Genomic DNA, 72089 nt, shown 5'->3' on the forward strand with positions numbered 1-72089 from the left:
TAAATTTTGAGATTAGGTAATAAGGAAGCATAAGTCCTCTAACTTTGTTCATTTTTTTTCAAAGTTGTTTTGGTAAATGTAGATGCTTTGCATTTTTATATACATTTTAAGATGAACTAGTTAATTTCTATTAAAATGTCAAATGGGATTTTGGTAAGGATTACTTTGCATCCATGGGCCAATTTGGAGAGGATTGTCATCTTGACAATATTGAGTTTTAAGTTGATGAACATGGGATGTCTCTTTGTTTATTTAGATATTTTAAAATTTCCCTCAGCAATATTTTGTGGTTTTAAGTGTAAAAGTGTTACATTTATGTTCTTAAATTTAGTCCTATTTTATCTTTTTAATGCTATTGTAAATACAATTATTCTCTTAGTTTTATTTTTAGATTGTTGCTAGTATAGAAATGTAATTGATTTTTGTATATTGATCTCACTTTCTGTGAACTTGCAAACTTATTTGTTAATTCTGATAGGTTTTTAATGGTCCCTTTGGTATTTTTTACATATAGTATTATGCTTTCTGCAAATAATGACAGTTCTTTCTTTCCAATATGAATACTTAATTTTTCCCCTTACTTCACTCACTGCAATCTATAATATGACATTGAGTAGAAGTGGTGATGGAAGACATACTTGCCTTGTTTTCAGTCTTAGGGAGAAAGTATTCTGTTTTTCAACATTAGGAATCACGTAGCTATGGGTTTTTTGCAGATATCCTTTGTCAAGTTGAGGATATGTTCTTATATTCTTAATTTGTGGAGGTTTTATCATAAAAGGATGCTGGATTTTTTCAAATGTCTTTTTTGCATCTATTGAGATTATTATGTGATTTTGTTCTAGTCTGTCAATATGGTGCATGACATTAATTGATTTTCATAAGTGAAAACAACCTTGCATTTCTCAGATGAATCTCATTTGATCACGGTGTAGAATTTTTTTTACATGTTGCTGGATTCACTTTGATAAATTTTGTATCTATGTTTATGTGGGAATTTCTGTAGTTTTCTTTTATTGAAATGCCTTTTTCTGGCTTTGGTGTTAAAATAATACTGATCTCATAGAATTAATTAAGTGTTCTTTTCTTTGTTTTCTTAGAGTTTACGAAGGATTAGTATTTTACCTTTTTAAATTACTTGATAGCATCCACCAATAGAGTCATATAGGGACCAGGGCTTTTCTCTGTTGGTAGATTTATTTTATTTTAATTAATTAATTTATTTATTTATTTTTGAGATGGAATCTTGCTCTGTCGCCCAGGCTGGAGTGCAGTGGCACAATCTCTGCTCACTGCAAGCTCCGCCTCCCGGGTTCACGCCATTCTCCTGCCTCAGCCTCCCGAGCAGCTGGGACTACAGGCGCCCGCCACCACGCCTGGCTAATTTTTTTGTATTTTTTTAGTAGAGACGGGGTTTCACCATGTTAGCCAGGGTGGTCTTGATCTCCTGACCTCGTGATCTGCCCACTTTGGCCTCCCAAAGTGCTGGGATTACAGGCATGAGCCACCACGCCCTGCTGGAAGATTTTTAATTGCTAATTCAATTTATTTACTTGTTATCAATATATTAATATTTTCTATTTTTTAAAGTGATTTTTGTAGCTTCTTTCTAGGAATTTGTCCACTTTATTAAATAAGTTGTCAAATTTGTTAGCATGAAGTCATTCCTTTTCATTTCTGTAGGATCAGTAATGATGCGCCTTTTCTTCATCCTTGATTTTGTTAATTTCTGTCTTCTCTCTTTTTTTTCTTAGTCAATCAGCTAATGATTTGTAAATTTTGTTAATCTTTTCAGAGAACCAACTTCTGGTTTTATTGATTGTCTCTGTTGTTTTCTGTTTCTATTTCGCTCGTTTCTGTTCAGATCCCTCAGAAGCCAACAAAGTATTCCAGAAGTCTCATCTTTTCCTTTACCCTTATAATCTGCAATTCTGACTCATTCAGAAGACTTTAACATTTATAAATAATTACAGAAATTTAACCAAAGGGAATCCTGAAATATAATGTTGGTCTTTGAGGATATAGGAGTGTCTTCAAGCCTTCTCCAAGGGGCTTTTTTAACCCATGAATCTCCAAATTACCAAATTACCTTCCTGCCATGTGCAAAGCTTTGCAGTCATATAGTCTCTACATTCAGTCCAATTATTCAGAAAACATTCTCCAAACCTGTTTTCCATAAATAGCCCATACATATCTCTTCTTAAAATTCTGTTTTGGAGAAGTCCCTTCCTTAGTAAGAGAGCGTGTGAAAAGAATAATCCAGCAAAGATAAACATGATATATAATCCATAAAATAAAACATATGTATCTTCAGCTCTCTTGCCACCTCATAAATCCATTTAAAACAGAAAAATAATAAATGCAAGTCATCTTGTCCCTTAGTACACAAACTTGTAGAGAAAAACCTATGTTTTTTAAAATACTGTTTTCTGTTGTTGTAAGGGTATGTTGAGGGCTGCCAATGAAATCTATTTCTATCAAGAGCTTCTGCTTGAGGCTGATGAAGACAGAAAGGAACTATCTTTTTAAAGCGTAATAACTTGAAAACTGGTACCAGAAATATGGCAAGAGAAATAGAGTGATAACATGTCTGCAGGCTGTGAGTATAGTTTATTTTTGTTTATTTGTTTTTCTTTTTTCAGAAAGCCCTTCAAATGGCCAATGCTTTTAAAGAAAACATCAAAGAAAGGAACCCAACCAAGACTACTTGGGAAAGGTTTCAAAATCCCAGACCTAGACTGCCCTTTGGAAAAATGGCTCCTTGTAAACTGAACAATTTTAGTCAAGCCAGTTAAATGCTCTATGATTACTCTGGCTAATTTTTCCTCTCTTCTATGGCCCCAAGAAAATTTTTTAAAATTTATCTTGATATATTTTACAATTTGACCAATAGTGCAAAAATAGCTATCAGAACCTGTCTGCCCCAATCCTATTCCATGATAGTGATAGATCTGCATGGTGTAAACCACATCTAGCAGATTACAAGGAGCAACTTCTGAACTTAGAAAAGCATTCTAGAGCTAGTGTGGCATGAGTCCATAGGTGCCCGAGAGACTGCTTGGTGGTCCTGTGTAGTACACATGTTCCTGAGTTTCTGCTCAGCTTTCTGATATGTATTCCGTGTCTTGCCTGCCTTACTTCTCTAGACCTCATTCCCCAGGAGTTGGCTTAAGCTTCTTGCTTTACCTGGATACACTGCTTGGTACCACAACCCTGCCTAGAGGATTCTGGAATATCAGACTGGTAGACCTCCTTGTGATTTTGTGTATTGTGTTGTGATTTGGATTCTAAGTGTCCCTATTCTATCCTATAACCATCAATGAATGGTTACTTCTGTCTTCCTAGCAGCCCATGAAATAGTATGGACTCTGTACTAAGGTCACACAAACTATGACTACATCCAGAGAGAGTTTAAAGGATCTGTAAAGCAGAGGTCTGCTGAATCTGTGGGGAAAATGTGCAGATGTTTGGAAAAGTCAGTGGGCTTACCAGTCCTTGTTTTTGTCCTTCGGACTTAAAGAGTAAATCAGAGAAGCCCTTCAAACTGTAATAGAAACCAAAAGCTTTTAGTTGAAAGGTAGTAGTCTTCTACTCTGCCTCATCAGTCCACAGATGAGAAAGCCAACTCAGCATCCAGTTTTCTACTGTGCAATATTAGTTTTCAGTAGTAGCTACCCATGTGAAACCAAGCCAGACACTGGCCCAGCAAACTAGTTCCAGAATGTAATCAGGGAGGTAGGATTTGCTTGGGGTGGAAGCTGGAAAGAATTAATGACAACTCATGAGTAAAGTGGGTAATGCCAGGAAGAATGGAATATAGTGTAACAGGGCAGCAGGCACCAGAATGCCTTGCTCTCCCGCTGCTCTTCAACCCTACCCTGCCCACTGCTTTCCTTGTGGAAGCCTGGCATGTGAGTCCCTCAGTAGCTTTCAAAATGAAAGAGGCGTGGCTGCAATCTGAAGCGAAATGACCATGACAGCTATCATAAAAGGCAAGCACTTAAGGAAATTTGTGGTGAATCTTCTGAAGAGGAATGTGTGTCTCTGCCTGTCTCTTAATGAATCTGTCTGCTTCTTTCTTGAGTGCTAACCAAGTGAACATCTGCCTGACAGAACACTGAACAAGATGCCCAGTGGAAGCCCTCAGGGGAATACTGTTCATTGAAAGTGTTTCTGCCCCTTTAAAAAATAAATCTGGATTAACAAAGGGTTTATTTTCATGGTAGCAAGAGACTCAGCTATATGGCCAACAGCTCTCTTCCCCTGAAGATAACCTAATAACTTTCTTGGTGTGGGAATTCCAAAAGCCTTGCACTTCCTGTTGGAGTATTGCAAATGAGGCCATGTCACACCTGCTGCAGGAGCTCTTCCTTTGCTCCTTCCTCTGTGAGCTGTTATGCATTGTGTTTTTTTTGTATTCACTTGCAGGTGTATGAGAGGTATATTGCCTCTCAGAGTTTATCTCTTTAAACTACTTACTGAAGATTGCATTTTAAATTAAACGAGTAGCAAATTCTCACAAGGCAAATATTAGGCAAATGCACTATAAATTTCTGTCATATAGCGGAGGGATGGACAGTTTCATGTCACTGTGGAACCATACACAGTTAAGAATTGAAAGGGACCTAGTAGGTCATGTAATATAGTCCTCAGCATGACAACCCCATTCTACCTGGATGAAATCCCTCCAGCTTAAGTATATACCGAATATGTGCTTCTTGGGATTTGATGTGTTTCAAATGAGCTATGCATGTTTTAAGGAAAATGTAAGTCTGTCCCTTTTTTTTTTTTTTTTTTAATTGAGAAGCTACCAAACTGCAAGTTTCCATCTTAGCTGGAAGTGCACCCTTTTTTTCCACTGGCACTTATTTTGTATGGTCTTGATTGTGAGTCTTTACATGTGCATACATGATCTCCTAATTAATCTGGAAATATAAGTACACCAACTCTGGCTACATTAATCTCTCTACCCCCAATTTCATCAGCTGGTATATGAAAAGTTTTTAAATCTAATTTTTTACTCCTTATATCTATTTTTTTCCAGCTACTTCTGAAGGGGTGGGCTCTAGGATACTTCATGAAGAGCTATCTACTAGCTAGCTCTAATCTCAAACAAACCTTATACACAATCTGAGCTTGAGCTTCCTCATCTGCAATGTGAAGATGCATGGATCATTTGGTGCTTCTCAAACACCTTCATTTAGGAACCCCTGATGACAGGGAAATGAGTTCCTGTTTCCTGAGCTTGAGGCTACCCAGCCATGATTCTGACTTTCTTTTAAATTTCACTGTTTTTTAAAAATGAAGGTAAATTTGGCTGGGCGCAGTGGTTCACGCCTGTAATCCAAGCACTTTGGGAGGCCGAGGCAGGTGGATCACATGAGGTCGGGAGTTCAAGACCAGCCTGACCAACATGGAGAAATCCCGTCTCTACTAAAAATACAAAATTAGCTGGGCATGGCGGCACATGCCTGTAATCTCAGCTACTTGGGAGGCCAAGGCAGGAGAATCACTTGAACCTGGGAGGCAGAGGTTGCGGTGAGCCGAGATCACGCCATTGCACTCCAGCCTGGGCAACAAGAGTGAAACTCTGTCTCAAAAAAAAAAAAAAAAAAGTAAATTTACAGCGTATTCTGCTACCTATCTCATATAGCAAAACAACTTTTGCCCCAATCTTCAAGTCAAATTAAAACTCAGGCTGTGTCGTGTTTGTTTATTTAATAGCTTCATACACCTCTGGTGCCGAGTAATGTTTTTCAGTTTGAGATACGTGAGTCATCTCTTTATGGCCTTATCCTTTATATAGGTATTCATTGTAATCCAGCCAACACTGGTAGAACACACACTATATGTGAGGCACATAGCCAGATGGTAGTCTTGAACTAGGGAGTTATATGTACCCACCATTCAGTGGCTGAGTTTTAGTAATGTTCATGGCACAAATGCCACATGTAGTGAGGACCCAGTATCTACAGTCATGAACTGCATAACAACATTTTAGACAATGATGGATTGCATATACATTGGTGGTCCCATAAGATTATAATGGAGCCAAAAAATTCCTATTGTCTAGTGATGTCATTAGCCATTGTAATGTTCTAGCACAACACATTACTTGCTAGTTTGTGGTGATACTGGTGTAAACAAACCTAGTGCTCTAATAGTCGTGTACAAGTCTGGCACATGCAATTATGAATAGTACATAATACTTGGTAATGTTAATATGTTATAAGTTTATATATTTGCTATAGTTTTATTGTTATTTTAGAATGCACTCCTACAAAAAAAAAGTTAACCGTAAAAAAGCCTTAGGAAGGTCTTTCAAGAGGTATCTAGAAGAAGGCATTGTTATCATAGGAGATGACAGCTCCATGCATGTTATTGCCCCTGAAGTCCTTCCATTGGGACAAGATGTGGAGGTAGAACACAGTGATATTGATGATACTGACCCTGTGTAGACCTAGGCTAGTGTGTATGTTTGTGTCTTAGTTTTTAACAAAAATATTTAATGAGTAAAAATAAAAAAAAATCAAAATAGAAAAACATTTATAGAATAAAGGTATAGAGAAAGAAAATATTTTTTGCAGCTATAGAATATGTTTGTGTTTTAAGCTAAATGTTATTACAAAAGAGTCAAAAGGTTAAAAAATTGAAGTTTATAAAGTAAAAAAGTTACAGTAAACTAAAGTTAATTTATTATTGAAGAAAGAAATTTTAAAAACAAATTTAGTGTAGCCTAAGTGTATAATGTTTATATAAAAGTGATAGTTTACATTAATGTTCTAGGCTTTCACATTCACTCAGCACTCACTCACTGACTTACCCAGAGCAACTTTCCAGTCCTGCAAGCTTCAATCATGCCCTGTAAGTGCCCTATATAGGTGTACAATTTTTATCTTTTATACCATATTTTTATTGTACCTTTTCTATGTTCAGATATGCTTAGGTATACAAATACCGTTGTGTTACAATTGCTTACAATATTCAGTACAGTAATATACTAGCACAAATTTGTAGCCTAGAAGCAACATCTATACCATATAGCCAAGGTGTGTCATAGGCTATACTATCCAGGTTTGTGTAAGTACACTTTATGGTGTTCACATAATGAATAAATCACCTAATAATGCATTTCTCAGAATATATCCCCGTTGTCAAGTGACCATGGTTCACCTTGATTTTCAGGTCATGGCCCCTGGAGCCTCAGAGTGTAGTGGCAGTGTGTTAGTCTCTACATGAAGGAAGGGTTTGAAGGAGAGACTGAGCTTTCCTTAAGCAAACTAGTTTTGCCTTTATCTGTTTAAGTACATTTTTACTTAAAGCTTTGATTTTTATAGATATCCTTTATCCAGTTGAAAAGTTCTATTTCTAGATCTCTGAGAGTTTTGACCAATAATGTTGAATTTTATGAAATGCTTTTTCCCCAACTATTGAGATTATCATATAGTTTTTACTTTTTAATTTAATATGGTGAATTACATTATGCCCATGCTGGAGTGCAGTGGCTTGTCATAGCTCACTGTAACCTCGAACTTCAGCCTTCCAAGTAGCTAGAACTACGGATACATGCCTCCATGCCTGGCTAATTTTTTAATTTTTTATAAAGACAGGGGAGACTATCTTGCCCAGGCTAGTCTCAAACTACTGGGCTCAAGAGATCCCCTAAAACACAGAGATTGCAGGTGTGAGCCACCATGCCCATTGATTGATCTTTTAAGTGTTAAGCCAACGTTGTATTACTGGAACATATATATTATCGTTTTTATGTTTTATTGGATTCAATTTGCTAAAAATGTTTTGTTGTTCATGAGAGCTATTAGTTTGTAGTTTTCTTGTAATTTTTCTCATTTTTGTATAAGATTAATGCTGACCTCATATGTTGGTATATATTCTCTCCTTTTCATTTTTTGGAAGGGTTTGTGCAGAGTTGACAATATTTCTTCCTTATATATTTGGTAGAATTCACCAGTGAAACCATCAAGGCTTGGAGTTTATTTTGGGGTAAGGGTTTTAACTACCAAGTCAATTTATTTAACAAGTACACATCAGGTTGTCTATCTCTTCTTGAGTAAGCTTTGTTGTTTGTGTCTTTAAATATGTTTGTTCATTTCCTCTATGTTGGCCGATTTATTAGCATAAAGTCATAACATTCCCATATTATACTTTTAACAGCTATTAAAAGTATACCTTTGTACTCTTTAATGTTGTACCTTTGTACTCTTTAATGTTGTACTCTTTAATGTTGGTAATTAGGTCTTTCTTCTTGATCAGTCTAGCTAGAGGTAGAGAGCAAGACAAAGAGAGACAGAAAGAGAGTCTCACTCTGTCACCCAGGCTGGAGAGCAGTGGCATGATCTTGGCTCACTGCAACCTCCACCTCCTGGGTTCAACCTGGCTAATTTTTGTATTTTTAGTAGAGACAGGGTTTTGCCATGTTGGCCTGCCTGGTCTCGAACTCCTGGCCTCAAATTATCCACCTGCCTTGGCCTCCCAAAATGCTGGGATTACAGGCATGAGCCACCGTGCCCAGCCAGAGGTTTGTAAATTTGAGTGCTTGGTTTAATTGATTTTTTTCTATATTTTCTGTTTTCTGTTATTGATTTTTACACTAATTTTACTTTTTCTACTTATCTTTGGTTTAATTTGCCCTTCTTTTTCTAGTTTATATAGGTAGAAGCTGAGGTCATCGATATCTTTCTATTCCTGGTTTTCTTGCACACATGGGCTGATCAGTATTCAGCTGAAGCCTCTGTAGAGCTGCAGAGTTCTCCCTCTGAGCAGCTGTCTCTTCTCTGGTACTGTTTCCTATGAACCCTCACTGCCTTACTCTCCTTAGTTTCATCTCAACTCAAGACGTATTTTGTGTATCTCTTGTGTTTTCCCACACCCTGGAAACTCTTTTGCAGAAAGCTGGGGTACTTGTAGGGCTGACTTTGTTTGCTTCTCATCTCTTAGAAACCACTTTCCTTTGTTGCCTGATGTCTAGTGTCTTGCAAACTATTGTTTTATTCATTCTGTTTATCTTTTGGTAGTTTCAGGCAGGAGAGTAAATCTGGTTCCTGTGACTTCATCTTGCCTCAAAGAGGAAGTCTGGACTGTATTTCTAACTTTTTTCTGTGTTTTATCCTTTTCTGCATCTAGTATAGTACCATTTGCATGGAGCAAAGCTCCATGTGTACATATAAAGTAAACAGGGATACAAGGCAGAATGCCTAGGTTTGAATCCCCTGTGCATAGAATAACTGATTATGTGCTTTAAGCAATCATTTAACCCCTTTAAATGTAGTAATCTATCCTGCTCAGTCTAAAAATAGTAAGAATGGTCATATAGTGAGCGTGTGCCATGTGACAAGCACTGTGCTAAGAGCTTTATATAATTATCTAATACTCACAAAACAGTTTAGCAAAGATTACCCCACGTAGTCCTCACAGGATTTTTATACGACAAATTTTATTAATCCACATTTTATGATAAGAAACAGGTCCTTTGGCCAAGTTAAGTATCTTGCATCAGGTTGCTCTATTCAGCTGGTATTATACTCAAGAGTCCAAACAAATCCCCTACCTATGTCATACTGTCACACGCTTTTCAGGTTTGTAAAAATTAAAAGAAGTAACATGTAATAGTTAATTTTATGTGTCTGTTTGATTGGGCTAAGGGATGCTCAGATAGCTGGTGAAACATTATTTCTGTGTGTGTCCATTAGAATGTTCCCAGAAGAGCATAAAGTTTGAATCAGAAGACTGAGTAAAGAATGTCTCTCTCCCCAATGTGGCTGGGCATCATCCAGTCCACTGAGGGCCAGGCAGATCAGAAATGTAGAGGAAGGGTGACTTTGCCTTCTGCTTAAGCTGGAACATTGGTCTTCTCTGCCCTCGAGCATCAGCCTCCCAATCCTCTGGCCTTCAGGCTTAGACTTAAAATTATATCACAGGCTTTCCTGGGCCTCTATCTTGTAAGCGGTGCGTCCTGAGACTTCTTAGCTTCAACTAATCTCTTTCTGTATAAATATATATTGTATTGTTTCTGTTTCTCTGGAGAACATAGACTAATATATAATGGATACAAAAATGCTTTACAGAATGTAAAGCCTAGTGAAAAATAGTAACATTTGGTAAATAATAATTCATTATTCAGAAAATTAATCTCATTTCTGACTAGTTCTGTATATAAATCTAAAGCCAAAAACAAAACAAAACAAAACCATCCAGATTCCCAATTTCTAGAAGAAATCTTCAAGGACTTTGAGATACTTTGTTGTTTAATGTGTTTATAACTCATCATGGGTTATAAACAAGAAGAATTAGAAGTTTACTTCACAGATTTCCTAAGAGTGAAAAGTATTTCTCTTTGTTGCCTAAATCAAGATTGCAGATATAGGGCCCAGTTCATTTTCTACATGTTGGCCTTTAATTTTCTACACTTTGCTCATTAGTGAAGGACTCAAATGAAGTGAATATTTTATCTTGTCTCTGCTTATCAGACACAGCTGGAGCAACAAGTCCATTCTGCCTGTCAAGCCAAACTTCAGGCTAAGTTAGGGCCTCTGCTCCATGTGGGGAAAGAATATGACTTGACATGATCCAGGCAACGTACATTTGGACTGGTTTGCAGACTGTTCCACATTTGTTGTAAACAGTTTGGGAATCTATAGTCATGTCTAAGGTTACATATGGAAAAAATGTGGTTTTTTTTTTCTTTTGTTGTTGTTGTTGAATGAACTGTGCAAATAAGAGAAGGGAGGTAGCTGGCCCACTCCTTTCTTGCTATGTGAGAATGCTGACTTTCCAATTTTTAACAAAAGGATCTCAGGCTTTTCCTTCTTGAATGACCCACGACACAAGGTTGAGGTCACTAGAGTGAGAAAACCACTGTGGACTTTATAAACAAATAGAACAGTTTTAGAGTTCTGATTGTCTTGTAAGTTTTCACAACATGTTCTCAAGTCAAATAGCAGAGCTGATGGCACATCAATGTTTTTAATGCATCCACATAGAAAGCTGCTGAAATTCTGAATTCCAGTTCTCTGAAAGGACTGAAATTACAAACTAGAATGTTATTTATTTCTCTACTTTGGAAATAAAAACCTACTTGTTTGTTGTTTGGTTTTTCCTTTAGTTTCTAATCCTGTCTGACAGAAGTATTCATCCATAGAATGTATTCCTGTCCATCACTTCCCTCTGGTCCTACAAGCTGTCTCATGTTAAGCAGAATTTGTTTCAGAACAAAAACACTAGGCATACTGAGTTATATTTTCCAATCAGAAAGTGTCAACGTGCAGATTAAGAGTTCAGTGCTGCCACAGTTGGCTAACAAACTAAAAATACTTCTGTTGAAATAACCCAAAGTCATTATCTCTTCATTCATCCATTCATTCAACTATTTGAAAATAATTTTTCTCTTCTGCTAGAAGGATATAATTCTTTAAATAAGCAGCCACTAGAAATTCTGGTCCAGTCACACAGTTTTGTTCAATTTGTTCAATTGAGAAGCCAGTTTCAGATTCTTGACTTTCAAAATTTCAGCTTTATCTATAAAATAGTGATGACTACTACTTCATTAGATAGTTGTGTAAATTAAACTAGTTAAGATTTATTAAGTGGATATCATATAGTAGGCATTTTTAAAATGTTAATTCTGAGGCTGTATTCTCATTTCTCACTAAAGTTTATATAGCATCATCCAGAAGTAATAAAGTCTTATGGATAAATATTTAATCATGTCCTAAAAACTTTTTAATGTGAGATAAGAAAAGCTTACTGAGCCAAAGTCAGAACATGGGGGCTCTAGTAGTGTTTCTGTATCCAGTGAGTAATTTAATCTTGGGTAAAGCCTCTTAATAGCCTGCTGATAGTTACTCATCTCCAAGGCTGGGCTTACGTCTTTCCAGGCTCCAGCAACTCCCTTGCTAAAAAGAACTACCTTGTCATTATATAGTATTTCTTTTATTTTATTTTATTTGATTATATTACTGAATAATTTTTATTTTTATCTAAGTTGAACACGTAAGTTTAAAATACTAATAGTGCTGAGTCTTATAATGGAAAAGTTAGTCGTCTTCTCCATCTTCCACCACTAATTTTAGCCGATCACTTTCAAAACACTTTAACGATTTCTTTGGCAATTACCACCACATATCTAAATAATGTTCTTACGGTGGTATTCTTGATTGTTTTGTCAGTCTTATTATTTATTGACATACCTGTATAAGAAAGAAGAATTTAACACTGCTGTCATAGACACACACACACACACACACACACACACACACTCCTCCTTCTGTTCCATCCTTCTCATATTGTATGTCATAAATTTTGATTAGATATTCAAAATTTATGTTATTGTTCACAGTTAACTCAGGTTATAAATATAATAATTATATATAATTGTATTTCTTTCCTTGCACAACTTTTTTGTTTCCCTGAAGGTTACAAATTTATTGCTTTCCTGTTTGTTTAGTTTTCTTCATAGTGTCACTAATTCATTCAAAAAGCTTTACAAAAAGTGTAAATATTATTTTGCTACATGTAAACACATCTGGCAATCTCTCAGTTTGTAGAATAAATTGCACTTTGAGTTCTCCATTCTCTTATGCCAAACTGGACTAGTTGCTCTGTAGCCGTACCATGTAACCGATTTCATGGAAATTTATCTCTTTTCACCATCTTCCTGGGATACTCTTCTTTTTCCTGGATTTTACATATCCATTTTACTTTTACTCATTTTAGAAAAGCACATCCTCCAGGAGTGTTTTCTAAAAAGAAGATAATGGTTTTTGTTTTTGAGATCTTTCATATCTGAAAATGTCTTTATTCTACACTTATGTGTAATTGATAGTTCACTGTGGTATAGAATTAAAGACCAGAAATATTTTTTCTACAGATTTTAAAGCATTACCCCATTGTCTTCCAGCTTCCAGTGTTGCTATTAAAAAGTCAGATGTTATTCTGATTTTCAGTACTTTCTAGGTGAACTGTTTTTTGTTTTGTTTTAATATCTGTAAACTTAAATTTTTAGTATTTGGAAAGTTCACAGTTATATGTTCTTATGCAGATGTACTTTCATTTATTATGCTGGTTTCTTGGTGGAGTCTTTCAAATTGGAAATGCATCTTTCCAGTCTTAACTACTTAAAATAATTTTCTTTAAGTAATAATTCTAACATGCTCTAAAGTCACAAATTGAAAAGTCACTTTCAATATTGTTTTCTTTGTCATTAGAATTACTGCTTGACATCATAAGTGAATAAAGTGGCTGGAGTTAGGAGAATAGGATAGGCACTTCTCAACAAATATTGAGACATTGAATTTTCTGGAATAAGTTTCTTTAACCTGTTATAAAATAGGTGCTTTCCTAATTTACGGTAGGTGATGAATAAGGCCCATCTTGTTTTCTAACATAGATATACCACTGGGAAATCCCTTTTCAACCAAACAAAATGGAAGATATTCATGAGTAGCTTAAATGTCTCCCAAGTGAGAACAGTATGTCCAATAATAGAGTGTCATGAAATTTATTTCTCAGTTTCTTGGTACTATAATATATTGCTAATATATAATATTAGCCTATATAATATAATATAATATAATGTATTGCTAATATAATATATATAATATATAATATATTATATAACATATTATATATTATATATTATATATATACTATATTAGCATTGCTAATATATTAGCAATGAATAGGCACCATTCACTCTAAAATTGAGGAATTCTTAAATTTGCACTTGGAATTGAAGTAAATGCAATTTTGCAGGAATGTGCATGAATATAACCCTTAGGAAAATGTTGATATTTACTTTATAAAATATTTATTAATGCCAGTTTTTAATCATTTTTATTCAGAGCTGTGAAAGAAAAAAGTATTTCTAACTAAATGAAAAAGACTAGGGTTAAAAATTAGTATATCTAGCATATATTTTCCTAATTATGCTTATGAGAGCAATTGTTCTATAGAATTGCAACCTCCTTTATTAGACATTTTAAGGAAATTATAAGTTCCACAGGGAAATTTGTGCACATTCTCTTATTTTCATTTTACTAATTTTTAATTAAAATCTTTCTCAAAGATATTATTTATTTGATTAACTTAAACCAGGACCACACTTTTAACAGATTCTGCTGAATATTATTGCTCCTCAACTGAAGATGAAGTTACATCCTAATAAACTCATTGTAAGTTGAAAATATTGAAGTCAAAAATGCATTTAATACACCTAACCTACTGAATGTCATAGCTTAGCCAAGCTCACCTTAAACATTCTCAGAACACTTTCATTAGCATGCATTGGGCAAAATCATGTAACTCAAAGCCTATTTCATAATAAAGTGTTGAATATCTCATGTAACTTATTGAACACTTTACTGAAAGTGAAAAATAGTTGTTATATGAGTATTCAAGTACCATTTTTACTGAATATGTATCACTCTGTCACCATAATGAAGTTGAAAAATCGTTAGTTGAACTGTCACAAGTCGGGGACTTTCTGTATCATGTAAATTTTTCTTGGTAAGTCAAGGTCATCATTCTACATTAATGATTATGTTAAGCTTTAGGATAGCTATGTCCTCAGGGGCCATGAAGTTGTGCAGTACAATTGGCCCTAAATTTAATGCTTCAAGAAAATTATGGTTTTTGAGAAGCTCCTACCACTCAGTAAGAGAAAGCAAAGCAACCCAATTATTAAAAATGAACACACATTTTACAGAAAAGGAATAAGAAACAGCTTATAAACATATGAAAAGATTCTCAGTCTCTTGGTGAACAAAGAAACACAAATTAAAACCACAATGAGTTTCCACTACACATCTTTATTATAAAATGTCTGACAAAACCAAGTGTTAGCCAGGATATGGAGCTGTAGAACTCTTTTATACTGCTAGTAAATTTATATAACTCTATGGAAGACAACTTGACATTACACAATAAAGTTGAATATGCATATCTTAACAACCTGGAAATTCCACCCTTAGGTATAAATCCTGGAGAAAATCTTATACATATGTAGAAGAAGATGTACATAAGTATGCTCCTGACAGTATAGCTTATAACAAAAATGGAAACAACCTAAATATAGGTGTGCTATAAAAGAGAGATAAATTGAGTTGAATGCACCTGTAGTCCCAGCTACTCAGGAGGCTGAGGCAGGAACATTGCATGAGGCCAGGAGTTTGAGACTAGCCCGTGCAACATGGTGAGACCTCATCTTATATGGTTTGGATTTATGTCTCCACCCAAATCTCATGTCGAATTATAATCCCCAATGTTGGAGGAGGGGCCTGGTGAGAAGTGATTGGATCATGGGAGTGGATTTCCCCCTTGTTGTTCTTATGATAGTGAGTGCTTGTTAGATTTGACGTTTACAAGTGTGTAGCACTTCCCCCTTTGCTCCCTTTCTCCTTCTCCGGCATCCAAGACACATCTGCTTCCCCTTCACCTTCAGCCATGATTCAAAGTTTCCTGAGGCCTCCTCAGCCATGCTTCCTGACCAGGCTGCAGAACTGTGAGCCAATTAAATCTCTTTTCTTATAAATTACCCAGTTTTAGATATTTCTTTATAGCAGTCTGAAAACAAACAAATAGACCATCTCTAACAAAATTTTTAAGAAATAGCTGAACACTGCACTTCAACGTGGGCAACAGAGTGAGACCTCCATCTCTTAAAAAAAAAAAAAACAGAGATAGATGAGTTATGGTGTACTTATACACTGGAGTCCCATCCATCAGTGAAAATTACTGCATTAAAACTATCTGCATCAATATGAATGAATGTTATAGTGTTGAGGAGAAATAAGAAAATTTTAGAAAGATATATATAAGCATTATTCAATTAATATAAAGTTAAAAATCTGGATATACTAAATATATATTTTATATTTTGTAGGATATATAAAGTTTGGTTCAACTATAAAGAAAAGTAGAGAAATTATTAAGAAGATATTCAGTGTATTTACCTAAAAGGAGGGTAGGTAGGAGTGTGATCACAGAGAGACATATAGAGGAATTCAAATGAATGATAATGTTCTATTTCTTTAGTATCATTTCATTCAACTAATATTTACTAAATGCCCACTACATGCCAGGCACTGATATAAGTACTTGGAATACAAGTTCAAACAAAGCAAAGACTCTTCCCTTCATGGAGCATGTATTCTACAAGGAAAGGCCAATAAATAAATAGAATGTAATAAATTATTAAATTATTACTATGTTAGAAGGTGATAAGTTCTATGAAAAAAATAGGTTAAGAAGGCTAAGGCAGATTAGAGTGGGTGTATAGGTTGCAGAATTAAATAGGATGATAAGGGTAGGCTTCACTGAGAAGGTGACATTTAAGCCACGATTTGAAGGAAGTGAGCTATATGGATATCTGGGGGAGTAGCATTTCAGGCAAAGGGAATAGCCAGTGCGTTGGTCTTAAATATGTATTTTCTTCCCCAAGTATGTGAGCTGCCAGAAGTAGTACAAAATGACTAGAGTGATTTGTGGGAAGAATCAAATGTCTAGAATAAATGGAAACTTAAGATTCAAGAAGAGAGATCTCACGGGAGCATTGTGATTTCTCTACCCACCATTCCCCTGAACCTAGTCCCCTGCTCCTTAAGAGTACCCCAGTTAGCACTAAGGAAAGGGAAGGAAAGTTAAGCAAAGGATAGAGACAGGGACAGAAGAAGAGGGAGAGAAGAAAGAAAAACCCAAAGGACTGCTGCTCAGTTGAGATGACATCAAAGCAATTCCTATAATTGATAAGAAGAAATTTTTTGTTAGACAAATTGCATTTCTGTCAATGTTTCTAAAAGGACAAGGGAAAAGCTTAGGAAAAGGAAGACAAACAAGATCCATCTCTGGGACTCCATGCTCAAGTTCCTGTAATGTCTTCAGTAGCACTTTTGGCAGTGGTGGTGAATTCATTTACAGTGAAATGCTGTCATAGAGGCAGGCAAAAAATTAGTGTTTTCTATATTATTTAAAAGAAGCAGAAGAGAACAGTGTGCTTTATAGACATTCAAAAGATTTGTACTGATGTTGGAATTTTAAGGAAAAGAAACTATGGTTAGAAATGAAAATGATATTTGGTCCCCTAGGAATTTACAACTTTGAGGGAGAAAATAAATACATATGTAAGCAAGGAAGTGAAAGAGTAGGTGGGAATATGAAACTATCCAAGGCAGTATGTTCAAGCACTGGTGCTCTGGTGTAGGCTGTTTCTAAATTCCAGCATATAGTTTATGACAGTTCATCCTGCTGAGACTCCTAAGGCTGAAGGCAGAGAGAATGTTAAGGAACAATTTCTGGTCTAGACCAGGCCTTCCAGCCCACCTCCCGTACTTCATCCGATAAGTCAACCCTATCCAGTCTTAACATATATAACATTTTGATACTCAGATCTCACCCTGAGTTGGGATCCCAGACCTCACCTAGGACTCAGAGAAAATAAAGGTGTCTTTCCCCAACACATCTGAGACAAGGAGAAATACCAAGGTGGAAGATTCAAAAGAAGTCAAGAAACAGGCAGGGGAACTCAGAGGAAAAAGTCTCTGAGGAAATGTCAGTAAGAGTCCAAATCTGGGGTGTGGGGCAGGTAACAGAGAGAGCCAAGAGTTTAGAACTAGAATGGTGAGAGCAAGCACAGTTAGGCAAGGATCAAAAGGGAGGTGAGAGTGGTTGCTGAGAAGCTTGAACATCTGTTAACATTTGCAGCTTGATTTTATGGGTTTGTGTGGGTGTGTTAGCCTGGCTTAAAAGTATCAGGGGTGGGGCAGCCACTTGGCACAGCCCAAAACCACATGGACCTCCAATGGTGGAGCTGAGAGACAAGGCTGGAAAAGACTTGTGGGACTGCTCACTCCTTAGGACTATGCACCAGCAGCAGGTGAAGACATTTTAAAACAGGAAGAACTAAGCCATACCATTTCTCATGTGAGAAGAAAAGGGAAAAAAGGAGTATTTGGTGTAACAATGTGAATGTGGGCCCTGACGTTGTGTTTAAACTGCTCCATTTACGAAGCTTTGTGACTTTGTGCAAATAACTTGAAATTTCTGAGCCTAAATTTTTTCACCTTTAAGATTGAGATTTTAATACGCAACTCACAGGTATTGATATTGTTACATATAAAATAATATTACATATACATGTAAATATATTTACACATGAATTGATTGTATAGTGCCAGAACATAATAGATGCTCAATCATTGGCAGTCCTTCTTCCTTTCTTGTTATTGTCATGTTCCTTGATGAATGATTAAATTAGTAATTGATTACTTATCAGCAGGTACTATTTACGTAAAACGTAAGTAAACTATGGACTTTAGTTAACAATAGTGTATTAATATTAGTCATCAATTGTAATAAAAGCATAACTAATGTAAGGTACTTATAATAGGAAAAAACTCTATGGGGAGAGAAGGGGGAGTTTATGGAAACTCTGCACTTTCCACTCGATTTTCTATAAACCTAAAACTTCTCTAAAAAGTAAAGTCTATTAATTTTTAAAAATTTTTTAAATCTTCATCTGCACTGCCTTGTGCAGGTGAAGATAAAGAAGTGAAAGATATGATCTCTACTTCCTAGAATTCTACAGTTTAATTAAAAACACAGATATTCATAGGAGAAGAACTAGTTTGTGGAGATAAGACATACCTTTTTAAGAGGTTAAACCAGGATTTCACAACAACAGCACAATTGACACATTGGACCACATAATTCTTTGTCATTAGGGCTGTCCAGTGGATTTTAGGATGTTAACCAACAAGTCTCCAGATTTTGCCATGTTTCTCTTGGGAGGCAAAATTTCTCCTAGATGAGAATCCCTTGGTTAAATAAGAAATCTTCTTCTTTCTTCTTTCAGCCCCACTTTCCATTGATCTATCAGCCAGTCCTGTAGTGTCTGGCCTTTTCTTACCTTTGATTATTTTTTCACTATGGGATATGCCCTGCAACATATCCTTCACCACAACCAAGTCTCCATCATCTATTGTCTGGACCACATAGGTAGACTGCTAAATCACCCTACCTGATCTCACTGCTTCTGCATTATCTTCTTCAATGTATTCTTCATACAGGAGCCAGCGATCTTTAAAAAAATAAATAAATCCAAAGCATATGAATCCTCCTATTTCAACCATCTTATGCTGAGATTCTCCACTTAGGCAGCACCTTAGTGGGGATTAAACTCCAGCCTTTATCTCCCCAGCACAATGTGGCAGCTGAAGCCTCTGGTTAGCAATTTACCCTTTATCTCCTGCTTTTTTTCTGAGTTTCTTGGAGCCTTTCCCTGTACATGCACAGCTTAGCAATCATCCAGTACTTTGAGGGGAAACTGCACAAGACTTTTGGGTTTGCTTTCCTGCAATTCTCACCTCCCTGGGATTTTGCCTTTCAAGAAATAAATAAATAAATAAATAAAAATAAGAAAATAAAAGCCAAGGTGAATATGAAGCTGTGTTTCACTTCTCTCAGGAATCATAGCCCCTCAAGTCCTATCAGAGTTGGTTACTCTCTAATGCCTGGAAACTGTTGTTTTGTATGCTTCATTTAGCTGTTGAAGTTATTTTCAGTGACAGATTGCTCAAATTCAAGCTATTCCATCATGTTTGGTACCAGAAGTCTTTACATTGAGATTTTTAAAAATCTCCCAGGTGATCCTAAAGTGTAGCCAAGATTGAGAACTGCTTCAAGTGGTTTACCACTGCCTTTAGATTTAACAATTTGCAACAATTTTCCTTGACCTATAAGTCCTGCAAACCCCAGGGACTTCGCTGCCTTATTCACCGCTATATCTATATCATCTGGAACAGTATCTGGCACATAGTTAGTTGAATTAGATATAGTATAAAAATTAATCTGCAGTATAAAAATTAATATAAAAGCCATCACAAAGAAATATCCCAATTTAAGGACAAATGAGGAGGAGCATAAAGAATGCAATAACAGCTTAGAGAAATGAAAAGATGAGTATGGTCTATTATTAACAATAAGAAGATTTCCAAATTAAAAAATAAATTAGTGCCACATCTCTCTATATGAGTCTAAGCTTCAAGGTTTTTATCTAATTGCACTGGCTTTAAGTAGAAAATGAGGTCAATGGAGTATGAAGAATGGTTTTTGGTGATGTCATAAAATGTGTGTGTTGTGTTCAATACTTCCCTCCTGGGGTCAACAACCTCAGAGAGACCTTGCAAGAAAATGATTTTAGCTAAGGAGTCAGAAAACTCCAAAGAATATGGTTGGCAGTTTTAGACTTAGAAACATCGCAGATTAGAGGAACCAGCTGGCCCAGCATTTGAATTTGCTAAAGTGTGAACTTAAATCAAAGCCAGATGAAATGGTAAAAACAAAACAAAACTTGCTGTCAGGATCTCAGAGTTTAAAGACATTAAGGAGGCTGGGTGCAGTGGCTCACACCTGTAATCCCAATACTTTGGGAGGCTGAGGTGGGTGGATCATTTGAGATTAAGAATTTGAGACCAGCCCGGACAACAGGGTAAAACCCCGTCTCTACTTAAAAATACAAAAATTAGCCAGGCATGGTGGTGCACACCTGTAATCCCAGCTATATGGAGGCTGAGATAGGAGAGTTGCATGAATCTGGGGTAGGGGTGTTCGCGGGGGCAGAGGTTGCAGTGAACCGACATCGCACCACTGCACTCCAGCCTGGATGACAGAGCGAGACTCTGTCTCAAAAAAAAAAAAAAAAAAAAGGGAGATTAAGGAAAACAAGGACAGCATTATGCTCTGTTAATATAAGTTCCTGCAACTTGAATTGACATTGGCCTAAGAAAAAGAGGAATAGCATATTTTTCTCCACTTATCTGAGGCCTGCATTGGCCCCAAATGCCTTGTGTCTCTTCTTGGGGTCTTGGAAAACAGAGGGTTTTCCAGGTTGCTTTAGTACCTCAGAGTGACTAATACAGGGAAGGCCAGTGAAATGTCTTGGTGTCCCTACTATTCCTGTTAAGATAATATTTCTATAGTATAAATTCCTCCTCCATGAAATTTTTAGTAAAGTCTCATATGATCACAAACACACACTTGCAATACAATCTAAAAAGCTGGGGTGGGGCTGCCTAGCTTTCTGTAGAGCTGGTTACTTATAGCTCAAAGGTTAGATGTTACAAATTGAAATAAAAACATCTGGTAGGTATGCTAGATAGTTTTATTATTTCAACTGTGGTATGTAGGGATTTGGTAAAAATAATAGTGGGGCTAACTCATAGGGAACTGTGTTTTCCTGAGGACCTTGGAAGCTGAATCCCAGGGATGACCCAGCTCAGTATAACCCTTGTCCATTAGGAAGCTGACACTTCTGGGCTTTTATCCTAGCACAATACATATTGGGCATATGCCTTTAAAATGAGACCTCTCGCCTCGAGAAACCACAATAGTGATAGGCTGAATGCACTGCCTCTGAACCTAAAAACAGTTGTGTTAGTGTTCTAGAGGTACTGTAACAAAGTACCACAAACTGCGCCGTTTAAAACAACAGAAATGTAAAGTCTCACAGTTCCGAAGGCTAAGATTCCAAAATCAAGTTGTTGGCAGGTCCATGCTCCCTCTGAAACCCACAGGGGAATCCTTCTTTGCCTCTTCCTTGCTTCTAGTAGTTTGCTGTCATCTTTTGCATTCCTTGGCTTGCAGCCATGCAATTCCGATCTCTGCCATTATCAAGTGGCATTCTCCCTGTGGGTATATCTTCTTAGAAGGACTAGTCTCCCATTAACCTAAGGGCATACTCTACTCCAGTATGACCTCATCTTGACCAATGACATCTGCCATGACCCTATTTTCCCAGTACACTCACATTCAGAGGTATTAGTGGTTAGGTCTTCAACTTATCTTTCTTGTGGGGAACACAGCTCAACCCATAATAGCACTCATGTGAGTGATCATATCAACCACACTAGAGCTAAGAAGAAGAAAACTATTTCCTCAGTGACAGACCCTCATTCTCTATTAATGATATTCTACTGGAGTGGACACAAACAGCTGCATGAAACATATCTCATTCTCTCTGCAGGGTTCTCTGCTTCTCTTTTCCCCACAATTGGTCTCTCTTTGTTTAATCATGTGGAAAAGAGCCATATACCATTCAGTGGTGATAGTGCAAAGCTTTTGACTAAAAGAAAGCCTCTACTGATATTTATGGAGAGTTATTGACCATTCACTTGGGCTTGATGTTTGCTACTGCTTTCAAGGACTCAAGCTGAAGGATGCAACTCTACTATTTTCTGAGCTAGCCTTACAGTGGAAATCAGAAGGTATCTGCCTTTTTTCTTCTTTAAATCTGCCCTTCCAATCTGTTTGCCAAGGATGTCTCCTCTTGATAGAAGCCATTCACACTTCACATACCAGCCAGTTGACTATGGCTCTGAGGTTATTAGAGAGATGGGAGAGAAAGAAACTGCCAGACTTACCTAAAAAAAAAAGACCACTAAGGTCTTAGAAAAGAGCATCTATGCCCAGAAGTCCCTCAGCACTGGTAAATGTTTCAAGTTTGAGGAGATTAGAAGCAAACATCCAGTTCATAGCACTGTTATTAACCAGGATTTCCTCAAGAGTAACAACCAGCTGTGTATGAAATTGTTAGGAACACCAGAGGAGGATATTTACATAACAGTAGTGCTGAATTTGCATATGTCCACTCAAATTGTATCAGCTGTTCTAAGACAGCTTTAGAAGTTAAAACTGTCTTACAGGCATACTTCGTTTTATTGTACTTTGCTTTGTTGCTCTTCACAAATAATGATTTTTTTTTTTTTTTTTTTTTTTTTTAATTTGAAGTTTTGTGGCAACTCTGCATTGAGCAAGTCAGAGAAAGTATTTTAGGCCCTTGGTGAGTAAGAAAGTATAAATCATCATCTTGTTGATATTTGTGTATTGACTGAATGAACTTGTTGAAATGATTTTAAGCTTAAGGGATGGTTCTAAATATGAATATAGATCACATTCAAACAGGTAGTATGCATGAATGTTGCATGAAATAGAGAGCTATCACTAGGCTTAAAATGCTGCAGAATTATTGTGTTCCAAGGAGAGAATCAGTGTTTATTTTCTCTGTTTCTCTGCTTTCAGTTTTAATTTTCCTGTTTCTCACAGATATTGAGCATGGAACATGTGCTTGACAGAGAGAGCATCATGACATTTCAAGTCTGCTAAACTCTCCATCCTGGGTAGAATTTTCTAGAGTTTACCCAAATATCAAACATGTGATAAATGCTTTATCAGACTTTTGACAGTCTTTCCATCTCTCCTCCCTGCCCTACTTTTACCTCACTCCACCCCACTGAGTAACCCAAGCTCCATTGGAAGGAAAACATGAGCTGGATAAAGGCTGATTTGGTTCCGGACTGTTCCAGGATCACCTTTTCTGAAACACTTCCTGGTCCATTCAGAGGGAACTTATGGGGTTGGGTGAAGTTTTCAAACCCCAATTTGCCTTTGTCAAGTGGAGACAAGCTCTTTTAGGAAACCAAGCCAGTCTCACCCTGAATTAGTCTATATTAAACTGTACCACAGAGCCCTCTTGCCTCTGGAGCTGCCTCCGCGTTGGCCTTCCATGACTTTCTAACCTACCTCTCTTGCACTGCCTGGACTATGTTTTCAGCCCTTATGCTCAGGAGGTACAAATGCCTTTTGTATAAAAAGCTGTAAAAAGGCAGCTCGGGTGTCACTTGTCATTATTTTCACAAGGAGAATTCTGGCCCTCACTGAAGCTGTGGGTTTGACAATTTCCCAGGATTTCTCACAATCACTTTTTCTTTTTCTTCCACAGCTTAACACTACTCTGCTCCCTTTTCGGCCTTGCTGTTACATTCATTAGGAACTGTGTTGCCACAGTTGCTTTTTCTATTTTTGATATTTGCTTAGGCTAAAATATCAGACTTGTTCTGGCATGATGCTGGCCCAAATTAGAGAGAAAGGCAACACAGTAGTCAGGAATAGAATCTCAAATCTTCAAAATTCTGCGAATCCGCCAAGTTTAACATTTCTGTGAGAGTGAATGAGCAGGTTCCATATTTGTGAGTTTGGGAAGAAAGTAAAAATTTCCCCTCTGGATCCATGATCAGTTTTCATTTTTCTAGTGTGTTTGATGTACCATGCCAGTTGCTGTGGGCACAAGATGAACAAGGCATCATCCCTGTCCCCAGGGGCTCACTGCCCCTCAAGATGTCAGGTTCAGTGTATGCCAGCTCAACCACAGGAAATCCCAGTCCCCAGGCTGTGCCCACACTGTTTGATAAACTGAATCCTGAGCATATGTAACTTAGAATATGCCTCATGTTCCGCCCTCTGCAATGAACTGTTAGCCCTTTCAAGGTAGAAGCAAGACCTCCTGGGATTTTCCAGTATCTAGGACCCTACATGAAATCATTCCTATCTGACAGACACTGGGTTGCACTTAAGAGTTTGTAAAATATTCCTATAATATTCCTATAATTAGCAACATCTGTAATATGGTCAGGACAGCTGCTATCATCCACTTTACTGATAACAAAACTGAGACTGAGATCACACGGCTCAGGCAGCCATGGTCAGGCAACAAAAAAAGCAGTTGTAGAGCTGGAACCAGAGCTGAAGTCTTGACAATTTCTCCTGTTTTTCTTGCCACAATTTACTCAAACCCAGTAATCTGATAGTAGTCATCTAAAACCATTCATAACATTCTCATATATCTTTATGATGGACAGATAGGAGAAAATACTAGTTTAATCAACTTGCTACTGATATACTGAAAATAATATCTCTACCTGAAATCCTTGTTTTAGAACAAGATGAGAACAAGGCAAAAAAAAAGAAGAAAAAAATGTAAGGTGATGTAACTTCATAGTTAAGCTACTTTGGGCAAGTTGCTAAATTTACTAAACTTCCATTTCTTCACCTGTCAATGGGAATAACATTAGTATCTACTTCATATATAGTAAATGCCCAACAAATGTTAGCTATAATTATTGCTATCATAATTATAATTGTAATTATACTAAAACAAACAAAATCAAATCTTAAGCAACTCTGGCTAGTTTGGGATGTCCTGAGCCTTCTTGAGAAAACTGTTAGATTGGTGCAAAACTAATTGAGGTTTTTGCCATTAAAAGTTACTTTGCCATTACTTTTAATGGCAGAAACCAAAATTACTTTTGCACCAACCAATAGAAGTCAAGTCTTGGGTCCTTTCACTTTGAAAGGGCATTTTCCTAGATGGCATTGCTTTTGAGGAATTCAGGAAAGAAGAGGAAGGTGGAGATGAGGAAAGAAAAAGAAAATTAGCAATAGATTTACTCAATCAGACTAATTTCCTTTTCAAGGCCCTATCGTCTCGTGGTGTCTTAGCAAAGTGACATGTTTAGATATTTTCTTGCAAAAGAAAATGGGTACCTTCCTAGAGAAGTGGATGCTGAGATAGAGGCTACGAAGCTGGCAACTGTGATTTAAAGAGAGTTTAGGAGTTTAACCTTGGTGTGGTTCAAGATCTCCCAGGACATGTTCTGGGAGTGAAATACAGAACTCTAAACAATGGTACTGGTAATTGACATTGAACATAACTCATAGACATCCATGAAATTTATAGCTTAATGAGCCTCATACACATATGCTAAAGGAAGATAAAGTGAGACAAAGCTAAATGGGAAAAAATCCAAATTAATATTCCTCTGAAATTATTTTTGGATTATAGAATTCAAATATGAAAAAGCTGCAAGCCTTTAAAAAAGCAACTACTGATTACTTACGAAATTATTTTGTATAGTTTTTCCTAATTAAGAGATGCAAACAAATTGGAAGAATTTTGTATTTTCAGATAGGGATATTTGACCTGCACTATGCAGAAGGGGTGGGGATACTATGGTTTTGAAAGGGCCTAAGAGCATTCATTTACATGTTGCAATTATGTTCCAGTTTGGTGCAGAAGTCCATCCCCAAGGAGCTACCTACAGTATCAGAGGGTCAAAGTTTATTTTGGATTGAATAAAGATGAGGCATGTGAGAAGCTTACACATACAAACTTTTTTTAATGCGGGAACCACAGTCTTTTCCATTTCCTCTTTAAAACTGAAGACTGGGAAATTCATCAAGGAGACAAATTCATTCATTTTAAACATGTTATATAACTCAGGATTGTTAGATCAGGAAATGAAATGGAAAAGCCATTTCTGCCATCAGGCTTGTAGCAGTCTGTGGTGGCATTTTACTATTTAATGTATGTTGTTGGGGACCATTAGCCTCATGTAGCTTTACATCAAAAACTTTAATCTGACCACTTGTACTTGTTATATATGGATATTTACAAACTTGTTTCATAACTTCTTATAGAAATTCGTAGCTTATATCAAGTTATACAAATGGTCTAGTCACTGGCATACATTATTCAATGCTTGCAAAGTTTATACTTTTAATTATGCTAAGATATTTTCCTGAAGAAATCAAACATATGTTTGCCTGTTTCCTTTTCACATTCATTACTTACAGCATCTAGAAACTTCCAAAAGTATTTTTATGCCATACAAGGAGGTTATTTATGTGAAGAGGCATCCAGTTCAATTAGCTCTAATCCCATTAAATTATGCAGCTACTTCTTTATGCCTTATTATACATATGCTATGCTATAATGACAGATGCCTCATTTGTATAAGCTGATGCATTCATTATTTTGGTTTCAATTACGCTTTCATGAATAAACTGTACAAAAGTCACGCTATTTCCCTTTTGTTTCTCATGTTTCCCATTGACCCTACTCCTCCAACCCCTTTTGAGAGATGAAAGTCAAAATGCATACATATAGAATACAACACTGTTCCAATTTGTTTGAATTCTTAAGTGAAAACAGTCACTCTGGAGTTCACCATAAAGTGAGGCAAAATCCCAAAATAAGCTTTGGCTTATTCACCAGGAAATTCCTATGGAAGAAAGTCTAATATCTGTGACTTTAGGTTGTGAATAGGACACAACCCTTCTCAGAGTGGCTGAAGCAAGATTCTTAGAATACAGTAGATAGTCAATATATATGGTTGGTGAACTGAACCATTGGTGTCACCTGGGAGTTCTGACTAATTACAACAGAGATAGCAGGTTTAGGGAAAAACCTAAAAATTTCATGGGACATTATAGCATGAGGATGTTGGTGGCATCCCATGAATTCACTTTGAAGAAGGGAGAAAGATGACTGGAAGAGATAGAGAATTATTTCAAAATTTTTTCATTTGATAGTGAATGTCTAAATTTATAATGTTTCATTTATAAAACATTTCATATATAATATGTAACAGCAGTAGTTGAGACTATAGACTATATTTAAATTCTCAATGTTAGAGGAAACACCACCACCATTTCACCATTAAGTGTAATGTTTGCAATAAGTTTATTGGTAAACAACCTTTTATCAAATTAAGAAAGTTTGTATTTCTAGCTTCTAACAGTATTTATCATGAATGAATATTAAATTTTATCAAAATTTTAAATATGAATTATAAAGATAATCATATGCTTTTTTTGTCTTTTGTTCTATTAATGTGGTAAATTACTTAGATTTTGAATGTTAAATCAATCTTGAATTCTATAAATCTAATTCGATCAAAATGTATGATCCTTTTTATAGACTATTGGATTCTGTTTGCCAGTATTCTGTTTAGGATTTTTGTCTTAATGTCAAGAGTGAGATTGGACTGTACTTTTTTTCTTGCAATGTCACTGTCAGGTTTTGGTGACAAGTTTGTGTGCTGGCTTCAAGCAGACTCTTCTTGTGCTCCTCCTGGCCTTAAAGAAGTAGCCTATCAAGAAGTAAATTCTCTGCATAGAAAGGAAATATGGGTAGCCTCTAGGGACTAAAAGTGGCCACCAGCAAAAAACTAAAGCCTCAGTCCAGCAACTGCAAAGAAATTAATTCTTCCAACAACCTGTGGGAGCTTGGAAGTGGTTCTTTCCCTAGTCAACCTTCCAGATGAGAACATAGCCTAGATGATAACCCTGATTGCAGCCTTGTAAGACCCTGAACAGAAGACCCAGATCAGTTAACCCTGGTCTCCCGTCCCACAGAAACCATAAGATAATAAACATAAATTGTTTTAAGCATCTAAATTTGTGGTAATTTGTTATGTAGCAATAGAAAACTGATACATTTCTTGTTTTTTAAACATGTTCCATCAATATTTGAGCACTTCCTTACCTTATGACCAACAGGATATTCCTGGCTCAGCTTGTACTTTCTCTGAATAAACACGGGATTAATCATTTTTCCAAGGATCTCTGCTACCTTTTGGAGGAGAATGGAATTTAGAAAACAAGGCCTGAGTGCTAGGTGTGTCAATACTCTTAGAGTGTTTTGTTCTTAGGCCTTCCCATTGGATAGAGCTAGGGGATATGTGTGTGTGTTCGTGTGTGTGTGTGTGTACTCAAATTTACATCTATATTTATATCAATCTCTATACACTGCAAAACATAAGTTCTTACTGAAACCGTGCATTCTAACCCAGTACCACAGGGTTTATTCCAGTTTTCTTTCTTTCTATATTTGTAGCTCTCTTCTCTGATAGGAGAAACCTGACTCCTATTATTCTCAATATGTTTACTTACTTGATAAATTCTTTCTGTATGTAACAATCTTCCATCATCTTCATTATCTCCCTTGCTTCACAGATTGCTTCCTCATCCTGTTCAGTCTCTACCGATGCCCTGCTATCCTCAAAGGCAGCTAGCTACCTTGCTAGGCCCCATGTAATGGATTATGAACTAAATTATCCAAGAAAGAAGGAAGGTCTAGTTATTTTTAATTAAGCACCAGAGATTGTACATAAAAATCTATAGGCATAATGTGAAGCCCAGTGTGATGCTTTATTCCCCCAAAGAGTATGTACCTTGTTGCAGGCAGCTAAGGTCCTTAGCAATGCCAATTCACCTAATACAGACTCATAATTGAGATGATTTGAAACTGGGCTTTCATCACTACAAGGGCTAGTTCAAGTTGACTCTTACTCCTAGTTTCTAATCCAAAACCTCCCTCTTTGGAAGCCCTTGAAGTCCAGCTTTTGTCCCCCTTTGCCCCATAAGGCTGACAAAAGCTCTACTCAGTTTCTCAGCTACTTCTTCCAGAATTGGAAGAAACTGCTAGGAGAAATAAGGCCCTCAAAGCAGGTCTCAGCTCTCTGGAGTTGCTTCTTCTTCCAGGTATTACTCCCATAGTTTTTCACCATGTTATTAGCTTTCTGATGTATTCAATAAATTTTTAAAGTATACTTTGTCCAATTATCCTAGTTAGTATCACTAGGGGGGTGGTACAAATTATCTAGTCCTTCGTTACTGGGAGAAAAGTCTTCTATTGGTAGCTTCCTATTTTTAAACTAACATATAGTGAATACTTAGTGTTCTTAGTGCCATTTAAACATTTTATGTGCTTTATCTCATGCAACTTTTACAACCACCTTAGAGATCGGTACTATTATTAACCTATTTTACAGTTGAAGATCCAACGTTTAGTGAGATTCACTATCTTGTGCAGGGTCACACAGCAGTAAGCAGAGGCCAACTCAGGTCTGTCTGACTGCAAAGCCCAGGATTAAAATACTGAGCTGTGTCATTTCCCACCATTAACTTTCACAGCCTAGAAACATAAGCACCCTGTAGGGACAGTCTTAGTTACCAGTCTATTCAGAGAATTTAGAGAGGGAATAGAACAGACTTTTTTTATTTGCTTAAGTGGCTCTGAGACAGGGACAAAAATAGCACTCAAGTTTGGGCTCAAAGTGCCACATTTATTGCTTCCTGTTATCCAAACAAGAACTGTGATGGATTTTAAATTAAATTAAATTGCAAGAATCAAATGGGGGAAAATGTCACCATTCTAAATCTACCTTTATATATTTTGTGGCATAAATTAACTCACAATTCGGGAGCTTTTCTTTCCTCCTCCCGTGGTGGGAATCTGTCAGTTGACATAAAATTGTGCACCATGACCGGATGTGATAGAGGCAGACAAGCAAGATGTGTCTCACTGATGCATCTGGACAGGAAACCTTAAATATGGTTTTCTTTTCTTAAAAAAAGAAATCCCAGCCACATATGTTTTTGTTTTTCTTCTCAGCATTTGGTACGTGAAAACATAGGGCATGTTATTGCAGGTAGCAATTCTCCAGAGAGTGGTAGTACTTTTTGAAAGATTTTAGGAGCCCTCAAATTCTTCCAGGGATGAAGATCAGGTATTTTGATCTGTTACTTTAAAATATATACATATTTATTTACACTTTTTTGTGTACAAACTAGAACAAGTTGCCTACATTTTCTTGAACATTTTGGGAAATTACTTCTATTTCAGAAATACTTTTCTGTCAGCAAAAATGTTATTAGTGAGGACATGAAACTCGATTTCTGAACTTCCAGGTTCTCTGTGGGCCATAGTTTTATTGTAACAATCTGGTCTTTCTTCAAAGAAGTCAGAACACCTTCCAAGGTAATAAGCACTCTTCCTTATATGGCATTTGTGAAGTCTGTAAGGAATAAAGGGCTGATGAATGTGGATTGATTTCTGCCAGTAGACTTGAGGCATTCCATGCTGACCCCAACTACACAGCCAAATGCAGAGTCACTAGAAACAGTATTCCAGGCTCTCTTTGCATTACTCTTTTATCTGTTTTGTCTCTGTTCCTGTTTTGGCTCCATTCAAGCTGCTAATAATTTTCTATAGCAGGTTCCCATTTGGTTGGTAATATTTGATCATGGTCAGGTTACATTCTGCCTGGATTCCAGGACTGGTAGCTAAATAGATATGGGGGCATTTAACCACACAATAGGAATCTCTCATCTTTCAGCTGGTGTAGAGTCTTCTGAGAGAAGCAACAACATTAAGTCATCAATCAATATTCCAGTAGAGCTGCTTTTATTGAATCAACTTGGTATAATTAGATCTGGAGTGAGAAAGGTGAGAGCCCTAGATAAGATAATAATGAAGCACCCATCAGACTAATGTGTTTAAAGTACTTTTTCAATAATTATTTAGTGGAGACAGTGAAAAATGGTTTTCCAATATTGGAAATAAAACACTACTGACTTTATGTTTTAAATAAGAACTTTACAACATGCAGTTACTGGAACTAGACAACTTCTTGGGAGGCATGTAGAGTTATGTAAAATGTGAATAAAATAAATCTCTTTTTCACAGTAAATGCTTCAATCCCATGAATTACTCAGACTCAGAATTTCAGCTTCAGGTGCCTGGGAAATGGCTTGTCTCAGAGCTGGTAGTACAGCTACATTGTACCATAAAACTTATTTATATGTACTTCAAAAGATTTAACTAGGAGATAAGGTGTAGCATTTTTCCCTCTACTGTGACCCAAGGAAACAATTTTTTTTTAATTTTTATTTCAATAGTGTTTGGGATACAGGTGGTCTTCGGTTACATGGGTAAGTTCTTTGGTGGTGATTTCTGAGATTTTAGTGCACCCGTCACCCAAGCAGTGTACATTGTACCCAATATGTAGTCTTTCATCCGTCATCCACCTCCCCATCTTCCCTCCTGAGTCCCCAAGGGGACAATTTCTTCAGCAGATTCTCATTTGGTAAGATCAATTTCTGTTTTGCTAGATATGTATGAAGTCACATATAAAATTCTGAGTCAACTGGTACTGAATTTCTAATTCATCAAAGACAATGTTTTAATGTTTCTTATAAACTAGCACTCCAGGAAGGTGCCTTGCAGGCTGGCCCCTTGCTTTAGCTCTCAGTGTGATATTATCAGCCATACCATGGCCTGAATAAATTTGTCTTTAAGAAGAATCTGTATGATATTAAATTGTGTCATCTTTATTAGGGACATAAGAGCAATTCCGTTTTAGTCTTAATTCTAAGAATGACTTCTAAGCAATTGGTCAGTTTTTCCCTAAACACTAGAATTGCACAATTGATTCGTTTTTTTTTTTAGTTCTTGTTATTAAAGCACTGAGTCAAATAATAACCTACTCTTAGAAAACACATGGGTAGAAAGAAACATGTTTAAAATTAACCTTATCCCTGGCGTCATTTTATGTTCCTTTCATTGTTTTTCTTTCCTACTTTTACTTAAGCTATCTTGCTTTATTTTAGGTATCCCCATAAGCTGCCCTTAATCCTCTCTGAAATGAGAAGAGTATATAAAAATAAGTCCACAGTTGCTAACTTAGTAAAGACTTTGTTCATTAGGTTTGCAGAAAGTGAACAGTATGCTGAAGGAACAGAGCAATGTTTCGTGAACATTGGTGGGGGGCTTCCAGGGGACGGGGACGGGTCTGGGCTTCTGCACAGCAGCAAGAAATCACCACCAAAGAACTTATCCATGTTACCAAAAACCACCTGTACCCCAAACACTGTTGAAATAAAAATAAAAATTTAAAAACTTGTCCCTTGGGTCACAATGGGGGAAAAAAGCCACACCTTATCTCCCAGTTTAATCTTTTGAGGTACATATGAATAAGTTTTAATATGAATAAATTTTATGGTACGATGTAGCTGTACCACCAGCTCTGAGACCAGCCATCTCCCAAGCACCTGAAGATGAAATTCTGAATCTGAATAATTCATGGGATTGAAGCATTTATTGTGAAGGAGAGCTGAGCTGGCACAGCACAGATGACAAACCTGACTTGTTTCACGGTTCTGCAGAGGGTAGGCCCTTGGATATACAGAACCATCAGATAAATTATTGCTGGAAATGCTAGGGGAAAAATTGTTGTGTGCCTCAATTCTAGTAGTATCTATACTCCTATTCATTTCTACTGCTCTCCAAGACATACACCTGGGGTTAATCTATTGAATTACCTCTAACAAAACTGGCTCATGATTCCCCTTCTCTGACACTTGCCTTTCTCACTGAAGAGTTGTCCCTATTTGTTCTGTCTCCCTGCTACAAGCAGACTGAACCCAATGTGGACCCCTGACTCAAGTGGGCAGATCAGATTCTCTCTTCTCTCTATGAGGATGGAGATGAGACTTAAAGGTGCTAGCTATACTCTGTTCATTGCTTGAAGAAAAATGCGTGAGGTGAGAGGTCTGTTCTGTGATAGCTCTGTTTGTCCACAGAGCAGAGAAAACTTCTCAGTGAGAGGTCAGAATAAAGCCGGGCACTTAGAGCAGCAAGAATAGGATACTAATGGAGTTCCAGAGTTGCGCTTCCAGATTCCAGCGCCTCATGAGGCTCAGAAATGGCTCCTGCCTCCAGTTTGCTTGTCATTCTCCTCCTCCTATGGGCCAAGGTTGCTCAGGTTGCTGTCCACCCCTCCGAGGTAAATGATGCTTCACTGAGACATTAGCCCTGAAAATAAAATGTTTCCAGTGGAAATCACCAAAGGTGCACTTAGGGACTTAAATACAATACTCATCCATTCAACAGGTATTTGTTGATGGCTACTATACTAGATCTTACATGGTATAAATCATTGAATCAGATAAGTCATGCTGCTTACTGTCTGACAGAGGATAAATCCATAAACTAGGTTAAATGACAATGTGGAGAAATATTGACTGGCAGAGAAATACATTCATAATAAATTGTTAAGTGAATAAAGGAAATTAGAAGACAGTATGTATAATACATTTATAAAACCATATATAGTATATGTATATCATACGTATATATGCACATGCATATTTTTTCTTTCAATCTGTACATATATATTTGGTAGATATACCACACATATTACACATATATCGTGTTTATTTACAGACTGGGAGATAAAACAAAAATAATTTAAGAACTTGAAGGATACCCAAATGTTAAAAGTGGTTATTACCCTGGCAAGATGATTATAGCTAGTTTTTATTGTCATACTTTTTCCTCTTGACATGTATTATTTTGAATAAAAATTATAAAAATATCCTTTTGTAAATTCTTCAAACATGTACAATAATATATATTTTGCAAAATCCGTCAACATGCATGCATCTTTGTAAACCATAGAAAAAAATAAGTCAATAACTAATTAACATTTAAATATATACCCAATAAGAGGTTGGGTATTAGAAAACTTTAGAGAAACAGTAACTCAAAAATGCTTTTCTTTTTTTTTCTTTTTTTCTTTTTTCTTTCTTTTTTTTTTTCTTTCTTTTTGAGACGGAGTCTTGCTCTGTTGCCCAGGCTGGAGTGGAGTGGCGCGATCTTGGCTCACTGCAAGCTCCGCCTCCTGGGTTCACGCCATTCTCCTGCCTCAGCCTCCCGAGTAGCTGGGACTACAGGTGTCCACCACCATGCTCAACTAATTTTTTTGAATTTTTAGTAGAGATGGGGTTTCACCGTGTTAGCCAGGGTGGTCTCGATCTCCTGACCTCGTGATCCGCCCGCCTTGGCCTCCCAAAGAAAAATACATATGTAACAAACCTGCACGTTGTGCACATGTACCCTAAAACTTAAAGTATAATAATAATAAAATAAAAAAAAAGAAAAATGCTTTTCAATATAACATTTCCAACTAAATGACATTGTTAAAAAATACAGATAAATTTTATTTTGTGTCATTCAACAAATATTACTGAGTACTCTCCATGTGCCAGGCACAATTCTAGGTTCTTAGGGGTACATCAGTGAATAAAATTGACAAATGTCCTTGTACTCAGCAACTTACATCCTTTTAGAAGTTAAGTGTGGGGGACAGCATCTATAAGTGCCAGGTCTCCTGCTTCATCTCTGTTTACTTTCCTATGTGCCTGCCATGATGCTGGGCACATGGAACACAAGCCCATCATGATGGAAGTCTTGCACTCAAGCATCTCGCTGTCCCCGGCCACATACAAATAAATAAAGGGAAAATTTACACAGTGTGATAAGGGTGAGGAGGAGTAAGCACAGGGGCCATGGGCATGCATTAAAGGCAGAGTCATCCTGGGCTTTGTTTTGGGGATGAGTGATGGCAAGGAAGACTCGTTGCCAGGAGGAGACACTATCTGAGCTGAGGCCTGCAAGAGAAATGGGAATTATGCAGGTGAAGAGGCCGGAAGAAGGGCATTTGAGGAAGAGGAAGCAAGGAGAAACAGGATAGATATAGGGGAATGTAAGTGACTCAGTATAGTTAGAACTTAATTTGCAAGCTAGAAATGACAAAAAATGGTGTAAAAAGGGTGAGCAGAGGCTATGTGTTGTTTAAGAGGCAATGTTGTATAGTACTCAAGAGTGTAGTTATGAACCCAGACTCTGACACCTTTTAGCTGCATGACTCAGGTAACGTTACCTAGCTGCTCTGTGGATCAGTTTCCTCACCTATAAAGTTGTATAATGGTACATAAGTCCTTACATGGGGCTATTGTAAGTATTCAATGAAATGATCTATGTAAAAAGTACTCAGAAAAGAAAGAGCTTCTTGTAGTTCATTTGTGCTGCTATAACAAAATACCTGAGACTGAGTACGGTTGGCTCTTGAGCAATTCAGGGATGAGGGGTGATGGCCCTCTGTGCAGTCAAAAATCCATCTGTAACTTTCAACTTCCCCAAAAATGTAACTACTAATAGCCTACTGTTGACTGGAAGCCTTACTGATAACTTAAATAGTATTTACAGCTGCTCCCTATCAGTTGTATTATCACCTGAGCTCCCTGGCATTAGATTCTCAAAGGAGTGCGAATCCTATTGTGAACTGTACCTGTGAGGGATCTAGGTTGCAGGCTCCTTATGAGAATCTAATGCCTGATGATCAGTCACTGTCTCCCATTACCCTCAGACGAAATTGTCTAGCTGCAGGAAAACAAACTCAGGCTCCCACTGATTCTACATTATGATGAGCTGTGTAATTATTTCATTATAATTTACAATGTAATAATAATAGGAATAAAATGCACAATAAATTTAATGTGCTTGAATCATCCCAAAATCATCCCTTCCCTGGTCCTTGGAAAAATTGTGTCCCAGGAAACCGGTTCCTGGTGCTGAAAAGATTGGGGACCTCTGCACTAAATCATATTCCCAAGCCCATTATAAGCCTATAGATACAACCAGTAAAATACCTTCCTTAGGGCATTTCAGGATGAGGTGGTTTTTGGGGGGCAAAAGGGTGATTATGACCTATAAAGAGATGGTTATGAGTTGAGAGGATGAATACTATCCTTGAAAATATGATGATTTATAGAAAGATAATTTTTAATATAAATCTCTTAGTTAGTTTGGTAAAAACGTTGAGAGACAGTGCAGTATACAAAAATCCCAGAGTGAGAATTAGGGCCTAATTGTGACCTTGAGTACATTCTTTAAGTTCTTTGAGATTTGGCATTTTGTCTTTCTGTAAAAGAACTGGACTAGCTGATAACAGGTCCTGGGCAGCTCCAAATTGCTATGGTACTGTGATCCCTAGTCAGTTTCCAGAAGAAGAACATAATGGACTCTTAGATGACAGTGGACTTCTTCAGGCTTTTATAAGTCATGTGTCCCATTCTCTGGCTGGTGACCAACAGTTTAGGGGCGTGGACTTGGGGTGAGCAGGGCTGCACCCAGAGAAAACTTGAGAAGCCAAACAAAGGCAATCTACATGCTTGCTCAATTATCGGCTTTTATCTTTTCTTTTTTTAAAAAAAAATTTATTTTAAGTTCCGGGATACATGTGCAGGACGTGCAGGTTCATTACGTAGGTAAATGTGAGCATGGTGGTTTGCCATACCTACCAACCTATCCCCTAGGTATTAAGGGCCACGTGCATTAGCTGTTTATCCTGATGCTCTCCCCACTTCCCTCTATTCTTAACTCACATTCTTCCTAGTCACCTCCAGACTCTTAATGTCTTCCTTACACCTGTGTACATTATAAAATTTTCCCATTAAGTTTTCTCAGCACATTTTCCCATGGTGTCTGCCTTCACACCATTTCGGGAATTTTCAAATATGAATTTCACTTTCATTATTCCCCAGATGCTGGCTAACTAACTAGTCAGTTGGAGAAACGAATCAGGGCCATGGGGGTAATGGTTGGTAGTAGTCTAATCCCTAATATGACAGGGACCATTCAGGGACTTAGTCCCAAAAATCTAATGGGGCAGGGTTAGAGGAACTTTTGGGGTTTGCATAACCTATCTATATTTAACACCAGGTCTGGATGAAGAATTAATTTACGTATTGTCAGAGAGTTTTCTTCAGTTCAAGCCAACAGAGCAAATATTTATTAAGTGCGACTATATGGCAGGGGTTTGAAGTTTTTTTGCTCTCGTGCAAGCTGCAGTTGAACTCCAAGCACAGCTCAAACAAATGTTTCAATTTCTGGAAAGGGTTTCTGCACTCAACTACTGCCTCTTTTCCAAGTTCCATGACCTGGGAAATATAATCTTCATAGAAACCTAAGATCCCCTTTACTTTTCTTTATCTTAAACCCAGAGCAAATCCCAATAGATTAGCATCCTGCTTTCCACTCTCCAGCCTTCACCTGACCCCTCTTACATCTCCAGAATTATGGGTACTTCCTAAGGAAAAATGCCCCTGATGCCAAACAAGAGAGAAAGGAGGAGAGCACAAAGATGGGAAAGCAGCAGAGGTACTTATATCAGTGAATGTAATAAAGACATGTCTTTCTTTGGAAGTAGGAAATACAATATGTTATGATAAACACCACACTACTGGTATCTATTAGTTGTAATTGAGCATAAGATTTGGAAGTTTTCACAGAAATGACTATTTTGAGCTGGGCTTTGAATGATGAATAAGAGTTTACCAGTTTAAGCAGTAGGCAAATTCCATGTCCAGGGAAGTACATGAGCAAAATTTGAGAGTTGTAAGCATGCATGGGCTAATCAGGAGACAGCACGGAGTAGGGTGAGGCTGGAGCATAGGATACGTGGGACCAGAGCTGGGAGAAGAAGTAGAAAGGTTGGGTAACCGAGATTAGAGTTTGTGTACTTGGCCTGAAAAAAAATCAACATATAAGACTAAATGGGAATGAGTCTTAACATTTTCTGGGACCTAGGAAGATCTATTTCTATGTTGAAGCCTAGTGGGATAATCCTGGAGTAGTCAGGAAACATAAATTCTAATCCTGGTTGTGTCTGAACCAAGATTATCTGGTGGCATATTCCTCATGAGTGATGTAGAACTGGGCCAGGTGATCCAGGTCCTTTTCTGCCTTTCTCTAGTTTTGGGAATGTCAGACATAAACTAACATCATTTTGTAATGGTGCCACCCATGGCCCCAGGATGTGGTTGCAGGGGAAGGACTGTTATTGAAATACCATTATTGGTTTCTGCCAGAAGCATCTTTATAGTAGTGACATTTTATTTTATTTTATTTTATTTTATTTATTTTATTTTATTTCACTTCACTGTTTAACTCTCCAGGAAATACTGGCCAAGTCAGATTCCTACACTTCTTTACTGGAAGGCATTGGCTGTTTTAGTTAAATAAATGACATCAATCCTAAAGCATTGAGGGAGGTGTGTCTGTGTGTGTGTGTGTGTGTGTGTGTGTGTGTGTGTGTGTAGAAACTGCCATTATGTCTTGGAGTCACTTAGAGATTTGAGTGGAGTCCTATTGGCTGACAACAAGTGTGGCATCTGTTGAGTAGGGTGGGATGAAGAAAGATGAAATTCATGTTGCTGTTAGCAGACACAAGGTAACTAGAGGCCTGAGAAGTTTATACGGACCATGTTCCTACCCTTCTAGACCCTCAACTCCAGGATTGTAGCCAAATCCATCTGTGTGTAGGACACTTCATGGAGCAGGCCTTGCCATGCAGGGACCATGGTGGTCAGGCTGACCTGAAAGAGTCCCAGCTTCATCCATATTATCTGTGTGATTTGAGTAACTTGCTGAACTTGTGAGAGCCTCAGTTTCCTCATTCATAAAGTGATCCTTTATAGGGTTACTATTAAGATACAGTGGTGATCAATATCAGAAAATGCCTGGCTCATTATGTAAGTGCTCAGTAAACTGTAGAATTATTTCTTTCTACTGAATCAAAAGCAGCCCCCGATACAGATTGCTCAGACTTCCCTTCTTTAGAAGAAATCATCCTGGTTCCTTAAACCTTTTACTGAGTCTTGTTTCCCAGCCTCTTATTATCTCTGTGGTTGTTTACAAACCTTGCCTTTAGTGCTCCTTTGGTGACATTTGAGAAAAGCCCAACTTTTGGGAGCTGACAGCCACAGTTACATGCCAGTCTGCCTCATTCTCATCCATCCCACTCCTTCCACTTCCAGTATCCTCCCTCCTCCTGGGATGCAAGCCAAGCGGAAAGAGCTTAGCCACCATACCCACCCCTTCCCAAATGGTGGTGATGACTAGTCCTCACAGCAGCCACTACTGAGACCAACTCTTGGCAAGGGTTCAGCTGCTACCAAGAAGCAAATCCTGCCCCTGCAGCTTCTGGGGATGAGGGAGTCATAAAAAGAGAGGGAGGGTTTCTCTGTTGCAAGTCCATTTGTAGCATTTTTAATTCAGCAATGGATAGAGTGTATAAATTCTTTGAGGGTCCAGAATTGACACCACTGTCAAATAGTCTCCTATTAATGCATAACTAATGCAAAACCAATGCATGGCTGGATATCCAATACTGGATAGTTACTTCAACTTGAACTGAACTGAAATAGCATTTTTTTGTGTGTGTTAAATGTGACCAACTACTACGAAATAAGGAAAGAATCCCTGAAAGTTTTCCCATTATATAAAAACAATCATATGCTTATTTAATTAATATTTTTAGCAAACATTCAAGTGCAGATTATATGTCAGATTCTATTCTTAAGGACTTAGTATGTGTTCATAATAAATGATAATATTTGTAACATTTACAATGTAACTAAGACTGTATCTTTTTTAGTTAATTAATTAGTTTTATCTCTCACAGTACTACTCACTTTCCACAAATGTCAAATTGAGGTTGAAAGCAGGTATGCCTTTATCTGGAGTAGAATCAGATCCCATAAATAGAATCTTTGGGATAAGCCTATTATTTGAATGTATATAGCATCATAGCCTTCATAGTATCTGCATTTCAGGCTAGAATAATGATCTAGTGCCTCTACCTAAAACATTTTAGAATTCCCCTCACCATCTAGATTTCACTAATTCTTATTTCAACTGAACAAAATGTATGAGTGCTAAGAAAGTGCTTGACACCTTATTTTACCAACTGCTTATGCCTTTCCAGAATATTTATAACATTAAAATGGTGGTGTGGTGGTGGTAATGTTAAGATGAGACTTAGAAATGGAAATTTCCACAATAGAATCCAGAAAAGTTCCTGGCTTTTGTGTAGATTCTGACTCTTAGAATCATATAAGACTAAAATTTGTCATAAAGACCAGCAGGGGATCTACAAACTTGTCTGGCAAATTTTGGTCTTTAAGAGAAAGGTCAAATCAAATTTTACTTGAAAACTTCAGACAGGAAAACTGAATTTTAAAGATCCTTTTTGAGACAGTTATTAATGCATTTAAATCCCACCCCAAAATTGTCAGCTCTCCATTGTTATATTATTATTAAGGTTTCCTTGAGCTTACTCTGTGATTCCCTGATGGCTTTCAATTGATCATTGAATTAATTTCGGGTAATGCCTTCCATCATTATTTTAATGCACATTCTAAGTGCAAGGAACTGTCAGGAAGCTAAAAATCTGCCATATGATATTACATTCTAAACTCAAAGTTTTTCGGTCTAGTTGTTTAATTCAAAATTGACTCGTTTCTGCTAAAAAAAAAAAAAATCCTTTAAAAGTATGCCGGTGCTTTTTTTCTTCATCTCTTCCCTGAAGTTGGGAGGGAAAAAAACCAAGTCTCAAAAATATTTGTCTGACTAATGAACAAAGGAATGAATCCTCTTAGTTCTATGCAGGAACTGTGGGGTTAGCATGAGTCACAGCATCATTTCTGGGGGTCACTGGTTCTGCTGAATTGTTCCTGAGTAAGGAGCCCATGCTTGGGGATGCTCCCTTAATATAAATATGATGTAACATCTCAGCATGGTAGTTGAGGAAAACTTCTTTGGATTGCAGAAATACTGATAATGATCATTTCTCAAGGTAAATTTAATTCAAGAGTGTTTAACCTCCTTCAAGTTACGATACTCAGTATAAATGGGCTCTCCTAACTGCTACAAATGCTAACTTGACAAGAGTTTTTTTTTCTACTAGTTCTCAACACCAGAAATTAAATGAAATGTACCAGCAAGCAGATACTTCTCCCTCCTTGTTCTCATAGCTTCTCTTTGTTTTTGTTTTTTCTTAAAAAAAAAATGAGTGAGACAGTAGCCAAAATGGAATTTAGTTCTTGATTTCTTCCCGTCTATGTGCTAAACTCATTAATTATTTCTTTTTCTAATCAAAGGAGAAATTAATTACTAATCTTTGCTAAAGCTGTCAGGCCAATTTATTGACTGATAAACATACTGGTTTTCTCCTGATGTTTTTGTCTTCTCTTTTCTCACAAACAAACATTTCAACAAAGTCTATTACCAACTGTTAAAAAATACAGTTCTTACTACAAATACCACGATTCTATATATGAGATATGAAGAAACATGATGTTTGGTTTTCATATCTTTTGATACAGCTGCATGGTAAAAGGATTTAAATGCAGAATATCAGACTCTAAGTTAGACCCACCTATGGAGCCAGCCAACCACGAGTGAATCACTGGCCAAGGAGGCCAAGTACAGGAATTCTGCAGGTGTATCCATCAGTCTTCCCGAGAAACATATGAGTGTGTGTTCATCTCTGTGTATGTATATGTGTGTACATTGTGTGTGTGTATATGTTGTGTATGTGTGGGCATGTGTGTGTGGTATGTATGTGTGGGCATGTATGTGTATGTATATGTGTGTATGTGTGTAAGTATATGTATATGTGTGTGTGTGTGTGTGTGTGTGTGTGTAGAGAAAGTTTGAAAATTTTAGGCAGTCTGGAAACTCAGGCGCTGATTTAGTCTTAAGGCAAAATTTCTTTTTTTCTGAAAAACCTCAGTTTTTATTCTTAAGGCCTTCAACTTGTTGGATGAGAGTTACTCATATTATTGAGGGTAGATTCATTTACTTAAAGTCAACTGATAACAGATATTAAACACATCTACAAAACTACCTTCACAGTAGTACCTGGATTCGTATTTGATTAAATAACTGGGACTATAGCCTAGCCAGGCTGACACATAAACCATCATGACAGGTATGGTAAAGCACAACATGGGTTCAGATTATGCTGTTTCATGCCTCCGTGCCTTTGTACAAGCTGTAACCACCATTTGGAATGCCCTCCCTTATGTTGTTCCTTATTTCTGAATGAGTTTTCTACTTACTCATTCAGATTTCGCCCCCTTACTAACATATGGGCCATGGGGATGGAAAGAAATGAGGAGATTCAAGAACAATTTAGGAAAATCAATAGGACTTGGTGACTGATGTATTTGGAAGTGGAAGAAGAAACAAAAATATGTGATAACTCCCAGGTGCCTGCCTTGGGTAAAGTGATTGGCGGTATCATTCACTGATGCAGAAAATGGAAGAGAAAAGTAGATTTGGCAAAAACAATGGTCATTTGGACACACTGAGTGTGAGTTGCCTGTGAATCATCCAGGTGAAGATGAACAGAGGGAAGATAGGGCTAAGAACATAGATCTCAACTATTGAGCTCTGAACATACAGATATGAGATGTGCCCACATGTAAATGAGAGTTGAAATAATGGGAATGGAAGAAGTCACCTAGGAACTACACAAAGTGGGAAGATCAAGGACAGAATCCTAAAAAACACCAGAAGAATAAATAGGCCAAGAGAAGAAAGGTCTTTGAAGGAGACTGAGAAACGATTGTCAAAGAAGTAGAAGGAAAACTAGGCCAATGTAGTGTCACAGAATAAAGGCAATCAATCAGTGTCAGATGGAGCAGATAAGTCAAAGAAGATGAAGTCCAAAATGTTTTCCACTAGAGTTAGCAACAAGGCTGTTGGTGATCTTGGAGCAAACATTTCCAGTGAAATGGCAGGGGTGGAAGCTGGAGTGCAGTAGGATAAAGAATGGATAGGAAATCAAGAAATGGAAGCAGTAACTGTAGACAAATCTTCCCTTGACCAACCTTCACTATGTAAATAAAGAGATCTAGCAGTCTTGTTTCAGGAGACTGAAACCACACCATGATTTAAACAGAGGAAGTTTAATAGAAAGAATTAAAATGATTAAGATATGATAGTAAAGTAACCATAGACTCTAAGAATACTCTATATATGGTAGCTCAGAGCAGAAGGAGAGAGAGGCACAAACTTGGAAGGTGGCACCCTTCCCAAGACTGTGGTTCAAATCTCATTATAGAATGTGTGGTTGAACTCAGCAGATGGTAGGGAAGTTTGCTGGTTTGCTGGTCAGAACTGCAGTCACAGGACGAGCAGGGAAGAATATGCTGGAGGGCAGGCAAGGCTGGGAGCCATAGCTGGTGGCCAGTGCCTGGCAATGCAGCAGGAGTGGGACCTTTGTGCTGCAAGAGGCCTGGAGTTCACATGGGGAGGAAAATGAGATTGAGAGGGGCACAGCATCAAGAGGATTGTGGGAGATGGACCTGAGGGCTGGGGTGAGTGCAAGCAACCAGGCAGCCAATGCCAGCAGGAGGCTGGAGCACAGGGTATCTGTATGGAGAAGGCAGCAGTAAGATGATCACTAGGCCATACTGGGGCTGCAAAGCCGCCAAAGGACAATGCCTTCTGGGCTAGTGGCTGAGGCCAAGCACCTTCAGATGTCCCCACACCCACACTGTTGACCCACCAAGCTACAAGCTGAAGCCTCAGGAGAGCCCTTCTTCCTGCAACATCCCTCCAGGGCTCTCTCTCGTGAGAAAGCTTAATATCATGCTCACTTTAATAGAGAAATGCTTTATCACAGAGCATATATTGAGGCTGATTTGGAGCTTTGATTTGGAACAATTGATATTGGCATAGACTCCATACAACTTGCTGCTTTGTTTACTAGAGACCTTTCCTTCCATCTCTGGTAAAGATTAATGGGATAGGATTGAGGAAGCAATTAAGCTGGGAGATCATGAATTTGCAGCAGCTCCAATTTGCAGAGCTATTTGCTTTGTCATCAGTTTTTAGCCATCCAGGCATATGGATAGAGAATGCTGATGGAGCATTGATCCAGATTTGGGTTTTACTGGTGAGGGTGAAGAGGGAGATAATGATTTGTATACCAAAGTCTTCAGTGAAAGAGAGAAAGCCTCCAGGAGACAGTAAATGATGTTACCAAGGAGGGCTAGAAATGGGACTGTGGAACAACATGAGGCTCAGGAAGGATAAACTTTTACTAGAGTGGGAATCATCAGTGGTTTGGAAGCCACTGAGGGAAGCCAGGAGAGGGCCAAGTCCTCCTCTTGGCTCAAAGGTCTGAAGAGGTTGAAGATGTAAGGAAGTCAGCATTGGAATAAAGGATCCAGAGACCATAGTAAAATAGAAGGGGTAGTCAATAGCAGATGGCACCTGAGGTGAGGCATTTCTGAGCAGTAAGAGCAGGACAAAGAAGGGAGCCTGGCCCTTCATTAGGGAGTTGAGAAAAGAGCATGCATGACACCTACTAGTCTCAAATGTCCTAACTTGGCCACAAGTTTGTTTGTTTGTTTTTGTATTTGAAGTGGTATTTCTGGTCTCAGAGATGTGATGAGGGCTGCCATAAGGCTTGTAAAAGGGAAGTGAGGGTCCTGTTCTGGGCAAGGGCTTTCTCAGTGCTCACAACAGTAGTCAGGGTCCTGGTTAGGATTCCAGGATGCCTGTGAACTTTTTATTTTATTATTTGCTTTTAACTTAGGTATTCTCTTAGTATAAAAACAATGTGACCACATTGCAGAAAATTTGGAAAGTGAGAAAAAAGAAAATAATAACAATTTCATCGACTCTAATGTAATGATTTGGAAGTTTCTCCTAGAGCTTTTTCCCTATGCACATTTAAAAATCTTGTTATACTCATAGTGATACACAATTTTATATCTTTTCACCTAATGAATCATAGACATTCTTAATGTGCTGTGTGGTCTTCATAATTATAATAAAGATTTGTGTAATAGTCCTTTCACTGGATGAATTATAATTTATTTATTTCTCTATTGTTAGACTGATTTTCTCAGAATTGTTAACAAGTTGTTCAGTGAACTATGATCTGTGGTCATGGCTATGTATGACTATTCATTCATTTTTATGCCAGAGTCAGTATTTCTAAAATTCTTGTACCCAAACCATAGCTATTCATGAAGAGTTTCCTAGGCTACATTTTGAATTCAACGTATCTTTGATGACATCATAGTGGAATGTCTTTTATTCAAGAGGGAGGTCCACAATTCTGATATTTCTTTGACTCAGCATCAAAGGCTTTCATGCATTTTTAGTCTTTTATAAGTCAGAAGTGAAAGAAGATAAAGGAGCTCAATGTCTTTAGAAATAACACGTTTTTCAGTGGCTAGAAATCTGGAAGCTTATTCATTGTGAGTATTTCTCAAACCACCCTCACCCTGCTTTCCCTAATTCAGCTGCAGCTGCCTCTCACAGTGTTTCACTTCTCACCTGCACAACTGGATAAAATATTAAAGTAGAGTAAAATAAACTCATAAATGTGTCTTGGGATGGATTTTAGTTACCTTCTATGAAAACCCACGTTTTAAGGTGAGTAGCGTTCTTTGGCAGTAAGCCAGTCCCCAGGGAGACTGGATATTCTCACGGTACAACTAAAGAATAAGGCAGGGAATGGGGGGTGTGAGGAAGCCTGGAACTCGGTGCTGAATCAGTGAATCACCAGCTTAGGGGCCTCATGCTCCCCCGGTCTGAGGATAAGATTAGTCTCCAAATCTGGAATGGTGCCCTGCCTACAGGTTAGGGTTAAGTGACCTTACCTGTAAAGGTTAGAGAATGCAGGGCAATGAAACCAAGTAAGTAGTCCTTCCATTATCCCTATGAAACCAGAACTATGTCAGGGGTATGTTGGAAATGAAATGACTGATACCAGTTCCCAAGGAGACTGTTAAAGTTTAAGAAACTTTGCAGTTGTTGGCTTACACTGGTAATTTGAAATCAGCTGTCATGGGAGTATCTACAACACAGAAATTAGCACCACAGAATTACACCACAGAGATGCTACTAATCAGGACTTTTCTCCCCCTAAAACCTGATGGCTAAACATTTATCAGAACACATCTGGGGTACCTCCACTTTTAGTAATAGTCAACTTCACTTTTTCTCTTTTTGTTGGAGAGTCAGTGTCTCTGAGCCTCGGTTTTCTTTTTTTTTTTTTTGAGACGGAGTCTCGCTCTGTCACCCAGGCTGGAGTGCAGTGGCGCAATCTCGGCTCTCTGCAAGCTCCGCCTCCCGGGTTCACACCATTCTCCTGCCTCAGCCTCCCAAGTAGCTGGGACTACAGGCGTCCGCCACCACACCCAGCTAATTTTTTTTTGTATTTTTAGTAGAGACAGGGTTTCGCCGTGTTAGTCAGGATGGTCTCGATCTCCTGACCTCGTGATCTACCCGCCTCGGCCTCCCAAAGTGCTGGGATTACAGGCATGAGCCACCGCGCCCGGCCTGAGCCTCAGTTTTCTTATGTATAAAATGTGAAACCCAGCATTTAGATTGGAAAGAGATTTTTGAAATTATGTGGCCCAAACTTTTTATTTCACTTATGCTTATTAGCTCTGACAAGAAGGTTGTGTATTTTTTTTCCTCAGAGACAGAAGCCATGAATGCATCTATCACTTAGTAAGTTAATCAGCATGACCCACTCCGTCCTGAAGCAGGATTCTTAGCAATTGAAGCCTAATGTATTGCAGTACTTGGCACATTTTCATACCTTATGGTGATGGGCCAGGCAGCAATAGGAGATCCCAGATTGGGAGCCCAGGTAGCCAACTGGGTCAGAGAAGGGGAAGTCAGTTAGTCTGGGAAGAAGCAGATAGGTCCTTGTGGTTTGATGGGCTAGGGTGTCATCTGATGAGTTGAGGTGGGAAAAGATAAGATCCGCACCAGGCACAGTGGCTCATGCCTGTAATCCCAGCAATTTGGGAGGCTGAGGCGGACAGATCACCTGAGGTCAGGAGTTTGAGACCAGCCTGGCCAGCATGGCAAAACCCCGTCTCTACTAAAAATACAAAAATTAGCTGGGTGTGGTGGCGTGCGCCTGTAATCCCAGCTACTCAGGGGGCTGAGGCAGAAGAACTGCTTGAATCCGGGAGGCGGAGGTTGCAATGAGCTGAGAACGCGCCACTGCACTCCAGCCTGGGCAAAAGAGTGAGACTCAGTCTCAAAAATAGATTAATAAATAAATGATCCAAACCCAGCCAAAGTCAGGGTTTTCATTCAAACAGATGAGACAATCATCTGACAAAGTCTAGGCAGTAGGACAGTAGATGTAAGAAAAAAATTAGTTTTCAGAAGTTCATGCTGAAGTTCAGGGAAAAAAAAAGTCTTATCATTGACAACTGTTGAGATCCCAGGGCCTATTTCAAATTGCCTAGCATACACACTACATACACAATATCAAAGCTTGGCATTGTCAATATAAACTTCTAGAGTGTAAAATCCACTGCACCCTTTGCCTTAGGAATATAGACCATTTGTAACAAGGAAAATGGTCTTGATTCCTAGTTCAAAAAGATCCTTGAAAGATGTCTCGGGAAAATAGATGAGGGGATGTACTTTTTCCCTCTAAGACTCTTACTCTTTTCATGATATGTTAACCTTTACTCCCATGCCTTTTCTTGATTACGATCAATGTTGCAGTTAATTTTGATTGCAGAAACCTATCTCTGAATTGGCTTGCTGCATCAAATTCAGATTTTAACTAAATTCACTAGCCTTTCTTTACTTGCTAGCAATCAGAAGAGCAATTAAACCATCTTTTGATTCAGCAATCAAAAACAATAAATCCCTTTCATTTAAGTATAGCAATACAGGTGAGGAAATAGAATTCTTTTAGTTATGAGCAGGTAAGTGCTGGCATCAAGATAGAAATATGGTCTCTGAGGAACAGCTACCAATGGAGACAGCTGGTATGAACTTGACTAGGAGATAGAGCCATTTAGGGGCCCAGATCTCAGCCCTATTAGTGGAGTTTTAAATTCAAAGGATAACTTCTCGGATTACCCTTATCAAAGACAGCATTGCTCCAACACCACAGGGTGAAAGTGAATCTTGAGGTGGTGTGGATTTAGGAAAACACCAGGCATTACATTATTACAGATGAATTGGCTTAGAATATCTCATTTTTCTTAGTAACTAAGTGATGGAAGAAAGATGTCATGTCCGCAATATCACTAATAATAGCTAATGAATGTTATTCTCCCACAAAACAGGGGTTGGTAGCCATAGTTGAGTCATGCTGAGTTCTCCAATAGCAATGTCAGCATTCTCCACCTTACAAGTCTGGCACAAGGAGGCACATTTAAGTTTATTTGACAGATAGCCTGCATGCGATTTCTTCAATATTGGAAAATTGCTTCGTCTCAATTGTTTCCCCATGTATCTTAATTTATGCTAATTTTTCCTCAGTCTCACCTTTTTTTTCCCCTCCCTATTGCCAAGTTCATAGACTGTAAATTTTTTGGCATTTCTTTAATTTTGTTACAGAAATAAGTCACTCAAATCATGTCAAATTAACCAGCATTTGGAAGAATTAATATCAAAAATATTTTATTAATTTTTATTTTTTCTTGAGTTTAGCTTATAGTAAAGGGAATTGTACTCACTGCAATTTAAATGGGATTTGATAAACAAATATTTATTAGGTATTTTACTACCTAAAACATACATTATTAACTATAATAGTCTTTTTTAGGAAGCCAGTAAGAGTTCCTCACAATGTTTTACCTATAATGCCTTATGAAAATATTGATATCATGGATTGATGTAGTCAATTTTTCCCCCGAGGATACCTACTCACATATATGCATGATTAAAAAAATATTTTGCAGCTTCTTCAACAATAGGAACATAACATTTTTATTAATGGGGGTCCCAGAGTGGATGGGAGAAAATGGAGTGAACATGGGCCACTAGACAAAAAAGTCTATCCTACCATCCACTAAACAATACTGAATCTGTATGACCAATGTGCTAATTATAAAAGATTGCCATCTGTGACACTCACTCAAGAAAACAAGACTTGGGCTAACTAATAAAGTTGAGATGAGGACAAGGGCATGGCCTGAAATTAGGCACGTGGTATTATTAGTCATGGGGGTGTTAAGGGCAATGGTAAAAATGATATTAATAGATAAGAACAAGGTACATGGCTAGTGTAAAACACTGCTAGCTAGAGCAGAAACTGTTTTGTCTTAAGAAAGCATATCTTATCTGGCCCTGTGGTTGTTGAAAAATTGGGGAATTGATTGATTGCACTTCACAACTGATGGGCTGTGTGGAATGTACCAAATGAGCACTGATGAAGAACAGCTGTTTGTAATTTCCAACGCCAGCATCAAGGAGGCCAAATAAAATTAAGATGATCTGGCATAAAACAAAGACATCATTGTAATCATCAGGATGCTTTTTACACATTGTCCTAAGATCATTGTGTAATTGTCTGACCCTCTTGATAAGTTCTCTGCCACTGATCCAGTTATTTTGAGAAATTAGACCTCCATGATTTTAATCATGAAAAACTGAAAGATGACTATTACAAATTAATGGCCATGCAAGGCATCAGTGGTGGAAGGAATGCTTCCCCATTAGTCCTGTTCAGTGGCTTTTCCGTGCCTTTTTTCTTTTTTAAATAACTGTTTTCCATTTTTATTGAATATTTCTACCTGGAGATATGTGATTTCCTTTTTCTATGGTGGCTGTTTTTTTCTCCAGTGCTGCCTTTTTTCATCTGGTGATGTCACAATACCATACGAGCTGTCCCCTAACATCATAGTTGAATTCCTGAGAATGCTAGATAAATTCTGAAGTGACTGTTCTTGTCACTGTTCATGTTTTATAAATGTTTTTAAAATGTTTCTGCAACATCTAAACAATAAATAAGTTAACTTATAGCTCCATTGATTATTATTTACGGGTAATTGAACATAAACCCTTTTCAGGAAGAAAGATTCTGGAATAAATTAGGAATAATTGGATTAAAAAAAATCTTGGTCAGGCCAACCTTGGTCAAATCAACCTACTCAAATTTTCGTTGCCTTCTGAAGTTTAAATTCTTGATTAATTAGACTAGGGTGGAAATTTAAACTCTAAACCAGATGAATTTCTATAACTACCACATTCTAGCAGACAAAGCATATCTTAACCTTTTGTCCTTAATTCAGCTCTCCAGTGCTTTTAAGAAGTCCAGGTTGTTTACTTAAGGGTTACAGGAAACTTTGAAAGACATTATCTGTAAAACGACATGAAAAATCTGCTATAAAATTAATATCAAATTCAAAGTATTTCTGCTCTCGGATTGTAAAGCTTTTCTGTTTGGGAGAAAAATAGATTACTTCATGTCTTAATCATCACTGTAATCTTGTTAATGAAGTTTCCAGCAGGCACCAGTGAGATGTTGCTAAGATCAGATTGTCATGTAAGCATCTTTGTACTAGTTTAAGACTTTTTCAGGACCTCTCAATAATCTACCAGGATGAACAGGAATACTGAAACTCAAGGCGATCTCTGCTGCTCTATAAGTGTGTTGGAGAAGGGGGTTGCAGTGTTTGGGATGAACAAATGAAGCAAATTTATGTAAATAGGAATCAAGAAATACAGGGTGCCTGCTTAGGGTATGGGAAAATGTTTTATCTTGTTGAGAGCAGAGAAGCAAAAGGAAATGAGAGTTGCACTGTAGAGGTTTACCTCCAAATTTAAAATTCAGAGTCTGGTTTTGATTAAAAGAAATGGTTTTGCTTGGCAACTTTGGATCCATTGCAATGATGGACAGGCTTATAGAGGTTTCACCAACAATTACAAGGCTGTCACCAGTAAATATAGTGTTGGGGAAATATTGGTAAGATAGCTTGACTTACTTCTAGAAAGGAGACATAGTTGTACAGATGTACAGATTACAAGAATAAGCTCTCCATCCACCCATGTTTAATCAAAATAAACTCTAATACTATCTATATATCTCTTACCTATGCAAATATGTTTAGATGGCGTTTCTTTTTTAAAATCTTATTTGTATCCTCACTAATTCAGCAATTCATTTTCTTAAATACTCATGTGTTCACCTATAGCTACCTATAATTGCCCCAGGCTATTGTCATTACTTTCAACCCCATCTGTTTCAACTTGAATTTAGTTACTATTTTTAACCCAAGTGTAAATTGCCTCATTAGCACCACGGGGCTTCTCCCACAGCAATTAACTGCTCCCCAGCAGCAATTAATTTATCCTGGCCTAAGTGATTCCTCTGGCACTCTCCAGCTCCCTGAACTGCCTTTTAAAGAAAAGTCTTTGCCTGCTCCCAGCTGCTTTTGATTCTTTCACTGATGGCGGTTCCCCGAGTGAGGGCTACAATTCATCTTAAAGGATTCAGATTCCTATTATTTAGGAAACCATTTTTAAAGGACTAAATAAGGACAGATTACTAGTCTCATTACATAGTGCAAAAAATGGTAGGTGTGGTGGGGGTGGAAAACAAAGCTCTTACATTGATATAGGCTTTACAAGCACCGGGAATTCTGCAAGGAACTTTTCAGACACTAATACTTAATGTCCACCATATCTACTTTATTCTATTAGCCCATTTTAGAAAAGAGGAAATGGAGGCCCAGGCCCACAATTTCTAAAAAAAAAAAAAAAAAAAAAGCTAGGATTTGAATCTAGATCTGCCTGACTCCAAGACTACTGCATTTTTAAGAGGCAAAAGAAAAAAGTGTTGATAAAATGTAGAATGAGAGTGAGTGCAATTGGAATAAGACGGGAAAGAGTGTGGAGCTGACTGGCACCGTGTTCATGCCACCAAGGGAGCGTCTGTATTTCATCATTGTGTGCTTAGTGCCTCAAGTTCAAATATTATTAGAACGCAAAGTTCCACAAGCAAAACAACACTATGACAGATCCCCCAAAGAACCTATCGTTTCCCAAGGCTTTTCTGGAGAGCCTCAGACTCAGGACAAACAACTCAGGGTAAAAATTTAAGCTTGACCGCAGAGATTCCTTAGTATGATAAGCTGGATTTTCTGATTTAAAGAACCCTTGATCTCCTTCCCACTTCAGAAAAGCCTTTCAGGCTCCACAAAGGACTGCTGGAAAAGAAAAGATTTGGGTAAGGTCCTATTAGTTTTGTCATTAATTCTAATGAATCACCCCCATAAAACTGCAATTCTGTCTCTTTGCTTTTGATAATCATTTGAGATAGCAAGACTTGTGATCATATATTTTAGAGTAAGTGGCTGCATTGCTATCATAAACACACAATGAATATGTTTAGTGATCTCATATACTAATTAAAAAGCTTGAAAGACCTGGTTCTCTGTCAGAGCCCCCAAAACTCCTCGGGAAGAATACCATGTAACAGTCTAGAGCAGACTGTTAACATTTCTGTAAAGGACCAGATAGTAAATATTTTAGGCTTTGTGGGACATAAAGTCTCTGTCACAGCTACTCAATTCTGCTGTTGCAGTGAAAAAACAGCCATAGACAATATGTGAACTAATGAGCATAACCGTGTTCCAATAAAACTTTATTTACACAAAGACGCAGTGGGACAAATTTGGCCCAGTGGCTATACTTTGCCAAACCCTGGTCCAGAGAGTGGTTTTCCAGGAATGATTTCTGGATCAGCAACAACACCTGGGCATTTGTTAGAAATGTGAATTTTGGGGGTCCCACCCCAGCCCTGATTACTGAATCAGAAATTCTGGAGGGCCCACTTCTGTGTTTAAGCAAGCCCTCTAGGTGATTCTGATTCATGTTAAAGAACCACTGATCTAGTGAAAGATAATGTTTATTGAATGGCTGATTTGTTCCAGGTGCTTCCAATATTTTTTCTCATTGAACTTACAACGACACTTTCAAATTAGATACTTTCTCTACAACTGGAGCAGCTAAGGTTCAGAGAGGTTAAATGACCTATCAAAGACTGATGATTATTAAGGAATGGAGCTAAGATTCAATCCAAAGGCTGGCTGACTCCAAAATATATCTTAGCTAAAACATCTCCAAAATTATCCCAGAGATCAATCTAATCCCCCCTGCTGATTTTACAGATGACAGAATTAGGGACCAGATAGATTAGGGAAATTTACCTGGCCTATTTCTTATTGCTCCCAATTTAGTAAGCTTTCCTTTGCACCATGCCAGAATTGCAAAGTGAGCAGAAATCTTCTGCAAGTGCTGGGACAGAATGTGAATACACCTAGAATAGACAATCCCAGGCACTGCTTGGAATGGTGAAAAGCCTCCACTCCATCCAAAGGAAATCTAACAGGTTCAATGCTGCTAAGGCAGATGCTGGAATTGCCTGGTCATTGAACCATCACTTAGGTCTGTGATGCTGGCATTTCATCCAGCCCCTCCCCAGTTCCAGGATATAAAGGCAGAGAGGTGATCTCAGGTGTGTGTTAAAGATTTAACAGGGAAGAAGAAGAAAAGACATTTATTGAGCTATTTATGTTAGGTATTATTCTATCTACTTTGTTTATATTAGTTCAAGTAATCCATTTAAAAATCAACAAGGTAAGAATTATTCCATTATGTAGGTAAGAAAACTAAAGGGTAAAATAAATGTAACTGAATTGGAAAATATCCTACAACTATCTGGACTCTGTGTAACTTCAGAGCTCTTTCTTCTCTTCCATACTATCTGGTGACCAAACCTTGGATGCTGTCTGCTACTTAATGACCTCAGTGTCTGTTCATAAGTTAGGGAGCTGGTCCTGTGCCCTCTACCCTCTAAGTATAACTAGGATATCTCAAAATGCACTGTGTGCTTTTGGGTGAAAGGTTTTGTGTTTGTTTTTAAAATGCAGGTAAAATCAACTTCAAAAATGTGAACAAAAGCAATTGCATAAGAATGAATTAGAATGAACACTCTCATAATTTGATATTTTGGAATATAGTACACAAGATCAGTTTGGTATAATGTCTCTCGCTTTCCCCAATTTCAATGTTTTCTCATACATAACACTCATAAGTCCCAGCCAGAGACCCATAAAGCAATATTTTCCCCCATGTAATGGTTTCCTGCACATAGAGTTCAAAAACATGGTCTCCTGGAAAACATTATAAAGACTTCCACAGTATTAGAATGTAACTCACACTCCTTCAAGATCACTAACACTACTTAAACATATCCCCATGTTTAAAACACCTCTTTCTGTAGTTGTCTTTCCATAGTTTATAAATATCATTCCCCTCCAAAAAAGTTTGAAAGGAAAATGAAGTGTGAAGTTCCTGCCTCAAACCATATATTTTAAACAAAATCCAACTGAAAATATTTTTAAAGCTTTGTTTCACAATGAACTTAAAAATGGAGAAAAAATGGTTCCCTGTTTCTGAAGTGATTATATTAGTTTCCTAGGAATGCCAAAACTAAGCACCACAAATATCTCAGCTTAAAACAACAGAAATTTATTCTTTTGCAGTTCTGGACACTTAACGTCCAAAATCAAGGTGTTGGAGGCTATGCTCTCTGTAAAGCCTCGAGGGAAGAATCCTTCTTTGTCTCCTCCTGGCTTCTGGTGGTTGCGGGTGTTCTTTGCCATTCCTTGGCTTGCAGCTGCGTCATTCCAATCTCTGCCCCCATTTCACAAGGCCACCTTCTCTGTTTATCTGTGACTATGAGCCTGAATCTTCCTCTCCTTTCTCACATAGACACTAGTCATTGGATTTAGGGCCCATCCTAATCTACCATAACTTCATCATAACTTGATTACATCTGCAAAGACCCAATTTTCAAATACGGTCACATTCACAGGTGCTAGGGGCTAGGGCTTGAACATAACTTTTCAGGGGACACAATTCAATCAACTACAGTTATTAGGTAAATATATCTGAATATTACTTCCATCATGAGAATAGGTTTAGAAGTTTTTCAAAATCTTTTCTTTTACAAAAACTAATTTATTATTTTCTAGAAGAAAAATTTGATCTAAGTCAGATTTTTGGTTAATAACCAAAGTAGGTGTATTTACTCCTTCTAGTTGGTATTGATGAATATTATTATTCTTATTAATTTATTCTCTTAAAATGATTTGATAACGACAATAATAATTACAGTAATAACTATATATAAATAACCTACTGTGTCCGACATATATGTAGTGCTAATCTTTTATCTTAACAATAATTTTATGAAGTCAGTATGAGTTTACCCTCATTTTACAAATGAGAAGACTGACACCAAGAGACATTAAGTAGGTTGTCCATTGTCATGCAGCTGAGTAGTAAGTGATATGTCCAAGATTCAATATCTATTTCTTTGGTAAAGAATTCCTGTTTCATTTCACTAAGGCAGGAAGCCAACCTACCCAGCTGTGTGCCAGTATGTTTCCTTTCTTTAGTGTTCCCTGTGCCAAAGTAACTGGAACAGGTGTATTTCCTTGATGTTCATTCAATAGCAAAGATTTGTCAAGGACATTTTCCATGGGTTAGGCACTAGAATTTTAAATAGTTAAATAAGTAAACAAACACAGACTTTAGAGCAGCCTACGTTTAATAGTTGCCAAGCTAGCTAAAGAATGTTAAAACATCATGAATTATTTCACCTTCTCTAACCCTCAAAGCAAGCAATAGCACTCTGCTGTTTGTCTTTATGCAATCAAGATTTGTTTAAATTAATATGCATCTGTGTAGCATCAAGAGCAGAACATGACATAGTCAGAAACAGAGTAGGGGAAAGAGGTGGGAAAAGGGAATGAAGAGGAGAAGGGAGAAGAAACTGGTAAGCCTGTAGCACCAGAATGTTCCTTCTGTCTTGGACCAGCATTTAACAGATTTAGAAGGGAAGCCTGAGGATACAAATCACTGTGGACCTTTGGCTTAAGGCTCCTCTTAGTTGCCAACTACTAACAAGGAATGCCATGACCTGGATATAAGCAAGAAGCCGTCTTCTGGAGTTATGCAGAAATAGGAATGGTATAATTTTTATTTGCCAGTGGCTACTCCTGAACTGCTAAAGGAGTTTTACAATTTATTCCCCAATTGCCCTTTACTCTACAAGTGGAAAACTTAAACTTTTAGTGGAACAGGAATGGCTCAGAGTTGTACAATGAGAGTGTTTTTTGCTTCAATTCCTTAGCTCATGGGAACACCCAAATATATTCATCATTATTGCTCATGTTCTTCCAGTTCAGTTGGTACCTTAGTTTCACATTTGTGGTTGGTTCATTGGAGGACTTGTTTCAATGAAAACATTGTGTGGTAGAGAGGGTAAATCTTGTCTACAGTAGCCAAGAGATGATACTCATGGAGGGCAGAAGAAAAGGAGAGAAATGGTTTCACCACAAGATTAAATAGATGCTCATTCCCTCCTCATAAAAAGGAAAAGAAAAAAATTCTCAAGTTTTTGCAAACATTTTCTATACTATAACTTTGGTTTTAATTATAAAATAAGGAAAGGTCAAAATCAGTGTTATTTGTATTTTTTACTATTTAAAGAGAATATTTAAAGGTAAAATAACAGAAACACTCTATACATGCACAAGTGGTGATCAATTTTAAGTTAATTGTTAATGCATAAAACTGTCATGTCTACCAGCCTCCCTCATACCTTCTATGCAACATGAACAAAAACTAACTCATCATTGTTCCTCCTAAACTTGCTCTTGATCCTAGATTTCCTATGCAGTTAATGGAGCCATTACCACCTAGTCATCCAAGCCAGAAACCAAAGCCATTGTATACCCATGGGGGACTTCTGCTTCTGGTTAAGACTGGATAACTGGCACAGGACTACTGTCCTGCCACAAACAACTATAAAACTGAATAAAATATATGAGGCAACTATTTCTAAGCATTAGACAACAGGCATCACAAAACTGTAATCTCTGAGAGAAGGAAAGCTCACTCTTGCCCTCTATCTGGGGACAATTTCTTGACCCTAGTACAAGGCTGGCATCCAAACATGCTGGAGGACTTCAGAGTTCCAGCCCAACCAGAATGGAGAGACTGAGTTAATGTCATTAATATCTCAGTCATTCAATGGAAACACCGGTAAGGCTCTACTTATGAACAAGGACCACCCTCCAGAATAAGACCTACTCAAGATCCACTGTGATGAAGTCTCAGCCTCCAAACTGTTCCCATGTAGAGATGAATACAGCCACATAGTAGGGACTTGGGAAACACCTTGGACTTTCCACAGATCCATGCTAACAAAGTATAAGACTAAGCCTACCTAAATTCAAGTTGATGGGCCAGCAGTTGAACTACTTCTAGAACAAAAATCAACACTCTTCAAAAGGAGATAATTATCAAATGTCTCCACCATAAATTTTCCACAAAGTTTGTACATAAACAAAAATTATTAGACAGGCAAACAAATCTCATAGTCAAAAAACTAAAGGGTGGTTAATATGAGCCAACCCCAAGAGTGCTCACCTGTTAGTTTTAGCAGATAAAGACTTTACAGCAACCATTGTAAATATGTTAAAATAATCAAAGGAAAATGTGTTCAAATAAGTAGAGGAAAATAATAGTCTTTTCTTTTTTTTTGAGACAGAGCTTTGCTCTGTCACCTAGGCTAGAGAGCAGTGGCAAGATCTCGGCTAACTGTAACTTGAACCTCCCAGGTTCAAGTGATTCTCATGCCTCAGCTTCCCGGGTAGCTGAGACTACAAGTGTGTGCCACCACACCTGGCTAATTTTTGTATTTTTAGTAGAGACAAAGTTTTACCATGTTGGCCAGACTGGTCTTGAACTTCTGACCTCAAGTGATCTGCCTGCCTTGGCCTCCCAGAGTGCTGGGATTACAGACGTGAACCACCGCACCCAGTCTGGAAAACATAATCTTAATGAGGGAAGAGATAGAATATCTCAGCAGAGAACTAAAAGCTATTTTTTTTAAAAAAGCAAATGGAAAATATATAGTGGAAAATTACAATTAAAATTTAAAAGTCACTGTATGTGCTTAATAATAAACTGTAGATAGCAGAAAAAAGAGTTGGTGATCTTGAAGAAAGATCCAAGCGTCTTCCAAACTAAAGAACAGAGAAAAAGAATTGAAGGTAAACTTTCCAAACTGAAGAATGGAGAAAAAAATTGAAGATAAAAAATTTCCCAATGTGAAAAGCAGAAAAGGAATTGAAGAAAAATGAACAGAGGCTCAGGGCCTTTCAGGCAATATCAAATGATCTAAGGTATATGTAATAGAGTCCTAAAAAGTGAGTAGAGAAAACTTATTTGAAAATATACTAACTGAAAGTTCCCTAAATTTGATTACATTGACTTAGATCCAAGATTTAAGCAGTATTAACATAAAGAAAACAATTTATGTAGGTACATAATAATTAAATATATAAAGCCAAAGAGAGAAAATCTGAAAAGCTGAGGAAAAAAAAGACACATTAAATACAAGACAACAATGATACAAAAAAATGACTAACTTCTCATCAGAATCAACGAGGGGCAAAAGACAATAGAATTGTATTTTTAAAGTGCTGAAATAAAAATTTTAGAACTGTCAATCCAGTTTTTGTAGGATTTTTGAAATATCCTTCAAAAATTCTTATAGTGAGACCTGCACTATAAGAAATGCTAAAAAATGTTCTTCAGGCTAAATGGAAATAATACCATATACAACTTCAATCTATAGTGAGAAATGGAGAGCACTGGAAATAGTAAATGAATGGGTAAGTATAAAAGTCATCATTTAAAAGAAAAATAATATAAAGTGAGGTTGGTAGCTATGTGACAGTAAAAGATACAACAATAACAAAGGGAGGGTAGGTGAGTGGAGTTATACTTTTGTAAGATTATTACACTTTTGTAAGATTATTACACTTGTGACATGAAAAGCAGCAAATGGGAAGTATGAGTGTCAGGTATAAAGAGTGAAGTGGTAAATTATTGGACTGTAAATAGTCATTGATAAATACATTTATTATTAGTGCTAGAGAAATCATTTAAAAATAATAACAAAAAGGTAAAGTTTCGTACCCAATAGAGGAAACAAAAGAAATACTAAAAACATATTTTATTAACCCAAATGAAGTCAGGAAAGGAGAAAGAGAGGAATAAAATATTTGGAAAAATTTGAACAAAAGGAAAACAAATAGAAAGATAAATAGAATAGATGACAGATTATCCACAGCAGCTTTATTTATAATAATCTCAAGCTGGAAACAACCAAAAAGTCCATCAACAGTTAAATGGATAAATAAATTATGGTATATTTACACAGTGGCATATACTCTGCTGAAAAATGAAAACCAATGCACACAACAACGTGGATGAGTCTCAAAAACATCTGAGCAAAAAGAAGCCAGATCAGAGATGGTATTATATGGGTCCATTTACATGAAATCCTAGGAAAGATAACACTATCTACAGTGCTAGAAATAAAATCAGTAGCTGCCAGGGTCAGGGATGTGGTGTGTGTGTGTGTGTGTGTGTGTGTGTGTAAGGGAGCTGGGAGTTAACAGCAAAGAGGCATAAGAAGACTTTTAAGTTAATGGAAATGTTCTATACCTTGTTTAGGGTGATGGTTTCACAGGTATGTACATTTGTCAAAATCATCAAATGGTACAGCTAAAGTAAAACATTTGAAAAACTTATCTGTGGAATATATTCTCTTCTCCTTGGCTAGCAGCAAATCCATGCATCTTGAGCCCAGTCTAGTCTCTTTCTAGAATGTCATACTGATCTCAGGTACTATTTGCTGGTGGTTATCAGATTCTTTATTTTGTGTTTTAGTACTAGCCTTTTTCCATCAAAGAGAAAACTTACAGAAATTACAATGGCAGTTAGTACCAAAAGAATTAACAAAGTTTTCCTGTATTTCTGAATTTTTCCTGAGTAAAATTCTGAGTGTTGGAACCATCTGGCTTATTTCCTAGCAAGGAAAATACCGGAGTGGTTTTTTGAAAAAGTGAAGTTTCCTTCCAGGGAAAGTAACTTTTCCCTTAAATGTAGAGAATATGGGGAAATTATAAATGTTGAGAAATATGATTTCAAAAAGTTGTTTTGGTACTTTATCTTTTGTTTCAAATGTTTTAGCCATTTTTAAGCAAATATTTGAAGATTCCTAGGAAATGCAACATGTTATAGCTATTTAAAAGTTGATTTTATTACATCATTTTCCTCCTAATCATCTTGGGTTGACGGTTTCATATTTAATTTGGAAAAAACCCAGTTTGTCCAAGTTTAGATAATGTCTAATTTAATATTAATCTGTTTTCTTATTATTCACTTAGTAGGCTTAATACTTATTTTAAAATTCACGTATACATATTCACACATATATGGCTGGAAAATATTTAAATATTGTGACAATTTTGTTGTTTGAAAACTTTTTACTTAAAAGTTAGAAGTTGAGTTATGTTTAGGAAATGTCAGTTTAATATAAAAAATAAAACCCATTATGAAATATTTTTAAAAGGCTGGATTAGGCAACGGACTTTTTGAGGGACAGCTAGAAAGGGATGCTGTCTAGAGAAAAGAATAGGTGAATAATCTTGAAAATGCATGTAAATATGAAAGGAATCCTTGAGAAAAGATAAGCTAGGAAGCGTAATGAGAAGATATTTGGCAGAAGAATGGATGCCCTAGGTCCGTCACATTTCAGTTCTCTCTTGCAATTTCTGAAAAAGACTCTCATGAGAACAGCCCTCATATTGGAGGAAGGAATCAGATTTAGAAGTGACTTAAAGAAGAATTACATTTCTTCTTCACGGAATAAATTCTGGACACAAAATGCCCTGTTGTGACAGTCACATTTGATCTCCTCCAGTTGCTCCATCCCTTAGTAAGCTCTCCATTGCCTAAACTCAATTAGCACTAAACTGTCTGAAACACTCATAACATGGATGTGATACTTTGTACTGTATTTTGATGAGTTTTATAGCTGTTGGAGGGCAGGGGTTGTGCCTTTTCACGTTTATATCCCTAAAGCCTTGGATAGTGTTGACATATACTAGGTCCTCCTCAGTGATGAGGAAATGTTATTATTAAAGTATAACATGCCCCTCTGACATCTTTTCACCCAACATTGTATCATTTAATATTTACTGCACTGTATAATTGTCAGTTTATTTAGTAGAATTCTCCTCTAGATTACAATATTCTTGAAGTCTGAGACTGTTTTATTCACTTCCTTACTCTCATTGTCTTGCATAACATAAGAGTCTAAGAAATCTTTGTTGGACAGAAGTATGAATGAGAGAGAACTGGACCAGGAGGAGTAGATTTTAGTCCTCTACGACTAATTGGTTCAGAAAAATTGAACAAGTAACTTAGCATTTGTCTGTCAGTTTCCTCATATATATGTAAAATTAAGTACTTTGACTTGGTAAAACTCAAAGACCCCTTACAGTTCTAGAATTCTATGATTTGATGATGATGGTGATAGTTTAAAATAGAAAGTTGCTTTAGTTAAAACGAGTTATTGAGTTAGATGATATCAGCTCTTAGCAACTGGCTTTCTCCTGCCTCCAAACCTTTCATCCTGCAACTCTAAGGACCCCACAAAGGGGTCCTTGCTGAAGATTTTGGAAGTGTCATTATATTATAAATAGCTCCTCATAAGGAACAGACTAGAGACCCCCCAGATAGCAGTAGTTCAATGAGTGAGGCAACCTGTTTAGATTTTGAACTAAAGGTTAATTTACTAAGCATCCTTGATCCTTCTCCAATGCCTGCTCAGAAATAACATCAATTGGTTTGAGGAATTCTCTAAATCTATATCTTACATACACTGTTGAGCACTATGTACACACATTGTTCTAAGCTCCTTGTGTAGTATAAATCCTCACAATACCACCATTTGGCAGATAAGGAAACTGAGGAAAAGATATCCAAGGTTATACAGCTAATAAATGATAGAGGCAGAATTCAATTCATTACTGACACTAAACGAAGGATATTAGAATGGTACAGTTTATAGAAGCTCCCTTTCTCGTCCCCTGCAGGAATGGTGGGGGGTGGTGGGACATTAAGTATGAATAATTCAAACTTTGAGACAATAAGAATACATTGCCTTCATCTCCAAACAGTTTTGCCTATGTGTAGACTACAGAGATGTTTCCCAGACTATTCCCATTTGTTTGGAAAGCCAGTTACCATTCCTTGGAGACCAACAATGGGATTACATTAACTGGTGATCTGAACTTCATCCAGGTCTGGTGTATCTTGGGAGCAGACCTTGTCTGAGAGAATGCAGCTGTGCTGTCAGTCAGCATATTAAAGCAGGTGGGCCTCACTATGAGTTAGAGAACCAAGTAAAGGACTCAAAGGCGAAGGTTTCTATCTCCTCCCAGCCAGAAGATGGAACATTTATCAAGTGGCTCTTTGGAGAGATTTTACTCTGTTGCTTTCCATTTTCCTGGGATTCTTTAAACCTTGTAATGTGGGACATAGAACAAGGGTAATTCTGGTTTATGTTCTTATTCATAATTTCTTTATTCATTATGTTCTCATATTCATATTTAATAAACAGAACTATAACAGAGCCTTTCTTTGACACAGGAGGAGTTATCTGCCGAGATACTGGCAAGTTCTTTCACTCATCTTACAGGAACCAAAATGTTTTGGCCATTAAGTCCAAATCTTTCAGCAAGCATTATTTATGAGACAATCACTGTTATTATTTTGGCTTAGATTCCCAAAATATTTGCAACAGTTTCTGAGTGGGATATGCCTGGCCCTTGACTCGGAAAACTAAAAAAAGGCTCATGTATTTCTTCTTAATAAATTCAAACAGTCCTGGAAACCTCAAATATTAAACAAGCAAAGAGCTCCCAAGGATTTCTAAATTCTCATATTCTGATGAAACAGTAAGTTTTTGTAGTCATTAAGAAGTATACTGTTGGCATGGAAACCAAATCCTTATCAGGGAATGGGTCCTTCCTGTGATATGCAATTGAGTCAGTCAGTTGTTGTCCTGCTTCTGACAACTCCAGGGGCTGGGAACTCACTCTCAGTAAAAGGTTTTTCCCCATTTTTGGACAACTCTAATTTTTACAAAGTTCTTATTTTGATCTGAAATTGTATTACTGCACATTTTACCAGTGTGGATATTCTTTCTTGCTCTTCTTTGCGACCTTCTCTTTCTCTGCTGGACCCATTTAGGTGTTCCTAGGAAACCAATATTCTTATTTCACACACTGTCTCTGGACAATCTAGGTTTCATAGTTCATGTTCACAGTGAAAAGTGTATCTCAAGCCCACACTTTCATACTGAGCTCCAAGTCAATATATTCATCACCAACGTATCTACCTGTCTGCCTCACAGGTACCTCATATTCAATTTATCCAAAGTTGGTTTTACCTTTGATTAGACTCCTGAATTTGGTGAATGATGCCACCATCCACTCAGTCTCCTAAGTCAGAAACCAGAACATTTCTTGGATTTTTGCCACCAGTCATCCATCACTTTTGATAGTGCCCTGTTAAAATCTCACATATATTTTTTCCTGCCCGACTCAACTACCAGTGGTCTTTGTTGTTTCTTGACTAAATTGCATCCCTGCTTCTGGCCTCACCTCCTTCAATCTTTCTCCTTAACTTCTCTAGATTGAACCACCTAAAATTTAAATCTCTTGCCGTCATCTGCTAAAAATTCCTGAATGATTTCATCTTGTGAAAGGATAAGCTTAGTGTATTTGATGGCATATAAGATCCAACACACACACCCATTAGGATGGCAAAAATATATAAATAACTCCTACAACTAAAAAAAAATAAAAATAAAAACAACTTAAAAGTGGGGAAAATATTTGAATAGCTATTTCTTCAAAGATAGATGTATGGCTAATAAACACTTGAAAAGGGGCTTAATAGCTGGGCGCGCAGCAGCTCAAGCCTGTAATCCCAGCACTTTGGGAGGCTGAGGTGGGTGGATCACTTGAAGCCGGAAGTTCGAGACCAGCTTGGCCAACATGGTGAAACCACGTCTCCACTAAAAATACAAAAATGAGCCTGGCGTGGTGACACATGCTTGTAGTCCCGGCTACTCAGGAGGCTGAAGCAGGAGGATCAGTTGAACCTAAGAGGCAGAGGTTGCAGTGAGCAGAGATCACGCTACTGTACTCCAGGCTGGGTGACAGAGGAAGACTCTGTCAAGTGGGCTTCATCCCTGGGGTGCAAGGCTGGTTCAACATATGAAAATCAATAAACGTAATCCAGCATATAAACAGAACCAATGACAAAAATCATACGATTATCTCAATAGATGCAGAAAAGGCCTTTGACAAAATTCAACAACCCTTCATACTAAAAACTCTCAATAAATTAGGTATTGATGGGACGTATCTCAAAATAATAAGAGCTATCTATGACAAACCCACAGCCAATATCATACTGAATGGACAAAATCTGGAAGCATTCCCTTTGAAAACTGGCACAAGACAGGGATGCCCTCTGTCACCACTCCTATTCAACATAGTGTTGGAAGTTCTGGCCAGGGCAATCAGGCAGGAGAAGGAAATAAAGGGTATTCAATTAGGAAAAGAGGAAGTCAAATTGTCCCTGTTTGCAGATGACATGATTCTATATCTAGAAAACCCCATTGTCTCAGCCCCAAATCTCCTTAAGGTGATAGGCAACTTCAGCAAAATCTCAGGATACAAAATCAATGTACAAAAATCACAAGCATTCTTATACACCAATAACAGACAGAGAGCCAAATCATGAGTGAACTCCCATTCACAATTGCTCCAAAGAGAATAAAATACTTAGGAATCCAACTTACAAGGGATGTGAAGGAACTCTTCAAGGAGAACTATAAACCACTGCTCAATGAAATAAAAGAGGATACAAAGAAATGGAAGAACATTCCATGCTCATGGGTAGGAATAATCAATATTGTGAAGATGGCCACACTGCCCAAGGTAATTTATAGATTCAATGCCATCCCCATCAAGCTACCAATGACTTTCTTCACAGAATGGGAAAAAACTACTTTAAAATTCATATGGAACCAAAAAAGAGCCTGCATTGCCAAGTCAGTCCTAAGCCAAAAGAACAAAGCTGGAGGCATCACGCTACCTGACTTCAAACTATACTACAAAGCTACAGTAACCAAAACAGCATGGTACTTGTTCCAAAACAGAGATATAGACCAATGGAACAGAACAGAGCCCTCAGTAATAATGCCACATATCTACAACTATCTGATCTTTGACAAACCTGAGAAAAACAAGCAATGGGGAAAGGATTCCCTATTTAATCAATGGTGCTGGGAAAACTGGCTAGCCACATGTAGAAAGCTGAAAATGGATCCCTTCCTTACACCTTATACAAAAATTAATTCAAGATGGATTAAAGACTTAAACGTTAGACCTAAAACCATAAAAACCCTAGAAGAAAACCTAGGCAATATCATTCACGACGATAGCCATGGGCAACGACTTCATGTCTAAAACACCAAAAGCAATGGCAACAAAAGCCAAAATTGACAAATGGGATCTAATTAAACTAAAGAGCTTCTGCACCGCAAAAGAAACTACCATCAGAGTGAACAGGCAACCTAAAGAATGGGAGAACATTTTTGCAATCTACTCATCTGACAAAGGGGTAATATCCAGAATCTACAATGAACTAAACAAATCTACAAGAAAAAAACAAACAACCCCATCAAAAAGTGGGTGAAGGATATGAACAGACACTTCTCAAAAGAAGACATTTATGCAGCCAAAAGACACATGAAAAAATGCTCATCATCACTGGCTATCAGAGAAATGCAAATCAAAACCACAGTGAGATACCATCTCATACCAGTTAGAATGGCGATCATGAAAAAGTCAGGAAACAACAGGTGCTGGAGAGGATGTGGAGAAATAGGAACACTTTTACACTGTTGGTGGGACTGTAAACTAGTTCAACCATTGTGGAAGTCAGTGTGGCGATTCCTCAGGGATCTAGAACTAGAAATACCATTTGACCCAACCATCCCATTACTGGGTATATACCCAAAGGATTATAAATCATGCTGCTATAAAGACACATGCACAAGTATGTTTATTGCGGCACTATTCACAATAGCAAAGACTTGGAACCAACCCAAATGTCCAGCAATGATAGACTGGATTAAGAAAATGTGGCACATATACACCATGGACTACTATGCAGCCATAAAAAATGATGAGTTCATGTCCTTTGTAGGGACATGGATGAAGCTGGAAACCATCATTCTCGGCAAACTATCGCAAGGACAAAAAACCAAACACCACATGTTCTCACTCATAGGTGGGAATTGAACAATGAAAACACATGGACACAGGAAGGGGAACATCACACACCGGGGCCTGTTGTGGGGTGGGGGGAGAGGGGAGGGATAGCATTAGGAGATATACCTGATGTTAAATGATGAGTTGATGGGTGCAGCACACCAACATGTATACATTTGTAGCTAACCTGCACGTTGTGCACATGTACCCTAAAACTTAAAGTATAGTTAAAAAAAAAGAAAAGAAAAGGAAAGACAAAAGGAAAAAGAAAAGGGGCTTAACATCACTAATCATTAGGGATATCCTAATCAAACTGCAATGAGACACTTTGCATCCATTAGGATGGCTACTTATCAAAAAAAGAAAAGTGAGAATGTGGCAAAACTGGAACCTTTTTGCTTGTAGGAATGTAAATGGTGCAGGCACTATGAAAAACAGTGTGGTAGTTCCTCAAAAATGAAATTACCATGTGATCCAGCAATTCTACATCTCAGTATATACCCAAAATAATTGAAAGTAGGTATGACTTTATTACAGAGAAAAAAAAAAGAATTGGAAGTAGGGACTCAGAGAGATATTGGTACGCCTGTGGGTATAGCAGCATTATTTACACAATAACAAAAAAACAGAAGCAACCCAAGTGGGCACTGATGAATGAGTGAGATGAAAGGAATGAGTGGATCGACAAGAGGTGGCATATACATACACTTATTCAGCGTTAAAAAGGAAGGAAATTCTAACATATGTTACAATATGGATGAACCTTGAAGACATTGTGCTAAGTGAAAATAGCCAGTTAGAAAAGGACAAATACTGTATGGTTTCACTTCTATGAGGTACCTAGAGTAGGCAAATTCATAGAGACAGAAGTGGAATGGTGGTTGCTTAGAGCTGCAGGGAATTAATGTTTAATGGGTACAGAATTTTAGTTTGGAAAGATGAAAAAAGTTCAGGATTGGATGGTGGTGATGGTTGCACAATGATGTAAACGTACTTAAAGCTGAACTATACACTTAAAAATTGTTAAAATGTCCAATTTTAGGTTATATATATTATCACAATTAAAGAAACAAAGATCCTATGGAACCTGATTCTTGGCTAACTGCTCTTGTCTACCAATACATGGTCTGGCAACCCTGAACCACTTGTAGTTTCTCAAACACACTAGGCTCTCTCATGAGTCAGTGCTTTGTGCTGCCTGGCAATGTTTTACTCCTCCTTCAAGCTGCTGCTCAAATCTATGGTGCCCAACCATCCAGTCTGCCTGGAACTGAGGGGTTTCCCAGGATTCAGGATTTTCAGTGTCCACACTGGGAAAGTTTCAGGCAAACTGGGACAAGTTGGTCACTCCACTCAAATCCCAACATTTTATCATTTCCAAATTTGATCAGCATTCTCAAGTGTCCTTATCTAAAAACTTGAAAATTTCAATTTGGAAAGGATCAACATCAGAACTCTGTGATGCACTAAAAGATGTTTATGAAAGTTCATATCTATTCATTAATTAATATTCCTTGAATAATAATGCAGTATATTCTTTGGCTTATGTTATCTAAAATATATTTCTCTGTTTTCTCCATGACAGTGTCATAAAAATCCAGTCAAATGCCTTTCTAAGATCCAGATACACTGTATTGAAATGCATTTCTTTGATCACCAGTTGTGCCTACCTGTCCAAAAAAGATATTAGTCTGTCAGAGCTTGCTCTTTGTGAACTCACACTGGCTTCACGTGCTCAGAGCTGCTTGTGTTATGTGTGTGTGAACAGTTGTTTCAATTAACCCCTCAACAACTTTTATTTGTTTATGAAGAAATATTATATTCTACCCTGTACCCACATTGTAACAGATTTCCTAGGTTTTCAAAATTATTGAAGTTAATAAAAAGAAAAAGGATTTTCCTCTTCTGACCACATTAGATTCAGTGACCCAGTATTAGGCAGGATTTGTGTTACTGAAAGAGTCTCCCCCAACACAGAGCTCCTGCCTGGTAATACCTGGTGAAATGGCTGAGCCCAAAGCAAACACAAACTCTAAGGATTCATAGAAATGTTTGTTTCACATGTAAACCAGCTATGTGAATACACAGTTATTCATAAGAATATAAATACAGGTCTTGATTAGTGGCAAGTCAGCAACATTAAACCAATAATTGTTACCATTTGGAGAGGTTTGGAGGCAGATGCATCTTGGTTTAAACTGATATCTTAAGTAATTGCAGCATTTGTTTTAAGTTTTGTTTCCAAGTGAAAGCAGGCTGTTTCTGGTTGTCCTGGGTTTGGACCATGCACTGGGGAAGAGTGCCTTTTCCCTCTCTGAGGATAGTTTGTTCCCTGCCTGCAATGTAAGCCTCGTAAGAGTTGCAAGTAAGAAGCAAATTTAAAAGGAAAGGGGGGAAAAGGGTTTATTACTTAATGTACAAGATTTATAATAATTTCTTTATCGTGTCACAATAATTGGATTCAACTTTCTATTTCTGCCACTATTACCGAAATATGTTGTTTAAGTTTTAGAGTAAAATGTCATCAATCAACCAGCATGAAATTCACTACCTAGTAGTAGTAAAGATAATGTTATTATTATTATCATTATCATCAGAAAGGTCTGCTGTTCTAATGTGACTCTGCTATTCATACTTGCTCTGCAACTATACCTTTGTCTTTAAGTCTGTTTCATCATTTGTAAAATTGGGATTAAAATTATCTATACTGCAGATCTGAAAGTATAGTTAGGAGACAGTAACATTTACTGAGCATGTGCTGTGTGCCAGGGACTGTATGGCATCTTACATAGATTATTTCACTTAATCTTCACAGCACCCCTATGAACATGGTAATATCATCCTTGTTTTACAAACAGGGAAACTGAAGCTGAGAGGCATTACATAATGTACCTAAGGTCCCATAGTTTTTAAGTCGCAGAGTTAAGATTTGATTCTGCACTGGGCTAAGTCAACTCTACTATATCACATATAGATGTGCATGGACTTCTGTTTAGCTATATACCTACCTGTAGAAATGTAGATACATGAAAAGAGCATTGATTCTCTCATCCAGAGTGGGAGGGGGATTTTATACATTCCTTTGGATTTCCTAAAAAGCCTGTATGATTTCACTGACATCTTAAGTCAAAAGTAAGGGAGTTAAGAGACTCTTCCAGAAGTATCACATAACAAAGGTAATATTTATATAATATTAAAAATTTCACCCATTATTTACATAAATGTACTTAATATCACATTGCATTGAAAAGAAACATTCCACACAAAGCTTGTATTCATTCATGATATTCAAGTGCTACCTAACTTCATGTAATGGAAACAGTTCTTTATGCAATCTGGTATATGAGCTTTAAAATCCTTTCACATGCATTCTTTTATAAAATGCTACTCAGGGAACAAAATTCATCCTAGCTACTGTTGTCTATAAATGTTTCTCTTGCATTTTATTCAAACCAAAGTCTAAACCAAAGATTTTTAGGAAGAACATCCATCTCTCCTAGAATTAGTCTGGTTACCCTTGAAGACATACTCTAATTCTTTCCATTTCTTGTATTTCCTAAATATTTTCTATCCACATTTAGTATTTCTTTAACCAAAGTAATACTCCATACCTTGGTGCTGACACTAATGGAATTCTAAATACTTTCTCCTTGAGTATATATTCCAAAAATATATTTTTCTGGTCCTAAGCTACAGATATTTTGTTTTACACATCAGATATAGTGGTTATGAGAATGGGAAAATTTTTAAAAACCAAAACATCCTTTGAGAAGAAAATGATTGGTAATTACAGTGGTCAGCTACTATCCTAATTCCCTAGTTTTGGAACGGTTTAAACATCAAGGTGCTGTCACATTTCTTTTTATTTTGGTAAATATTAACACAAATTATTCCATTAACAATTCCATTAATTTAAAAAACTGTTATAAAGCCTTTAAACATGACTAAGATTTCCTCTGAGGAGAGAAGTAATTTGTATGTTAACCAACTAGTGCCTTTCGGTCAATTTGCTTCCTAAATTAAAATATGGAAATATGAACTAAATAGACAGACTTGAAATAAAGACCAGTGATGAAAGAGAAGTAAGTTTGTTCTTGAATTATGTGTCTGTTTCTGTACACGTGTGTGTGTGCACTCATGTGCACCAGGTTCATAGGAAAACAATCTTGATTTAATAATCCGTGTGCAAATACTAAATAAGAGGAAGGGAAATATCTCTACATAATTAGCTTATACAGTTAGTATAAACCTAAATTTGGGTTAGAAAAACTATGGGAGAAATACTGTATCATAGTAAATGTAAACTAAAAATCGTATGACAGAAAAAATAATTTTACAAGGCACAATTCAGAGGGCAAATTTAAGAAATTTCCTCTTGGAATTCTTGCCAATCTGAAGCCTTTGAGATCTTTGAATAAATAAAAGTGTGCCTATGTTGGAAATCTTATTTTAGAGCACAAGAGGGTCAAATATAATCGTTTGGATTCATTTTCCCTATTGGATGAAAACCAATAGTTCCTGGTAAGTGTAGTTATATTGAGCCCTATTATTAATCACACGCTCTTCTTATTTTCAGTACTGCCAGGAAACAACTGTGGCAGACAGATTGGGCTGGCACAGAGAGATCAGAAATGGGAGAGCTCTTCCCAAGCAAAGACGTAGGTTAGCCTTGGAGGAGACATGGACAGATTGACCAGACAAATGCAGAAGTGTATGAAGCTCAAACCCAAAGGATTTATTTTCAGTGGGGAAAGAAATATCATAACTCCTGCTGTTTTACAAGAACCTTTAAGTAAATATTAATTCTTCATATACTGAAAAACAAAATTATTTTGGCCCAAACCTTGTTATAAATTTTTCAAATGTTAAAAGTTCTGATTTGGGGTCTGGAGGGCATATAGAGCCTTCAAAGATACTAATAATATAGTATTTATTATATGATACTATTGTTCTTTAAATTTTATGTACACACGATTAACTCTCTTCCAATGATACATTTCTTGAAAAAACATTAACATTAAGAAATACCATTTAGTGTGTTACTATGATTCTAAGTGCCTCAATTATCTGTTAGCATATCTGCAAACTATTACTTGAAAATTATTTTATTTCTGTACATCTAGAACCAATTGCATTCTAATTATAATATGTAACCTTAAACTTTTTTTCAGCGACTTTTAGAACAAAATTTTGTCATATGAAAAATGAGGGAAATTACCAGAGGAGATTCAGGAAAAGTAAATCTGGGTAGAAAATTTCCTTTCACTCCTGAAATACCTATTATTTCCATAAATTGCTCTATAATATTAGTTCTTTAAAAGAATTTGGATAGAGATACACTAAAAGGTTTAGAAAAAAATATCTCTCTGTAGAGAGTTGTCCCCCAATCAGTCTCTCCCCTGTCTCCAACATGCTACTACATCTGGTATTAGGGGCACATTGTTTGTAGCAATTATTTTTTAATGGGAAGAGGGACTCAGGGGAGAAATCCTCAAAGTTTTAAAGGCAAATTCCAAAGTACCAGTTTTAATTTAACTTTATATATACATTTGAAAATTAATGGGCTCTCTGGTAATGCTGCAGCTTTTGGAATTCATTCAGAAAGGGTTTTAAAATGGAAATGCTGGCAGATCGTGAAGTTCAGTGGTATGAATGGTGCCGCTGTAACACTTTACTATGTAGGCATGATGCCCATTGTAACAAACATCCCTGTGGCCATATTGTAATATTTTTAAACTTAAACTTTACATATACACATTTGTTTGAAGGGCAGACCAAAATAAAATATCAGAGTAGCTAGTGGGACAATCTGCTGTACATATGTTTCCCTTTTAATTTAACTTGTTTGGTGTTTATTCTTGTTTGGTTGCCTTCAAATTCATTATTACCCTCCATTTAGTTCACTTTACAAATGAACA

General features: G+C 37.2%; 1 long non-coding RNA gene across 1 annotated transcript; it reads left to right on the forward strand.

Moving 5' to 3' along the window:
* The first annotated feature begins 21996 nt into the window (after positions 1-21996).
* LOC129050226 (uncharacterized) lies at positions 21997-28512 on the forward strand. Its single transcript, XR_008513830.1, has 3 exons — positions 21997-22271; positions 22795-22846; positions 24780-28512. It is a non-coding gene; the product is annotated as an uncharacterized LOC129050226 (long non-coding RNA).
* Positions 28513-72089: the final 43577 nt, after the last annotated feature.

Source organism: Pongo abelii, chromosome 1 (genome assembly GCF_028885655.2).
Source record: "Pongo abelii isolate AG06213 chromosome 1, NHGRI_mPonAbe1-v2.0_pri, whole genome shotgun sequence".
NCBI classification, from domain to species: domain Eukaryota; kingdom Metazoa; phylum Chordata; class Mammalia; order Primates; family Hominidae; genus Pongo; species Pongo abelii.